The sequence below is a fragment of the Tachypleus tridentatus genome, unplaced genomic scaffold (assembly GCF_004210375.1).
Source record: "Tachypleus tridentatus isolate NWPU-2018 unplaced genomic scaffold, ASM421037v1 Hic_cluster_2, whole genome shotgun sequence".
Taxonomy (NCBI): domain Eukaryota; kingdom Metazoa; phylum Arthropoda; class Merostomata; order Xiphosura; family Limulidae; genus Tachypleus; species Tachypleus tridentatus.
Genome location: NW_027467782.1, coordinates 21806148 through 21878236, shown reverse-complemented (window position 1 = coordinate 21878236; position 72089 = coordinate 21806148). Strand labels below are relative to the sequence as shown.

At 36.6% G+C, this 72089-nt stretch overlaps 2 protein-coding genes across 4 annotated transcripts; one reads left to right on the top strand and one right to left on the bottom strand.

The window, feature by feature from the left end:
* Window positions 1-11981: 11981 nt before the first annotated feature.
* LOC143242960 (putative peptidylglycine alpha-hydroxylating monooxygenase 1) lies at window positions 11982-19708 on the top strand. 2 transcript variants are annotated; one of them, XM_076486574.1, is made up of 4 exons: window positions 11982-13351; window positions 13499-13565; window positions 17826-17875; window positions 19461-19708. In XM_076486574.1, the coding sequence occupies exons 1-3, from the start codon at window positions 13274-13276 to the stop codon at window positions 17861-17863; spliced, it is 183 nt and encodes a 60-aa protein (XP_076342689.1). In that variant the 5' UTR covers window positions 11982-13273; the 3' UTR covers window positions 17864-17875; window positions 19461-19708. The 2 variants fall into 2 exon arrangements, with proteins under 2 accessions (XP_076342689.1, XP_076342688.1); XM_076486573.1 differs by having other exon boundaries at window positions 11982-13565.
* Window positions 19709-48340: 28632 nt separating this feature from the next.
* Window positions 48341-59711, bottom strand: LOC143242970 (putative peptidylglycine alpha-hydroxylating monooxygenase 1). Of its 2 annotated transcripts, XM_076486580.1 has the most exons (4): window positions 57290-57835; window positions 57076-57142; window positions 52884-52933; window positions 48341-51292 (listed from the first exon to the last, which is right to left on the bottom strand). In XM_076486580.1, exons 1-3 carry the CDS (start codon window positions 57365-57367, stop codon window positions 52896-52898), a joined length of 183 nt encoding a protein of 60 aa, XP_076342695.1. In that variant the 5' UTR covers window positions 57368-57835; the 3' UTR covers window positions 48341-51292; window positions 52884-52895. The 2 variants fall into 2 exon arrangements, with proteins under 2 accessions (XP_076342695.1, XP_076342694.1); XM_076486579.1 differs by having other exon boundaries at window positions 57076-59711.
* Between the last annotated feature and the right edge of the window lie 12378 nt (window positions 59712-72089).

The window sequence follows — 72089 nt, the reverse complement described above, 5'->3', positions numbered from 1 at the left end:
GTCTCTTGGGGTTGTGTTTTGAGTGTCACACTTTTCAGTCTAAAGATTAATGCCATCACTGAACAACTCCCTCTTACTGTTGCAAGCAGGCTCTATGTCGATGAATTTCACATATCCTGTCAGTCCTGGAATATGAAGTATATTGAGCAGTAGCTACAGACTGCCTTCAATCATTTACTGAAATGGACCATGGCAAAGGGCTTTAACTTCTCTCTCTCTCAAACAGTTTGCATGCACTTTTGCTGCCGATGGAATATTTACCCTCATCCTGAACTCCAAATCGGCAAAGTTTTGGTTCCTGTGACAAAGTTCTTGGGGCTTATCTTTGACCATAAGCTGACCTTTATACCACACATCAACCAGCTATGGGTCAAATGTACAAGAGCACTGAACATCATCTATGTTCTCTCTTCCATCACCTGGGGTGCGGATCGATGTTCTATGCTGAATATATATCCTGTTGTTATTCCTTCAAAGCTTGACTATAGATCACTGATCTATGGCTCTGTATAGGAGCGTTCTTGCACTTCCTCAGTTCATAGCTTATATGTTGTTACATGAACCTTTTTTGTACCTCTGCCATTTGCAACTGTCTTTACTATATGCTTCATAACTTCGTTCCTTACCAAAACGTCCCACCTGGAATTATGTTTTCCTTCCTCTGTGGGCCATACTTGTTCAAAATAGATGATCTACCATTGCTCCTTTTGGCCTTCATATCCAAGCACAGTCAGATGAATAGAGTCTGTCCTTGGATAACATTGCTGTAACCACTGGTCAGCCCATCCCACCATGGCTTATTACAGTCTCCAAATGTGATCTGTCTTTAAATAATCTGAGAAAAGCAGACATCCTGATTGAAAATACTGTTTGTTGTTTGTTAAACATCTTTCGAACCATCCTTCCACTCCTATTTATACAGATGGTTCAAAATCAGGTAACTATGTGGGCTGTGCCATGGTTTGTTGTGGTTCAGTGGTTGCACGCAGAATCCCCTCAACAGCGTCTGTGTTCACTGCTGAACTGTATGTCATTAATCTCGCCCTGAATTGCATAGATGCCACGTTGGTATTCGCGGGAACGAGCTCGCAGACACGGCAACTAAATCTGTCTGCTCTGGCACTATCACCACTGTGCCTGTTCCATACATGGACTGTGGTCCTGTATTCAAGGCTCGGCTCCATGCCAGTTGGCAGTCCACTTGGAGTGAGTAATGCGACAACAAGCTTTTTTAAATAAAACCCTATATTGGGCTTTGGCCATCTAGCTTCCGTAAGGTTTGGAAAGAGGAAGTTGTTCTGACTGGACCATACATTGGTCACAGTTTTTTAACTCGTCGTTTTCTTTTATCTGGAGCTGTTGCACCAGTGTGTAGTTTGTGTAACACTCAAATCACTGTAAGCCACATTTAACTTTTTTCCATCGTTACGACTCTCAACGACGCCACTGTTTTAAACATGTTCTGTCCCAAGGTTTGTCCATAACGTTAGTCAGTGTTATCAGTGATGGTGACACTTTCCACCTTGGAAATGTTTTTAGTTTTCTAGTGGCCATCAATCTTTTTAATGCCATTTAAGTTTTTAATTTGTACATTAGACCTTTTTAATGAGATTCCCTTTAAGAATCGCAGTCCATCTCATTCGATTTGAAATTTTCAAATGGTCGTAAGTCAAGTAATTCGAAACCAGGAATGGAAAGGCCATTTTCAGGTGACTGACGCTGCTGTTCGAACTACCTGTTAGTCATCCTGACGAGTTATTATGAAAATTTTGTTGCAAATCTTTTAAAACCTTTTTATTACTTTTCTGTTTGAAAATGGCCATAACGTCAAATAACTCGGAATCAGGACTGGAAAGGCCAACTTCAGGTGACTGATGGTGGTTTTTGTACTTACCTGTTAGTCTTCCTGGCGACTTAGGATAATTACAGTTATGCTACAGAAAGTCCTCTACAACTTGTATTACTGTAGTTTTCCTCTTAAACATAGACGTAAACATAGGTTTTATGCCTATTTTTAAACTTTGTTTTATTTTATCTTAATTTCCTTTTATAAATTTCCTACTTTTTACTGGATGTTTGGCACAAATAGCCTAGCTGCTTTGTGCCATAAAACACTAAACCAACCAACCTTTAAACTCCCTTGAATTTACTGCATCCATCACATCTGAAGACAACTCATTTCACAAGCCAACTATTTTGTTAGAAAAATGAAGCTGTCTTAGCTGAAGATGACTTCTTCTCCATCAAAATTTATATTTCTTTCCTAGTTTTACCATTTTCACCATTAAATATAAAATGATAATGCATGAACACTATCAATTGGCTTAGCAATCTAAAACACCTTAATCTTTTAACTCTTTTCTTCAAAAAAACAAGTTCAAATATCTTAACATATCCTCATATGATAGCATTACTATCCAAGATGTCATTCTAACAGCCCTCCTCTGAACATTTTCCAACAATTTAATGTCGGGTAAGGAGCCCACGACCGAACACAATACTCTAAATGTGGCATAAGTCACGACTTGGACATTAACTTGTGAAATTTCTAGACTTGTACTCAGTGTTTTAGTAGATACGAACTAGAATCATATGTTCAAAATGGGTAACGTTTGCCTTGCGACTTTTTACTCTGCATGGACAAAAATTATATTGTTGCGTTTTATATTAATTATCACAATACATTTCTTAGAAATATACTGATTTCCTTCCACACTAAAATATTATTGAATCTCTTTCATTTCATATAACCTGGTGGTTAGGGCACTCGACTTATAATCTAAGAGTCCCGGGTTCGAATCCCCATCACACCAAACATGCCCTTTCAGCCATGAGGGCATTATAAAGTTATGATAAATCCCACTATTTGTTATTAAAGAGTTGGCAAAAGATGGTGCTGACAAGCTACCTTCCCTCTAGTCTTACACTGCTCAATTAGGAACGGCTGACATAGATAGCTCTTGTATAGCTGTGCGCGAAATTCAAAAACAAATAAAAAAAAAACATTCCATACTCCTCCAGAATCTACTTCAACTCCTTGAGATTGTTTAGATATTGGCGAATTTGGTTTTGCTGCCAACAGTTTACACACTTTTAGTTACTCCCCATACTATTTTGAATTTGACATGAGGAGTTATTATTGAGAGGGTTTGAAGAACATCTTCAAGTCAGAAACCCTCGCTGGTTTCTCCACTCAAGGAGCTTCTGCAGTGAAATATATCTCCACACGCAAAGATGGAATTGTGCTGTCTAGTAATGTCCTAATTTTGACATTTACATCACCACGTCCACATGCCACCATCAAGGCATAGTTATCTGAATTGTAAGATGCAGCCATTTATTTCCAGCCCTCTCAGATGTTTCCAACATCAGCAGTTTAGTCACTCAAAGACCTCGTGTCATGGTTCCTTAACATGTGCTTGTAGCAGTGGTAAGGAACATGATGCCCACGATTACAAAAATAAACTTTCATTATCTTAATTGTAGTGGCTGTTACCGCTCTTACCTTCGTTCTTGTCCTAGGTGAATGGAGGAAAAAGTGGTACAGTGTTTTAAAATGGTTCACAACACTTCCTATCTCAAGTCTCGAAAGTTACTGTCCACCACACCATCTCGGACAATGTTGCTGAACTCTATTTCATTGATATAGTGGGAATACAGGCATATTTCTCCACGCCTCCGACAGAGTTGGTTTCGAATCACATGAAAAATCTTTTAACCTCTGTGATTGATAGAGCTGACGAGTCAACACCTGTCTCTAACCCACTATTCTTTCCTGTGGCGACCCAGATTCACTTCCTTTGGCTCTGGCTGCTGGGATTTCCTCGGGTCCATCTTTTTCTTTTGTCCCAAGCTGTAGAACAATTATTCATTCACGCCCTAGGTCACTGGAGTCTTTATCTACTGATAGAGGCCTGCCCACTCCACCCAGGGCAGATCCATGGTCGGAAACAGAAGGGCTCTTTGCCCAGTTCTCCTTTACATAAGTAAAACTGCCAATTTGATACAATGGAACTGTCGAGATTTGCATTCTAATTTGCATGACATCAAAGTACTAATTGATTCTGACCATCCTGTTTGTCTTTCCTTACAGGAAATATTTCTCAAACTTACTTAAACAGTCACCTTTTGGTAGTTTCCATTGTACAGAAATGACAGGATGTGTGATGGACGAGTGCGTGAAGGGGCAGCACAGTCGATCAGCATGTGCCTGCCCTGTCTTTGACACTCAATACACCCTTGAAGACCGTAGCCATCCGTATTTCTTTTGGTCGTACCATCATTGTTTGTTCTCTCTACCTGTCTCCTGGAAGGACCAATGATCAATCAGATCTTGATGCTCTCATTGAACAGTTGTCATCTCCTTTTTTAATTATGGGGGACATTAATGGACATAATAATTTTTGTGGTGGTGCTGATATTGATGGTAGGTGTAGTTTCATAGTGTGTATACTCTTGGAACATGATATTTCTCTCTTCAATACTGGTTTTTATACCAATTTTCGTGAACTAAGTCTCTCAGTTATCATAGAGATTGACAGTGACTCACGAGGTAGTGATCATTTTGTTATCATTTTGAGGGTGACTGACCGTGCCCAATACCACTCGACCCACATGTCACGATGGAAGCTGGACCAGGCCAGCTGGCACTCTTTCACTGATCTCTCAGAACTTGATCCTGCCATTGTTTGTAAGTCATCAGTAGGCGACTGTGTGGCAGCAGTATCTGACTGTGTTGTCCAAGAAGCTTCTCAATCTATCAATAACACCTTGACACATTTTCCACGATGTCCTCGTCCATGGTGGAATCCTTCCTGCCATATGGCACTGAAGGCTCAAAACGAGCCGGGGATACCTTTCATAGGTATCCCACACTTTCAAACCACATTGCATTCCAGCAGCCCTGTGCACATGCTTTGGAGGTAAGACGTCAAAGCCGGAAGGAATCTTGGATTAAGTTCACAACTGGCATATCTTCTACTACCAATTCCAAAATCATATGGAAAAAGATTCGGAATGTCAGTGGGCAGTATGCTTCTGATCCTCTTTCGATCTTGCTCTCTGATGGCCAGGAAGCTATCGATGCCCAGAGCATTACTGATACTCTCACCAAGAGCTTTTTCTCGTGCATCTAGCACTTTTGCCTCATCTCCCACCTTCTTAGCCATCAAGATTTGGGCACAGCAATCACCTCTTTCCTATTAAACTTATCATCTCTATGAGTATAATCACCTCTTTACACTGGTGGAACTCAAGTTTGCTCTTCATTGGTCTGGCAGTACATAAGTCAGACCAGATTATATTCACTACGAGATGCTACGCCATTTCTCTCCTCCTTCTCTTGCTATTTTTCTGTTGTTTTTTTTAACCAGATCTGGCAGGAGAATGTTTTTCCTGATGCTTTGGCACCATGTTATTGTTCTCCCTTTTTCTAAGCCTGAAAAAGATCTCATGGTTCCTTCAAACTACCATCCAATTGCTTTGACAAGCTGTACCTGTAAGATCTTAGAGGGTATGGTTAATGCTCGTTTTTTTTGGTTTGTTGAATCAAACAACCTTTTCTCACCCACCCAGTGTGGGTTTTGATGACAGTGCTACAACGAAGACTACCTGATTCGATTTGAAATGTCAATCATGGAAGCTTTTCTCAAGTGACAACATTTTGTTTCTGCATTTTTACCTTGAGAAAGCCTATGATACTATGAGGATGTATGACATACTTCGAGACCTCCACTCATATTCATGGCCATTTCCCCTTTTTATTAAACATTTTTAATGGACTGCTGATTTCAAGGTCCTGTTCTTTCCCACAGAAACTTGGAATCCTTCAGGGATGTGTTTTGAGTGTCACACTTCTCATTATAAAGATTAATGTCATCAGTGGACAACTACCCTTGCAGTTGCAAATGGATTCTATGTCAAAGTCTTCCACATATTATGTCAGTCATCGAGCATGAGGGTTATTGAGTGGCAGCTACAGACTGCCCTCAATTGTTTATTTAAGTGGACCACAGCAAGTCGTTTGCAAGCACTTCTGCTGCCAACAGGGTATTCACCCCTATCTCGAGCTCCGTCTCAGAGAAGTTGTGCTTCCTGTGGTCCCCAAGGCAAAGTTCTTGAGACTTATGTTTTACCATAAGCTGACTTCTTACATATCAAGCAGCTACGTGTCAAGTGTGCAAAGGCACTAAACATCTTTCATATCCTCTCTTCCACTTCTTGGGGAGTGAATCGATGTTCTATGCTAATGATCTATCATGCTCTCACTCCATCGAAACTAGACTATGGGTCTCTGGTTTTTGGCCAGTCCACGACCTCGGCCTTGAAGATGTTGGGCCCTGTTCACCATCAGCAGCATTGGCTCTGCACAGGGCTTTCTGCACTTTTCCAGTCCAAAGTTTGTACACTGAGTCTCATGAACCTCTTCTACTCTTCCACCGTTTGCAACTGTCTTTACTGTATTCTTCAAAACTTCGATCCTAACCACAGCATCCACCTGGGGTTGTTTTTTCCTCAGTGGACCTTGCATTTTCAGAATAGATAGTCTGTCATTGTTCCTTTTGGCCTTCATACCCAGACGCAGGTGGATGAATTGGATCTGTACTTGGATGACATTGCTGTTTCACTGGTCAACTCATCCCATCATGGCCTATTACCATCCTCAAATGTGAGGTCATCTTTGAGTCATCTAAAGAAGACTGATACTCCTGATTGGAACTTCCATCTTTTCTTTGCCCAACATCTTTTGAACCATTTTTCTATTCCTATTTATACCGATTGTTCGAAATCATGTGACTCTGTAACCTGTGTCATGGTTTATTGAGATTCGATAGTTGCACACAGGATCCCTCTACAGTTTCTGTACTTACTGCCGAATTTTACGCCATTTCTCTTGCCCTGGATCATGTAGAAGCTATGCAGTTTACGAGATGTACTATTTATACCGACTAGCTTAGCTCTCTACTGGCCCTGTAATTGCTTATTTTTAGATTTTACCCTGTTCTTTTCCATATCCAAAACCAACTGGCCAATTTCTGTTTATTATTTACTTCTATCCTTTTTTATGGATACCAGGCCATGTCGGTATTCGCGTGAACAACTTCGCTGACACCATAGCTAAGTCGATCTACTCTGGTACTGTCACTGCCTTTGCTGTTCCTGATATGGATTATAGTCCTGTTTTCAAGGCTCGATTTTGCGCCAGTTGGCAGTCAACTTAGAGTAAGCAATGCGATAACAAGCTTTTCCAGATCAAACCTTCTGTTGCCATTTGTCCGTCTTGCTTCAGTAAGGATCGGAATGAGAACATTGTCCTAGCTAGACTATTCATTGGTCACAGTTTTTAACTCATCGTTTACCTTTATTTGGGACTGATTCACTAATATGTGGTCTGTGTAGCACTCAGACCACAATTGTCTACATTTTACTATTGTGCCGTCATTATGACCGTAAGCGATGGCACCATTTTAGACACGACTTTACCAAGGGCTCACCTCTGACGTTAAACAGTTTCATTGGCGAAGGTGATACCGTCTACTCCAACTGTGTTTTTTAAATTTTAATGGCCATTGGCCATTTTATTCTATTTAAGTTTCTAATTCGAAAATTGACCTATGTTTTATTTCAATATGATTCATATTTACCTATATTAATAATTTTACTTTTATATTTTCCCGGTTGCTTTGCGTTAATAAACGCCAACCAAACAACTAAGAGCCGTAACAATTATCAAGCAATGGTAGCTCACTCACTCAACAAATTTGGAGTGACACACCATACGTTAGTATCCAGAGCAGAATTGAAGAACAGGATATGTAGAAGAAAAGAGATAATGGCTCAACTTCTATAAAACGTGGAAAGGCCTGCCCATTTACTTTATCCAGAGCTCCTCATGATATGATGTATTAATGAGATTGTGACCAAGTTATAGAGTCCATAATGGAAGATGTGCAAATTGGGTTGAATTAAAGTAGGTGTACCTCTTTAGAGGACAATCTCCAATTGGTGATAGAACTTCAGATCATTAAAATTTAGATGGACTATGCAAGGTGCCATCTAAAAGTTATGGAATCATCAGATCCTGTAGTGTTGAAACATCGAGTCTTCCTAGCAATAGTGTATAGAACTCAAAATTAGTTAGATAACTGGTTATACAGAATGGAAAAAATAAACCACAATAAGATAGGTGTTTCAAATGTTACTTGAAAACACATATTTTAAATAACTGTAGAGCCTGTGTGGAATAAGAAACCCTTTATTAGGATAGTAGATAAAGAGAACTTGTGAGAAAAATGATCATACAGCCGAGACTGAAATAATGCAGCAGCTATTAGAAGTAAAAAAGACAATACTATTATGATATGCTTAATAACCCAAACATATAAAAGAAATAATAAAGTATTAGCCAGAAATAAAAAATACAGAAACGAACTGGATTAATGGGGCAAAAGTCAGTTAATAATATTCTATTTACCTCAAATCAGATGCGAAACTCATTATTTGAAGAAAACCATTCAGTAATTCATTGGTTTGTTGGCGGAAAGCCTTGCAGTATACTAAATGACACTGGTTCTACAGCTAAAATTGTTAAGTCCAATTTGTTACTAAAGGAAATTGTCCCCAGGGATGAATAAAGAAGGTGAATTGATGCTGTGAGAGAAATTGTAGTCATTATTTGACCAAGAAGTGATATATATATATATGGTTTGGTTTGTTTTGAATTTCTCACAAAGCTACTCGAGGGCTATCTGCGCTAGCCGTCTCTAATTTAGCAGTGTAAGACTAGATAGAGAGAAAGCAGCTAGTCATCACCACCCGCCGCAGAAATATCTACTGCTCAAAAAATTATAGGAACAAGTACGTTTTCTTATATAATTTATCTCGGTGTTCCAAATGTGATAATATTTTTATTTTAGGTAATTTGCCTCATTTCAGTTCCATCTGTATCCATTTTTAATGTGTGATGAACGGTAAAACATGGAGAAATAACTTTTTAAAAATGACCAATATCACCAAAACTGATATTCCATATGAAACAATACTTTAAACAGTTTACATGCGTTTATTCAAGAAATGTTTGAAACATTCGATGTCTAGTGTGACCTCCACAAGCTGTGACACACTCCTGACACTGATTTGGCACACTTAGAATCAGTCTATCGATGTTATCTTGGGGTATAGCAGCCCACTCGTCTACCAGGGCTTGTCAGAGTTCCTGTACATTCTGAGGAGGGTGCTGGCGTTCACTAACACGCCTCGACAACATATCCCAACAATATTCAATCAGATTTAAATCTGGAGATCTGGTGGGCCATTCAAAAGTCTCTATTCCTTCCTCATTAAGGAAGCCCATACAGAGTCTGGTGACGTGGGCTTGCACGTTCACTTGCATGAGAATGAACCCATCGCCGACAGTAACGGCAGAAAGCCTCACAATGGGTTCCAGAATTTTGTCTTCATATCGTCGTGCGTTAAGAGCACCCTTGTCGAGTATGAGTAAGTCTGTGTGGCCACCCAAGCATATGCCTGCCCAGACCATCGCAAAACCTCCTCCAATAAGCGTTGACTTGCACAAAGTTACAGGCGGAAAATCGCTCTCTCCGGCGTCTCCAAACTCTCGCACGTCCATCATCACGAAACACAATGAGCCTGCTCTCGTATGTCCACAGTACGATGGCCCATTGACGAAATTCCCAGTCCAGGTGCTGACGAGCAAACTCCAACCTTGCTGCACGGTTCCACTCTATCAGAATACGCCACTTGCAGGCCGTCTGACCCTAAAAGGTCCTTTGTGCCGATCATTGCAAACTGTTTGGGTCGACACACGGGTTCCAGTGGAATGCTGAAGGTCATTTTGCAGTGACTGTGCTGTAGCTTACCTGTTCCACATAGCGGTAGTCATGATGTAGAGGTCCTCTCTGGCTGTTGTGCAGCGATGACGGCCCTGACCTGGTCTCCTGCTATAAGAGTTCGTCTCCTGGTACCATCGCCAAAGTCGATTGATAACGCTTGGTGACACACCGACGTGATGTGTCACCCTCCTTTGGGTCTAGCCATCCTCCAGCATCTGAACTGCCCTGGCCACCTCATTCTCAGTCAGATAGCACCTGACTGCTTGGGTACACAAGCTGAAGGTACACACTGACACAACAAGCCACAAAATATCCATGTTGGTGTTTGTTTCGAGAATTAATGAATAATGCACGGTTTCACGTGACAGTCTAAGATAGGGTACCTTGAGTTGTATTCTCCTTGAGTGAGGTGAGTTTCATTTGAGTTGTTTCAAACTTCACTCGCAAGCTTAAAAAATACACTTGTAGACGAACAGATGTTTTTCATACATAAATTTAGTTATGACAAAATGTACTGAAATATGTACTTTTTTCCTTTAATTTTTGAGCAGTATATATGCCAGTAGGTTTAGCAGTAATTCTTTGTCAAGCGACTGGAATGTGGTGAAACCAAACATTCTGGTATATGTTGAGAGATTAGGCGAATTGTATGTGACTTTAAAGAGAGAAAACTCAAATCAGCTTGTGATAAAACAAAAAGTCACTAAGAAGTTAATGTTGAGAATATTGGATTTCATCAAAATCATATGATATGGTTGAACCATCACAAGAGATACAAACTTTAAGGTTAAATTTCGAAGAGCTATATACTGTATTGAACAAAATGAATGATGTGACTTGCAAAATACAAAAGGAAAAGCAATCCAAGACAAAGGTCGACCTTAATTTTCTTTGGAAGTACATTGGTGAGACAATAGCCACTGAGTTCTTAAAGTTCCTGAAGTTCTTGTCCAGACCACTTTTTGAGAGTCAGTACAAATAGAGCCACAAGTGAATTCACTAAACCATCTACTTTTGGAAGACTTCTCACAATGACAGGACAACCAGTGATAACAAAGGAGAAGAGACCGTCCAATCTGTATACGATAGGCCTTGAAATAAAATAAAAAACATAAAAGAGACCAGACAATTTAGTATAGTGTTTTATTTTTGTATTAGGAGTTTTCAAGGGACTTCACAATCCTGGAACGTAGCAGTGTTGTTTCACTGAACATATATTATAGAATGTTAACATTCTATAATATACCAAAAAGATTTTACTTATATTCTCTTTAATGTACTTGGATATTGAAATTAATCTTTCTAATGGATGCATTTAGAGCACGTGGAAACAGAATGTATGATCCAGGACCAAATAGAAATTTATCCTTTTGCTTTTCGGACACACACTCACCAGTTGGGTAAGTATTTGCTAACATACTTGTGTTAAACTTGAAGCTTGATAACATCACACTCACACACACACATACACACACACATATACGTTCATATTTGGTTTCCAGCTGCTATGTAATTTGCATTGTGGTATACAAATAGTAAGGACAGCAATGCCCTCTATTTGCATCATATATAAATACTTCAGTATTTCAACTCACACGTCCTTCTCACTTAGAGTGAGTACTTCCTATTGGACTTACTTTATCAGTCTGCTTAAATTTGTTGTTTGCTCGGTTCTCCTATATTTGGTAATGCTAAAAATTGGAATCGGAATAACATTTCTTGTCTGTATTTTTGGTTGGGAAAGTAAAAGTAAATACAAAAAACTGAGGCTGCACTATTCTCATATGCTGTAATATTATCCAAGAATGATAAAACTTTTCTCTACAGAATAACTGGAGGTCTGACAGAAATTTATTGTAGAGCGAGTCTGAATTTTCTAACTTTGATTGACGCTTAAGACACTGGCACAACAAAACAATATTTGACTCTCAAAAATAAAAAATGTTTGTATGGACTAAAGAAAGTTCCTTTGTTGAAAAGAGTCTCCCCTCCATTATTAAGTTGTCCCAGACTGAGAAAAGCATGCATGGCATTATATACAGGAAACAATATTCCTAGTCTGCCCATATTTCTTGTGCTACCCATGTGATTTTTTTATCACTTTCACTGCTAGATAAGGGAGATTGTTTTGGTGTTATTCTTGCATGATAAGGTCACCTGACCTTTCAATGGAAAACACTTCTAATTATCTTCACATTGTATGTAAATATTTAAAGAAATATGTCTCACAAGAAGACAGCAGTGATACATCAGGTGAATGACCAAGAACTGTAGGTAACTGGGTCAAAAGAAAGTTAAAACTACATGCACCAAAATAAATGAAAACTTTGAAAAATTTCTATATTAAAACATATGATAAGCCTGTATACCACAAGAGAAAATTAAACACGTGCACATAGGTAAATATGAATACAAGTAACTATCAGAGTGAATTTTGCTAAATATTGATGGATTCTTTTCATCCCATCTTTTCTTCAGTGGCACAACAGCATGTCTGCAGAGTTACAACGCTATAAACTGGGATTAGATACCCATTGTGTAGCTTTGTGTTTAACTTCACTTAAACATATTTTTCACTATAGGACATGAATGTAATATTATACTGTTTCATTCTGCTTTTATATGTAGTCACTGGAAACTATAGAAATTATGTAAATCAATATGAAAAGAAAGTTGATTAAATAAAGCAGAATATATTCTGGTGTTTATATATATTAGTATGAATTCATGGAATTTCTCTAAGGATATTGGAACTCATGTAATAATTGTCTCCATTCTGTTGGCTCTCCTAATCTATACCATTCAATCATTTCATTTTCCATCACAGTTTTTAAACAATTCCTATTATTTGTTATACATAAAGGTGCTGGTAATTTATGTATTTTTATTTCCATATTGAGGAATTTATATTTTCAAGTATGATTAATATATTTCCTTCATACTTTATTATTAATTGCATTTGATAACAAACAGTAAGTAAATACAATACACACATAACAAATGTTGCACACATCAGTTAAATATATTTTTGTAATTCTCCAAGTGTTTTACAAGGAAAACTTTCAATATCTACTGTATTATTCAGTTTAGGGGTATGCAAGTTATTTTAAGAAGACATTTTTTTAGGTTATACATGGACAAGTATGTGTTTATTGAGACAAATAAAAATGTTTTGTTGCACATGCTATTTGACATCTTTATCACTGAAGCAAGTAATTATAAATAAGAAACTTATTTGAATATATGTAACCTGAAATATAAGAAAGTGAAGTAAATATATGTATTGAAAAGACAAATAACCCTTTTATTTATATTATAAGTTTGTTCGAGGGATGTGTAATTCTTAATGAATTTTAAGTGCATTAGTAAAAGTTTCTATATATTTTTAGTTTTTAACTTTTAAACATGTATGTATATTTCTCATGCTTGTGGCAGGATATGTTCTTAAGCCTAATGGCCAGTGGCTGTTGATTGGAAAACATGACCTTCTGAAACCACAGGTATTTGTAGAAACAATTCGATAATCTTTGAAAATGTGTGCAATTAAAACTAACCAGGAAACGTGAGAACTATTTAAATTTCATAATATTAAATACTTCTATACGAAATAAATAATATTAACTTAATGTTAATATTACCTGTTTCAGATGTTCTACCCTGTTCAGAACAACTTGACAATTTTGCAAGGAGATATCGTGGTGAGGGATAACAAAGGTCATTACGTGTTTTTCTGTGGAAATTGTATTGAAATTTTGTAATACAGTAAAGAACAGGGGCGTAGATTCCGGAGGGATGGTGGGTATACATCCCCCCTTCATTTTAGGTGGGGGGATGGTGCATTCAATCATCCTCCCTACAGTTTGGTCTGTTGAATTGTTTTATTGCATCACAGGCCTACAAATTGTGTGTTTGTTCTTGTGATTCTCGTGTTCTTACCAATCGAATTACATAATTAGGCCTAGATGTATGCTTTTTAAGTAGCCGAAATTTACATCTTTAATATAGGCATACTTCTGAGCTTTTCGATCTAAGCGATAGTTCGTAAGTATCAGTCAGTAGGCCTAAATATACATGCAAAGCTTGCAAGCACTATCTCAAAATCTACCTATGTCTTGTACGTAGTGTGAGGTTAAGTAAAAGTTTCATCACAACATATTGAACAGAGCATTAAATTCGAAAATATTAGTCTCAAACTCCTATGATCTAGATCTGGCAAGCCATTTGTAGCTTGTAGCTGCATCAATCTTATGTGTATATTGTGCGGTTTTCCTACGCCATTTGTTCTTATACATGTCTAGCCGGTTTTATTGTCGAACACCTTACTCTCCTTAGTTGCCGAAGACGCTGACTATAGTGTACGTTTAGTGTACAGTTAACGGGCCACTCGGATCCAGATGCGCCCTACATCACCCCTCCCATCCCTTTAGTCTGAGCCTCGATTTTACAACAGGGCTCATTAGACCTGTGTTTGTGGCTCTCATTAATCCATGAAATTTCAGATTATCACTGCCCTCTAATAAAGTGCTGGAACTTTATGGTAAAAAAACAGATAGTAAAAATGTTGTATTTTCTTGTATAATTAGAACACAAAAGGAGCGATTTCAACGGCCTGAAGCCTCTACTGAATTGTATTGCTAGTTTTTGTTTAGGTGTTTTCATTTAATAGACGTGCTAATAGATATTATATCACAACGTGTTTGCCTTTTGATGAGTTTTAACAGGAATATAATATATTTGTGATTGTTTAAGTATTTTCGAGAAACTTGCAATTACTTCTGTTGTAACTAGCACACATTATTGTCCCAGCGATGCCCAGGCAATCAGTCAGCTCGGTAGTCACTGTGAGGTTCGCGCGTTCGACTTAAATACATTGTACAGTTCAGTCCAACTTCCATTCTGTTCTATCTTCATTCATTGTACATCAGAATTTTTCAATAAAAACTGTATTTTAGCCTGTTGAGTCATCTGGGAAACAGATTCCAATTATGACAAGCAAGCGTCTAAAACTTTCCCACATTAAACAGTTCTGCAAGCCAGTTACTAGTACTACAAGTGACAATGTAGATGCAGATAATCCAACAACCTCAAGCAAAAGAATAGAAATTTGCCATACAGAGGAAATACCATGTTCATCACAGGACGAGTCTGAAAATACTTGTGCAACTATTGCACATTACAAACCACCAGATAGTTGTGAAACAAGTTTGTGCAGTAATAAAAAATCTGACACTCCACAGATACAGTGTAGGAAGCCATATCATCCAGACTCACAACTAATACCTCGACAGAAAGCAAAATCTCAAAATATCAACTTCCAGGGCAAGTGGTTTGATGAGTTCCCATGGCTGCACTTCGACAGTCAGACTCAAAAAGTCATATGCTTTCTTTCGCCAAGGCGGAAAATAGAGGCCTTTTTACAGGGAAATTGGAGAGGCCAGTGGAGTATACCTTCATATCCAAGGGTTTTTGCAACTGGAAAAAGGCAAAACAGAAATTCAACGAATACCAATCCTCCTCTCAGCACAGATTCGCTATATCTCCAGAAGGTTCACTTGATGTAACTCCAGTGAATGTCCAGCGACATGATGGAAAAAGAAGCAGCAGGAAGAATACAAAATAAGTTTAGACAAAATATTCAGAAGTTTACGTTTCTTACTGCGTCAAGGTTTAGCATTACGTGGACATACTGATACGGAGGGGAACTTCCTGCAGTTAATGAAGATCCTGGAAGAGGAAGATCCTTAGTCGATGGCCTACTTGTCAAAGAAAACCACATTCACATCACCCCAGGCTCAGAATGAAATAATGGAGATGTTCAGCCATCAAATACTCATTGCACACGAAGTGCAGCAAAGTAAAGTCTTTGCATTAATGGTTGATGGCACTCAAGATGTTACAGGCGTCGAACAGGAAGCAATATGTGTACGATACGTAGATGAGAACCTTGACGTCCATGAGACATTTCTTGGTTTGTACAGTGTTTCCAATACAACTGGTGAAACTATCCTCGACTATACTTGATGTACTGACTAGACTCAATTTAACACTGTCAGGATTAAGAACACAAACTTATGATGGAGCCGCTAACATGAATGGTACGTGCAGTGGATGTCAGGCAAAAATAAAAGAGAAGCAACCGTCAGCTTTGTTTTTTCACTGCGGAGCACACAAGGCTAATTTAATAATGCAACATGCAGTTGAAGCTTGTGAATGTGTTAGATTCTATCCAATAGGTACATGAACTTGCTTCAGAGGTCAGGCAAATACAAGAAAATCTTTGAAAGTATTGTATCGTCAGACAGCCACAATGATCCAGTTAAATACATCCCCCCACTGTGTCCAACGCGCTGGTTGTGCCACCTATCTGCAATTACATGTGTAATGATCACTACAGTGACATTGTTGATTCTTTATCTGAATTAGCAAATAAAAAATCAGATGTAGCAGTGAAAGCACGAGGTCTGCTGGACAGATTTGACAAAGGAAAGACAGTTTTAGGATTGTTGATGGCTCAGCATCCGTTAGCTGCATTAGAGGAACTAAACCGTGCATTCCAAGCAAAATCAGCGACAGTATCTGGCATGATTGAAGCATCTGCAATGACAGTTGAGCAACTGCGGGTATTGCGAACACAGGAATATTACAACAAGATATTTGATGAAGCTGAGAAAAGGTAACTTCCCTATATCTGGTGCCTATTGAACTACCACGTATTCGCAGACCCCCCAGAAGGATCACAGGTGATGGCTCAGCACACCATTCTGCAACAACTAGAGATTACTACAGAAGCCAATATTTTGAATTTTTGAACACAGTCATAGAACATCTGACCACTAGATTCAATGCAGACAACAATGACTTGAGGCAATATCTGGCACTTGAGAACATGATCACATCTGGCAAGATTGACAACTCGGTTATAAACTTCTATCCAGAAATCTCTGCACAACGGCCCGAGTTTCAGTTGCCCATGTTCAAAGGAACAACAAAAGCAGTATCTCTAAAAGGTGCGAAGGATACTTACTGTAAAATGCATGAAACAAGCCAGCAGATGTTCTATGAAGTGTTTCTTCTCATGAAAATTTTGCTTGTATGTCCAGTATCCAGCTGCGAATGTGAACGCAGCTTTTCCGCATTAAGACGGTTGAAGACGTGGTTAAGGTCAACTATGTCTCAATGCCTTTTCAACTATGTGGCAGTTTGTCACATTCACAAAGATGAGGTCGACAAGATAAATATAGAAGAGCTTATGAAAGGATTAATAAACAGATCATCACAAAGGAGGTTTATGTTTGGGAACATGTAGACTAGAGGACTAAATGAATCTTACTTCAATGAAAAGTATGAATAATTATTGCTTAATTGTAATGATGTGTAATTTTCAAGAGTTTGCAAAGACATTTTAATTATTTTATCAAACAACATGAACAGTTTTTTAGTATATATAAACTTATCAAGGGTAATTACTAACTTCATTAATATTTGAAAACGTAATTCATGCAATGAAAGTTATTAGTAACCTTGTCAAGTATAATGGCCATCTTTTATACTATGCAGTGTGCAGGAATAAATTCATGTGGCAGTTAATTTGTGACACATATGTCTTTATTCTGTCAACATTTTAAAAACTGTTCACAACACCTCACTTATACAAACCTACATGGAAACCTTGAAGTATCGTGTCAACAAGATTATTCTGTGACTGCATGTTTACAGTTTTCAGGTTCACATAATCAGTGATTACCAATTTATAAATTGAACAGTCCACATACGTGGTTGCAAAAATCATCCCCCCCCCAATCGGGTGTAAAAAATCTACGCCCCTGGTAAAGAAAGCTTGAATTAAAATGTTTAAAATTATTAGTTATTAGGTTATAATACTGGAGCAAATAAATATACATTAATATAAATCATGGTATTCTTTATTTTTATACATGTTATACTTAACAGTCAATTTGAATATTTTATTAACAGGCTGCTCGTTGTACGATGAAAAATTTCAGAGATGTTGACACTGAAGTTGGGTAAGAAATTTCCGAAGCAAATATTTACGTTTTAACATTTTTATTTCACATTCAACAAACAAACAAAAATATAATACAAATGATTGATTTCCTTGTGATTACAAAAATATGACATTTATTTTGTTTTTTAGTATATGTTTTACTTGGAAAATATTTAGTATAGTTATGAACTACACTCTTGTACAAATTAATTGAGACAAATGGTCATTTTACAATATTTTTAACTTGGCGGCCGGTGTAGGCTCGCTGGACCCGCTGATTTCCTTTAATAGTCATTTTTTCACGCAGACGGCGTTATTAGCTGTGTTTTGCAGTACGGTCGACCTATTTTGGGATATATGACGAAATTTGAGGAATATTACGTCATTCGAAATTGCGTTAGAAGGGCATGGAGACCAATCAAAAAACGACTTCTTACCAACTCAAGAAAGAAAAAACAGTATCAATGGGGTCTGAAATACAAGAACTGGACACAAAAACAATGGAGGAAGGTGTTATTCAGTGACGAGACTCATTTCTTTGTACAGGGTCAAAGATGTCTGCATGTTCGCAGATTTCGATATGAGAAACTTCGAGAATCTCACATCAATCAGTTCGTAAAACATCCCTTGAAGAAAATGTTTTGGAGCTTTTCAGCTATTATGGCGTCGGAGGCTTACATATCGTAGAAGGTATGATGCGAGGACCACAGTACATCGAAGTTTTGTAGAGAAGAGTCGTTCCAGAATTGAAAAAGAGATTTCCAGATGGATCTGGCATTTTTCAGCAAGATCTTTCTCAGTGCCACACATCGAAACGTGTGAAGAATTTTATTATTACAATGCAAATAAAGGTGATGGACTGACCTGGAAACTCTCCAGACTTAAATCCTATTGAAAATCTTTTGGCGATTTGTAAAGAAAGATTTCGGGGAAAATACTGTACTATGAATGATAAGCTAATTGAAGCCATAATTGAGGTGTGGTACCGCGATCCAAAAATTGGTAAAGATTGCAGTCAACTCGTGGACTCGTGCCAAAGCAGATTAATGATCTTCTGAAAATAAATGATAAAAGTATCATGTGTTAATTTGCAAGTAATTTTGGATTCTTCACATTCCAAGCAAATGAATATTTTTTTTGTTTTAAATGTCTTCTTCCGTGTTGCAATTAGTCATTTTCAGTAACAATTTAAATGCTTATTATGAGTGCCTCTGTGTCTCTAATTTAAAATGACGAATACTTTTCAAGTTAAATGGATGTTTTTATATACCACCGCCACCAACAACAACAAAAAAATATAATAATAAACAATAAGTAAATTCAATAACTGGTTACATTCTGATGACACTTATGTATTGTGGGTATTACAATTTTAATTAACATAAAGAACAGAACAACGTTTCGGTCTTCTTAAGTCATCTTCAGGTTAACAAAGAGAGTTTGCAAGTGAATCTGAAAATGATATCAGAAGATCGATACGTTGTTCTGTACTTTGTGTTAATTAAAGTTTTATTACCCATACCAGTCATCTTGAGAATACATTTTTACTTCCAAGTTGGTTTTTTATCGTCACGGAACACTTTGTTTTGTTTACTTCTGTACAGGCCAACTGGCAATGATGAAATGTGTAATTTCTACCTGATGTATTGTGTGGAAGGTGACAGAATCGTAAGTAAACAGGATTGCTTCTCTCCAGGACCTCCAATCTACCGTTGGTGCTGGGACTCTCACTTGGGAAGCATTCCAAACTCCATTGATAAAGATGCAAGCACTTCAGAATAATTAGGCAGATTTCTAGTTTGATAGCATAATATTCCTTCTACATGATGTAAATTGTGTTTTCGTCCTTTTATTGGCCTCTTTTTTAATTGTGTTTGAGTTTTGTATCTGACTTGTGGCCATTGTTTTGTTTAAACTCGATTTATTTTCACAGACAGACTTGTTGCTTTGGGCCAAAAAAAAGAAACAAATAATCTTTTATTTAAAATTTAATATAAAAAACGTGTCATTAATTGGGTGAAAACATATAATTTCTTTATCAGTGCGGTGTCAAAATATTATTGTTATTCATAGAATATTATCCAATTACACATTTCTTATCTAAAACTGTTGGTTCTTGTATTAAACGTATATTCACTATAATGCTTTAAGTTGTAACTTGTAGATATTGTACAAATGTATCTCTTATGATCTATGTCTTTTATATGTGGTTACAGTTTGTCTTTTATTGTAAGCAATGTTTCATCTCATTTGTGTTATTTCAAACAACAAAATCAGTGCTAGTGAAAATTGCACAACTTTCGAGAAAACCTGACTTAGGTACTTGTATGTTTTCAGTGAAAGCAGTTTATTATTTTCTTAGAACTTGACCATATATTTGGTAATTATTTTAATTTTTATTGCTTTTAATTTTATTCATGATTGAGCTGTGACTGTAAAATCATTAATCTCGGGCTTATTTGGTGATGTTATGTTAACCAAAGCCTATGTGGAGAAAGTGATCTAAATGAACTAACCCTCCATGGTCTGTAAGACCAAAATCACAACAGTGAGAAGAAAGCCTTTATGACGTCGCCCAAAAGTCCACTGTTTAAAGGTGGAAGAAAGTTTTATAAGTGGTCTTTGGCCACTGTATAATAATCGACATTTCTAGGAGTTCTGGCCACCTTATAAAAGTTGAAATTTATAGGACTTCTCGTTACGTTTTATGACTAAATTTCAAGTTTATAAATAATTTCAGCGACTTGTTTGTTTGTTTTTGAATTTCGCACAAAGCTACTCTGTGCTAGCCGTCCCTAATTTAGCAGTGTAAGACGAGAGGGAAGGCAGCTAGTCATCACCACCCACTGCCAACTCTTGGGCTACTCTTTTACTAACGAATAGTGGGATTGACCATTACATTATAACGCCCCATTACTGAAAGGGCAAGTATGTTTGGCGCAACGGAAATGCGAATCCGCGACCCTCAGATTATGAGTCGCACGCTTAACACGCTTGGCCATGCCGGAGCTTATTTCAGCGACACTGTACATTTTTTACTTCGTGGTTAAGAATGTATTTGTGTTGAATCGCTGTTAAAAGTGGGTGTGAATATAATGTATTACTAGTTGCTTTCATGTGATTTTGCTCGCTTTCAATTAAGAGATCTACTTGTTGATGACTGAATAAAATAGTTTCCTTTTATTATCCGATCTTTCTGGATCTCCACAAACTTTTAACTGAAATGAAGAAGAAAACATGTACTTAATAAACAAAGGTATACAGAAGTTAGATACTTAGAATTTATGTAGATGTACAGTAAACCTAAAAACTAAATAAGTGACCTCATAATGTCAGCCACACCCAAAATTGGTTTATCACGTGCGTTGCTACAATTGAGCTCCCTTATCTACACGCCAATTATGGAGAAATGCATTTTGAATAACAACAAAAAAATATATATTATTTAGTTATAACCAAAAACAAGCCAAAACAAAAATAAAATAAAAACACTGCACTAATTGAAAGAATCTCGGGGTACAAGCTATAACGTGAGGTATAAAATGTACCCTAGGTTTTAGAGGCGACTGAAGAAGTAGGACCCACATTGCGGTGGAGATACATCGTCTATCAGTTCATTCACCAATCTCACATAAAGAAATGAAATAAAGTAAAATAAAAAAACAGCAGTAGAAATTAAAATTAGAGAGCGATTTCCACATCTATATAACCCTTCACTGTCTGTAGACAGCTGTGGGTAGCTGACTGCTTTCCATAGTAAAGAAAAAAACTGAAAAATAAGAATAAGAAAAATAAGGTACTAACATCTGGATTAATTAAACTGAGGCTTGGCGTGGCCAGGTGGTTATGGCACTGCACTGGTACTCCGAGGGTTACGGGTTCGAATCCCCGTCACATCAAACATGCTTTCCTTTTCAACATTGAGGACGTTATGCAACGGTCAATTCCACTATTCATTGGTAAATAGCCCAAGAGTTAGTGGTGGTGACTAGCTGCCTTTCTTCTAGTCTTACACTGCTAAGTTACGGACGACTAGCATAGATAGCCCTCGTGTAGCTTTGCGCGAAATTCAAAACCAAACAAGTAAATTCAATAAAGTTACCTCTGGAAGTTAGCATTTCAGCCCCATTATGGCAGAAAGGCACTAATTGGTAACCCACTAAACGAATTATACAGGGTGTTCGGAAAGTCACTGTGCAGTTTTGTAATCATATTTTATTCAGTCTATTTCAAGCCAGCAACTGATAGCGGTGTTTAGGAACGAAGTAAGAAGGATCCAGGCCTGTATCCAACGGGGTCACTTTCAACATGTCAACATTGTTTATAATTGTCATTCATATTTACCTCCTGTATTCTATGTTGAAACATGTCTGTTAATAAATATACAAGTGCACAGTGACTTTCCGAACACCCTGTACTAGTGTAAAGCTTCCCATCCAGTTATCTAAATTAACTAGTATAACTCCCAACCACCACTCTTTAAGTCTACTATTACTATCGTGCTCTAAACAACACTTTATGTGCAGTAATGTGTACATCGACATAAAGTTGTGCCAAGTTGTTATATGACCTTATTCATAAATAAAAATAGTTATTTGAAAGTTTTAGTAAACTGTCTTAACTTTTATTTCTTTATATTTACTTAATACATTCTTATCTTTGTCACAGAATAGCATAATAATTTTATTTAGTTTCTTTATTAAATTCATTAAGTTTTGTATCAGTATTTCAACGTTACTGATAAAATATTGTAATTTATTACAAATTTAATTAACTTTATTAATTTTCTCTAAATACACAAACACACACACTGATAATGAAGAGCATGTAATTATACCACAGCTGTAAATTATTTGTAGTTTTCACTTACCTTACTTATAAGGTAACTTCTGATATTTGTAACCTTACTTTTATTTTTCAAATAAAATATTAAAAGTTCACTTGTATGATTTGTAACTTATAAATGCATTAACACGTAGCAAGGTAACATTTGATTTCTTCACAAACCTTTGACGTTATACACTTTTTTTTCATCTGAAATAATGACGGTTATGCTTTAAAAGTAGCATATTTTTCACACATAAATTTAGCTGTAAGAACCTGACGAATAAATTAGTGTGTGTGTGAAAAGGGGAGAGACATGAAAAGCATGAAGATTCTACACGATTGGAATACAACTACACACTCAAACATTTATTTCAAAACTTGGTGAAAACTTAATGATAGTTTCTCCAAATGAATTTCGCGCCAAACAACATTTCACCACACACACACTTATTTAAAATACAGTTGTAGTATTTATTCATTTATTTTAGATAACTGATTTTGTTGGTTTTTTATTTCGCGCAAAGCTACACGAGTCATCCACGTGAGTTTAAAAGCGCGCGAGATAAAAAATATATTGAGAGGTACACAAGATTAGAAACGTTTACAACGTTTTTCTTTATTAGAACGTTCTTATACACAGCTATACAAATATGCTTACTAATTAGTAATCTCTGCGTAAGGCACGTCATGCCACTTTTTAACATTTTAAGAACCAACAACTATATGGTACCACAGTTTGTATAAATGATATGTATTTTAGTAAGTTCAACAAAACTATTCAAGAATACGCAAGCCTCGAGATCACAAAACCTAAAGAAAAACAACAAAAACGTAGCCAATAAACATAATATATATATAAAAACCACTAGAATAAAATTGTAGCAATAAATTAATTTATTTTTACGTCATATATTATAACTGGAAAACGTGTTAAAAGAAATAAGCATTTCATATTCATAAAATCGATTGTATTTTAAAAGGTATACATATTCGATGAAAATAATATTTTTATCCAGGACATTGTCGTCTATGTTGTAAGAATCCCCCCCCAAACAAAATCACGTTTGTACATCCTAAATCAACATTTATTATATACGCTAAAATATTTTACTGATATATTATTAAAATAGTGATAATTATTTAAATTAATTTCATTGTGGTAGAAAGCACGAACTCGGATATAAAACAAAACATTAAAAATAGCTGACAAACATCGCTCATTTTGTTACATGGTTTCATTTCCAAGTGGTAAATTGATACGTAAGTGTCTGTCTCTAAGGCATAATATGATGTTTAATGCATGCATCGTATTTCTAATAGTATTAAGTTACATGTACCTATTGCTAATTACATACTTCTCTGGCAACAACAGTTTCGTAATTATTTTTTTTTTTTACGATTTTCTCATGAGGAAACTGCTTGTAAATGAGAAAGGACACACAAGGCTAACGTGACGTATATTATCACAATAATACTTTGACATTTTAGACTGCTTTTTGGCATTGGCCTGGCAATGTTCGCGCCCGCGTCGCGCTAAACATGCTCGCCCTCCCAGCCGCGGGGGTGTATAATGTTACGGTCAATCCCACTATTCATTGGTAAAAAAATAGTCCAAGAGTTGACGGTGGTGGTGCTGACTAGCTGTAGTCTTACACTGCTAAATTAGAAACGGCTCGCGCAGACAGCACTCGTATAGCTTTGCACGAAATTCAAAACAAACCAACCCAAACTTTACTAATGCCCCTCTCTAATTATCATCTCCCCCCCGTATTTCTATAAAGCTAACCTTGAGTAACAGTAATATTAATCCAACATATATTCCACACACACAAAAGCCCCCTTGCTCAGAAGTCAACGAACTTCAAGCACGAGTTTGATAAAAAGTTAGGTTTTGGTTCCATTTTACCAGAGAGCGACTATTGTTCTCTATGAAAGAACGTAGTTTCTTATTAACCAATTCACTCACCACTTTCATGTTTGTAGAGTTTGTTAAACCTCTGAGACTATGGAGTAAGCAAGCGATACCTAAGGAATACTCAGACGCTGTATTTATACCGTGAAAGTCTGCCAAAAGAAAAAAAAACACAAAGCAAGAAAGGTTACAATGTTCTCCTTTCCACACGCCTGCTTACTGAAATGACCAGAGGGTGGTAGTCCGGATGTCAGTTGCAGAGATACTAAATAAAAGTGGGACATGCAACACACGTTCGGACTGGAGGGTTAGGAGGAGTCTAGATTTAATTTTTCTTGTTTTTTATGAAAATAGGTTGGCATTTGTCGTCTGAGTATTGGAAATAGAAAAATCCACGCAGTATCCACCGATCGTTGAAAGTTAGACTTTATTAACTCTACTACAGAGATAATCCGTCAACGTTTTACACTTTAAAAAAAAAAAAAAAACACTTTCAAAGTGAGAATCCTATTACTAAAGGCAACGTGCTAACTTCCGGGAGCTGCCTTGCTTTTCTTTCCAGATTGAACGTGGTGAAAAAGAAACCGGGAAAATAATGGGGTAATCAAGTGAAACATATTGCTGCTCTCTGTGTGAAGTATTTACAATGTAACTCATCAACGTGATTTGAATTATTGTGCAAAATATCTTACAACTAAGGAACTTTCTGACTTGATAGTTGATGTTTTCAAGCAGTTATACAACGGGCTATGTGTTGTTGTCAACCACGAGGAAGCTAACCTTGATTTTTAGCAGTGTAAATCCGTATGGTTGCTGGTGATCCACGTCCACTGAAAGACTTGGCTGATTACACAGAAGCATTTTATTAAATACTTGATGAAAACCTTAATACTTTGCCTTTAAATGTACTAACTTTTTATGCGATACCTAGTATTAAAACACAGAAAAGCGAAATAATAAAACGCACCATACTTTCCTTTATTTTTGTGAGAAAATAAAATATATGAAATAATAAATATTAGATTGCTTATAAAAGCTATAATTAGGAACATTAATATTTCCTAGTATTTGAATAATTTTAAAAATGTTATTTCTGTTATCATAGTGTTTGTTTGCTTAAAGTATTAAGATTCACGATGTGTTATCAATATTGTTCTTTCTACATGGATCGCACCTCGAATTTTGATATTAAAAGATTTCAAGAAGCTCGTATAAGTTTAGGAAAATATAAATATTTTTTACGTGAATGTTATGATTTCAAGGATTTTCTGCGAACCTTAACATCATGAAAGATACAATAGCTTATGATAATATAAACGATTTAATAAGTACGTTATACTCTTTTTATTTATTCAAGCGCATCAAAAATAGACAGGAAATAGTAAATACTGAAAATAAAAATGCAATAAAAATGCAGATGGCAGTAAAGCCACTTACTAGAAACGTGTGACAGTTCAGATAATGCTGAATAATCTAGCAGTAAAAATAATAAAAATTGTACGTTTTCTATAAATTGCGTATTCGGATATTTGTTACTCTCTTTATTTTTCATCTTTTTATACCAAGTAATTGAGCTATTCTTGTTTTCGTATTTTAGGCTTAGTTTGTTTTTATACTTTAAGCTCGGCTTTTTTTTTCGTTTGGGTTTAGTGTGTGTGTGTGTTTTTTTTTTTAATTTAGACTCAGTTTAATTTTGAAATTCGTTTTCTGAAGCAGCTAGAGAAATAATTCATTGCCAGGTAGTTACGGGCACTGCGTGTTATTTAGTGTGCACTAAAATATTTAATCCACAACGACCTTTAAAAATCGTGTTTGTGCATTTTTTTCGCATTCCTTCAAATCAGAACTTTAATAAGATTAAAATAAGAGTGAAAATTACATTTAAAATCAATTTTTGTTATTCACATCTTCTGTGATGAATTCCAAAATAAATCAGTTATGAGGTATGTGATTAAAACGTTGCACTGAAACAGAACTTTCGTCACCTTTCATAGGCTTAAGAAGCCTCAAAGCTTTGATATTAGAAGACAAAGTTATTGTATTTGCTCAAATAACACAACTACGTCTGAGAACAAAATATACAGTTTTAGCCATAAGACATGAATATAACTTAAGGAATATAATTTTACTATAAAATTCTTGCCATGACCATATTACTTTTGGTCGAAAGTACATGTTAGTGTCTTCAGATAGGTGAGTAATGTGACTACAGTATGGAGACGGTCAGAACATGCCATTGGATGCACATTAATGTTACCAAGTAATACTTAGAACATGCCACTGGATGTTTGTTTTGATGCCATCAGGAGGAAGTTCAAGTGTCTTAGAATGTTTTGTTGTCATTATGTACACCTTGAACTGAAACATAGAGTAAGTTGACGTGGTAGACATTTATGACTGAAACACAAAGTAAGCTGACGTAGTAGACAGCTGTGACTGAAACAGCTATAACTGAAACATAGAGTAAGCTGGCGTAGTAAACATCTGTAACTGAAACACAGAGTTAGCTGACGTTGTAACCAGCTATAACTGAAACATAGAATAAACTGACATGGTAGACATCTACGACTGAAACATAAAGCAAGCTGACGTGATAGACAACTATGATTGAAACATAGAGTAATCTGACGTGGTAGACAACTATGACTGAAACAGCTGTAACGTTGACGTAAGTTGACGTAAGAAATAGCTATAACTGAAACATTGAGTAAGTTGACGTGAGAAACAGCTATAAATGAAACAGAGTAATCTAACGTAGTAAACAGCTGTAACTGACACAAAGAGTAAGCTGACGTGGTAAACAGCTATCACTGAAACATAAAGTAAGTTGACGTAAGAAACAGCTATAACTTAAACTGAGAATAAGTTGGTGTTGTAGACAGCTATGACAAAGAGTAAGCTGACGTAGTAAACAGGTATGACTGAAATACAGAGTTAGCTGATGTTTTAAACATCTATAACCGAAACATAGAATAAGTTGATGTGTTAGACAGCTATGACTGAAACATAGAGTAAGCTGGCGTGGTAAATAGCTATGACTGAAACATAGAGTAAGCTGACGTGGTAAAAAAGCTATGACTGAAGCATAGAATAAGTTGGTGTGGTAAACAGCTATAACTGAAACGTAGAGTAAGCTGACGTAAAAAACAGCTATAACTGAAACACAGAGTAAGGTGGCGTGGGAAACAGCTATAATTGAAACATAGAATAAGTTGATGTGGTAGACAGCTATGACTAAGACAGAGAGTAAGCTGACGTAATAAATAGCTGTAACTGAAACACAGAATAAGTTTATATGGCAAACAGCTGTAACTGAAACAGAGAATATGTTGACATGGTCGACAGCTATGACTAAGACATAGAGTAAGTTGACGTCGTAAACAGCTATAACTCAAACACAGAGCAAGCTGACGTTTTAAACAGCTGTAACTGAAACAGAGAATAAGTTGATGTGGTAGACAGTTACGACTGAGACATATAGTAAGCTAACGTGGTAGACAACTATGACTGAAACACAGAGTAAGCTGGCGTGTTGTTACTTCACATCTAGTGTGATGTTCTTAGTGTTTTTAACTGCTAAACACCAATATTCCTCTGCATCGTGTTGAATAATTGACCAAATATATTAAAATGATCAACGTTACATGAGCGAAGACAGTCACGGTTTATAGCTTTGTGGATATATATGATATATTTGTAAAGAGGTGTATTGATTGATCAAAATACTATTTGTCAAGCATGACAAATGGTTCCAGTGGTGAGTGTGATGATTATGTTTAAAATTGTGTTTATAACTATTTGTAATGGGTTGAATCTTTCAAAACCCGTATTCACATACAAAATATATGTGGGTAGAATTTATCAATTGACTCTTTGTGGGAGTCAAAATGAAAAGAATTAAGTAGGAAGAAGTATTATTATTACTGTGAGTCACGAAGATAGTGGAGTTGTTGTCGTGCAGAGGTACATAATGGGTTATGTACACTCTTTCCACTAAGAGGAATTGAACCTCGGATTTTAGCATTGTAAGTCCGTATGCTTACTGCGGACCGTGTGTTTTGTTTTGTTTGTTTGTTTGCTTTTAATTTTGCACAAACCTACACGAGAGCTATCTGTGTTAGCGGTCCCTAATTTAGCAGTATAAGACTGGAGGGAAGGCAGCTAGTCATCACCACACACCGCCAACTCTTGGGCTAGTCTTTTACCAACGAATAATGGGATTGACCGTAACATTATAACGCCCCCACGGCTGAAAGTGCGAGCATGTTTGGCGCGACGGGGATGCGAATCCTCGACCCTTAGATTACGAGTCGTACGCCTTAACACGCTTGGCCATGCCAGGCCGGTACGGAGTCATGAGAGCATTTACTATTTAAAGTCTTATAAGAGGATGGAACCTGAAAGAAGATCATTCAGATGGAAGGGTAATGTCTTTGGGTAATTTCAACATCAGATTGACTCAAAGCATCCCCACAACTAAACGCAGAATATAAGGTGTTCATGGAGGTTGTAAAATCAACAAAACCCCCTGTCGTGTATGATGTCGTGCAAATCAAGGTGAGTTAAAATGTAGTTAATGGGAACCGCTGCATCAGATAAATGGTAACAAGTCAAGCGAACTTGCTGTCAACTCTTGTCAATGTCGAGAAAGCAAGCGACAGTGCACTCTCTTTTATTAAAACTATTTACAATTGTTTCTGTTAATCTGATTAAGTGGTCTGTTGTTTGTCTGAATTTTTTGAAACCAATTTGTTCTTCTGGTAATTTTGATATTGTCTCCAGGAATGCGGAGAGCCTGTTACTAATTATTCTCTATAGAATTTTGCCTACACAGCTGGTCAGGCTGATTGGTCTGGAGCTATTTGGGTTATTGGCTGACTTTCCTTCTTTGTGGAACATTAATTCATTTGCATGCTTCCAAGAAACAAAGATATAACAGAATATATTGATAGATTAAAAATTGCTGTAAGATGTTCAAATAATTTCGGAGTGCCTTTCTTAAGAAGAATGGCTTGTATACCATCTTCTCCTAGTGATTTATTTTTAGTGTTTGTAATTGTTTCTATGAGTTCTTTTGCTGAAATTGTGTTTGTGTTGTTGGTTGGATAATTGTTTAAGTCTACTGGGAAGAGTGGTTTAAAAAGTTCACTGTTGTTTGTTATAAAGTTATTTACTTCATTATTATAGTATGTGTTCAACTCTGGGTCGTTATTTGTTTTGAACGTATTTTCACGTTGTTGTTTGAACATTTCATCTTTTTCTTTATTTGTATATGCTGTGGTGTTATTGTGCACTAAAGGCGGGTATTTTCTTGTTGTTGTATCTGCATTTGTTAGTCTTTTTAGATCAGAGGCGTAGATTTTTTTACACACGATGGGGTGGATGATTTTTGCAACCACTTATGTGGACTGTTCAATTTGCAAATTGGTAATCTCTGATTACGTGAATCTGAAAGCTGTAAACATGCAGTCACAGAGTAATCTTGTTGCCACGATACTTCAAGGTTTCCATCTAGGTTTGTATAAGTGAGGTGTTGTGAACAGTTTTCAAAATGTTAATAGAATAAAGACAAATGCATTAACTGCTACATGAATTTATTCCTGCACACTGTACAGTATAAAAGATGACAATTATACTTGACAAGGTTACTAATAACTTTCATTGCATGAATTACGTTTTCAAATATTAATGAAGTTAGTAATTACCCTTGATAAGTTTATATCTACTGAAAAACTGTTCATGTTGTTTAATAAAACTAATTAAAATGTCTTTGCGAACTCTTGAAAATTACACATCAATACAATGTAGCTGGCTCGGCATGGCTGAGCGCGTTAAACCATGCGACTCGTAATCTGAGGGTCACGGGTTCGCATCCGCGTCGCGCCAAACATGATCGCCCTCCCAGTCGTGGGGGTGTTATAATGTTACAGTCAATCTCACTATTCGTTGGTAAAAGAGTAGCCCAAAAGTTGGCGGTGGGTGGTGATGACTAGCTGCCTTCCCTCTAGTCTTACACTGCTGTATTAGGGACGGCTAGGTACAGTTGGGCTAACAACCTACTCACTTAGAAACCTGTTACGGAAACCGCAGTGATTGCGGCTCTATGTTCCTCAAGGAATTGAGTGGCAGATGATACAATGTAGCACATAATTGCTCATACTTTTCATTGAAGTAAGATTCATTTAGTCCTCTTGTCTAAATGTTACCACACGTAGATCTCCTTTGTGATGATCTGTTTATGAATTATTTCAGAAGCTCTTCTATATTTATCTTGTCGACCTCATCTTTGTGAGTGTGACAAGCTACCACATGGTTGAAGCGGCACTGAGACATAGTTGACCTTAACCACGTCTTCAACCGTCTTAATGCGGAAAAGCTGTGTTCACATTCGCAGCTGGATACTGGACATACAAGCAAAATTTTCATGAGAAGAAACACTTCATAAAACATCTGCTGGCTGGTTTCATGCATTTTACAGTAAGTATCCTTCGCACTTTTTAGAGATACTGCTTTTGTTGTCCCTTTGAACATGGGCAACTGAAACTCGGGCCGTTGTGCAGAGATTTCTGGATAGAAGTTTATAACCGAGTTGTCAATATTGCCATATGTGATCATGTTTTGAACTGCCAGATATTGCCTCAAGTCATTGTTGTCTGCATTGAATCTAGTGGTCAGATGTTCTGTGACTGTGTTCACAAATTCAAAATATTGGCTTCTGTAGTAATCTCTAGTTGTTGCAGAATGGTGTCCTGATCCATCACCTGTGATCCTTCTGGGGAGTATGCGAATGCGTGGTAGTTCAACAGGCACTAGATCTAGGGAAGTTACCTTTTTCTCAGCTTCATCAAATATCTTGTTGTAATTTTCCTCTGTTTACAATACCCGCAATTCCTCAACTGTCATTACAGATGCTTCAATCATGCCAGATACTGTCGCTAAATTTGCTTGGAATGCACGGTTTAGTTCCTCTGATGCAGCTAAGGGATGCTGAACCATTAACAACCATAAAAATGTCTTTCCTTTGTCAAATCTGTCCAGCATACCTCGTGCTTTCACTGCTACATCTGATTTTTCATTTGCTAATTCAAACAAAGAATCAACAATGTCACTGTAGTGATCATTAGCACATGTAACTGCAGATAGGCGGCACAACCAGCGTGTTGGACACAGTGGGCGGATGTATTTAACTGGATCATTGTGGCTGTTTGACGATACAATATTTTCAGAGATTGACTTGTGTTTGCCTGATCTCTGAAGCAAGACACTGGATAGAATCTCGAACACATTCACAAGCTTCAACTGCATGTTGCTAATCAAATTAGCCTTGTGTGCTCCGCAGTGAAAAAACAAAGCTGACGGTTGCTTCTCTTTTATTTTTGCCTGACATCGACTGTACGCACCACTCATGTTAGCGGCTCCATCATAAATTTGTGTTCTTAATCCTGATAGTGTTAAATTGAGTCTAGTCAGTACATCAAGTATAGTCGAGGATATTGTTTCACCAGTTGTATTGGAAACACTGTACAAACCAAGAAATGTCTCAAGGACGTCAATGTTCTCATCTACGTATCGTACACATATTGCTTCCTTTTCGGCACCTGTAACATCTTGAGTGCCATCAACCATTAATGCAAAGATTTTACTTTGCTGCACTTCGTGTGCTTTGTTCCTCAGTATTTGATGGCTGAACATCTCCAATATTTCATTTTGAGCTTGGGGTGATGTGAATGTGGTTTTATTTATCAAGTTGGCCGTCAACTCAGGATCTTCCTCTTCCAGGAGCTTCATTAACTGCAGGGAGTTCCCCTACGTATCAGTATGTCCACATAATGCTAAACCTTTACGCAGTGAGAAACGTAAACTTCTGAATATTTTTGCTAAACGTCTTTTGTATTCTTCCTGCTGCTTCTTTTTTCCATCATGTAGCTGGACAGTCACTAGATTTACATTAAGTGAACCTTCTGGAGATATAGCGAATCTGTGCTGAGAGGAGGATTGGTATTCGTTGAATTTCTGTTTTGCCTTTTTCCAGTTGCAAAAACCGGTGGATATGAAGGTATACTCCACTGGCCTCTCCAATTTCCCTGTAAAAAGGCATCTATTTTCCGCCTTGGCGAAAGAGAGCATATGACTTTTTGAGTCTGATTGTCGAAGTGCAGACATGGGAACTCATCAAACCACTTGCCCTGGAAATTGATATTTTGCGATTTTGCTTTCTGTCGTGGTATTAGTTGTGCGTCTGGATGATATGGCTTTCCACATTGTATCTGTGGAGTGTCAGATTTTTCATTACTGTACAAACTTCTTTCATAACTGTTTGGTGGTTCATGATGTGCAATAGTTGCACAAGCATTTTCAGACTCGTCCTCTGATGAACATGGTATTTCCTCTGTATTGCAAGTTTCCATTCCTTTGCTTGAGGTTGTTGGATTATCTGCATCTGCATTGTCACTTGTAGTACTACTAACTGGCTTGCAGAACTGTTTAATATGGGAAAGTTTCAGACGCTTGCTTGTCATCATTGGAATCTGTTTCCCAGATGTCTCAACAGGCTAAAATACAGTCTTTATTGAAAAACTCTAACGTACAACTAACAAAGATAGAACAGAATGAAAGTAGGACTGAACTGTACAATGTATTTAAGTCGAACTCGCGAACCTCACAGTGACTACCGAGCCGACTGACCTCCTGGGCATCGCTGGGACAATAATGTGTGCAAGTTACAACACAAGTAATTGCAAATTTCTCGAAAAATACTTAAACAATTACAAATATATTATATTCCTGTTACAGCTAATCAAATACGTTGTGATATAATGTCTATAAGCACGTCTATTAAATAAAAACACCTAAACAAAAACTAGCAATACAATTACAGTAGAAGCTTCAGGCCGTTGAAATTGCTCCTTTTCTGTTCTAATTATACAAGAAAATACAATATTTTTACTATCTATAATAAGTGAACATATTGTTCTTTTACCATAAAGCACCAGCCCTTTATTAGAGGGCGGTGATAATATGAAATTTCATGGATTAATGAGGGCCACAAACATAGATCTAATGAACTCTATTGTAAATTGTAAAGTCGAGGCTCAGACAAAAGGGAGCAGAGGGGGGTGATGTAGGGCGCGTATGGATCCGAGCGGCCCGAACATGTCGTGAACTGTACACTATGGTTAGCGACTTCGGCAGCTTAGGAGGGTAAGGCGTTCGACAATAAAACCGACTAGACATGCATGAGAATAAATGGCGTAGGAAAACCGCACAATATAAACATAAGATTGATGCAGCTACAAGCTACAAATGGCCTGCCAGACCTAGATCACAGGAGTTTACGTTTGGGAGTGATATTTTCGAATTTTATGCTCTGTTTAGTCTGTTGTGATGAAAATTTTACATAATCTTACACTACGTACAAGACATAGATTCTGTGATAGTGCTTGCAAGCCTTGCATGTATACTTAGGCCTACTGACTGATACTTACGAACTATCGCTTAGATCGAAAAGCTTAGAAGCTCGCCTATACTAGAGATGTGTATGTCGGCTATTGAAAAAGCTTACATCTAGGACTAATTATGTAATTCGATTTGTAAGAACACGAGAATCACAAGAACAAACACACAATTTGTAGGCCTGTGATGCAATAAAACAATTCAACAGTCCAAACTAGGGGGGGGAACTATTGTATGCACCATACCTCACTTAAAATGAAGGAGGGATGTATCCCCCCAGGATCTTCGCCCCTGTTTTAGATGTATCCAAAATTGTTTCGGGGCTGTTTTTCGTTAAGTTTATTGCAGAAGTATTCCCATTTTTCTTGTTTTAATTGTTTAACTTCTGCTCTAATTTGGTTTCTTATTTTATTTATTTGTGTTTTTTAATTCGCTACCTCTTGTGTCCATGTATTGTCGTCTGTGCTTTATTAGTGTTAACAGGTGTTTGTGCGGTTTGCATGTGTTATTCTTAATTTTATGTTGTTGTTTAGGTATTGTCTGATTTGCTGCGGTTTGAAGGCATTCCGTAATTATTTGAAAGCAATTATCAATATCTATTTTATTTTTAGCTGTTGTTACAATTTTATTTGATAATCGATGGTCTGATTGTTTTTTGATATTATTTTATGGTACGTTATTTTCTGCTTATCAATAAAAGTGTTAATACCCATACCAGCCGTTCTCAGATGCATTTTTATTTCAAGTGGGTTTCTCATCATGGAGAAATATTGTATTTATTTAATTAAAGTTTTAGATATGTTCGACCAAGATTATTGTTGGGTTTAAAGAATCATACACATTAAAATTATTGTTAACTTACTGCTTCCCTTCGCGTCAAAATCTGGAGTTCTCAGATATGCTTGGTGGACAGCATTCATTTCAATCTCTCTCATTGCTTTATGGTAAGTTACATGTTATTTTCAATTTATTTATAATTAAAGTATGTGGAACACAGGAACTAATCATTTGATGATATTGGGGTGGAAGAGTATCTGACCTCAATATCCAATTATCTTTTAACTCAACAGTAGGATTCTGTGTTCATTTTTTGCGTTCCAATTTTGGTTTCTGTACTCACACTGCTGTTAGAAATATGTGTGAGGTACTATATTCATGTATCAGCCTTCTTACGAGATACCATGTTGATAGATCTAATTTCAAGCAAGGTATTAATTTGAGATCTCCTCCTTTATATAACGTATTATTTTGGTTCATGTGAAGTACTACGTTCCATGGGTCGAAACATTATAACTGAATACACTTGTCTAAAGAATCCATACAATTATTTGTTAGTTAAGCATGAGAATACATTTATAGTTATAACTGTAACCTATTATCCATAACTTATTTAATAATAATATGTATTTTAATGGTCTTGAAACACGTGATTCTTATTAATTTACTTTTTGTAATGATCGTGCAGCGTTCTTTGTTGTTTCTACAACTGGAAAGAAAAAAACTCGGGAAGAACGGAATGTTTTGAAAAACTGTGTTTTACACAAACAGCTTGGTGCTGGAAAGATAACAACTGATGAATTGGATATATTGGAGGCTATGCCACTGATCCATGAAAGTGAGAAGAAGGCCCCGACAAAGAACGTTAAGAAGACAGAAACTAATATACTAATGAAGCAAAACTTTTGTTTGTTTGTTTTTGAATTTCGCACAAAGCTACTCGAGGGCCATCTCTGCTAGCTGTCCCTAATTTAGCAGTGTAAGACTAGAAGGAAGGCAGCTAGTTATCACCACCCACCGCCAACTCTTGGGCTACTCTTTTACCAACGAATAGTGGGATTGACCGTCACATTATAATGCCCCCACGGCTGAAAGGGCAAGCATGTTTAGCGCCACGGGGATGCGAACCCGCCACCCTCAGATTACGAGTCGCACGCCTTAACACGCTTGGCCATGTCGGGTCACACATAGAGAAGAAAATAATATCAAAAACAATCAGACCATCGATTATCAAATAAAATTGTAACAACAGCTAAAAATAAAATAGATATTGATAATTGCTTTCAAATAATTACGGAATGCCTTCAAACCGCAGCAAATCAGACAATACCTAAACAACAACATAAAATTAAGAATAACACATGCAAACCGCACAAACACCTGTTAACACTAATAAAGCACAGACGACAATACATGGACACAAGAGGTAGCGAATTAAAAACACAAATAAATAAAATAAGAAACCAAATTAGAGCAGAAGTTAAACAATTAAAACAAGAAAAATGGGAATACTTCTGCAATAAACTTAACGAAAAACAGCCCCGAAACAATTTTGGATACATCTAAAACAGGGGCGAAGATCCTGGGGGGATACATCCCTCCTTCATTTTAAGTGAGGTATGGTGCATACAATAGTTCCCCCCCCTAGTTTGGACTGTTGAATTGTTTTATTGCATCACAGGCCTACAAATTGTGTGTTTGTTCTTGTGATTCTCGTGTTCTTACAAATCGAATTACATAATTAGTCCTAGATGTAAGCTTTTTCAATAGCCGACATACACATCTCTAGTATAGGCGAGCTTCTAAGCTTTTCGATCTAAGCGATAGTTCGTAAGTATCAGTCAGTAGGCCTAAGTATACATGCAAGGCTTGCAAGCACTATCACAGAATCTATGTCTTGTACGTAGTGTAAGATTATGTAAAATTTTCATCACAACAGACTAAACAGAGCATGAAATTCGAAAATATCACTCCCAAACGTAAACTCCTGTGATCTAGGTCTGGCAGGCCATTTGTAGCCTGTAGCTGCATCAATCTTATGTTTATATTGTGCGGTTTTCCTACGCCATTTATTCTCATGCATGTCTAGTCGGTTTTATTGTCGAACGCCTTACTCTCCTAAGCTGCCGAAGTCGCTAACCATAGTGTACAGTTCACGACATGTTCGGGCCGCTCGGATCCATACGCGCCCTACATCACCCCCCTCTGCTCCCTTTTGTCTGAGCCTCGACTTTACAATTTACAATAGAGTTCATTAGATCTATGTTTGTGGCCCTCATTAATCCATGAAATTTCATATTATCACCGCCCTCTAATAAAGGGCTGGTGCTTTATGGTAAAAGAACAATATGTTCACTTATTATAGATAGTAAAAATATTGTATTTTCTTGTATAATTAGAACAGAAAAGGAGCAATTTCAACGGCCTGAAGCCTCTACTGTAATTGTATTGCTAGTTTTTGTTTAGGTGTTTTTATTTAATAGACGTGCTTATAGACATTATATCACAACGTATTTGATTAGCTGTAACAGGAATATAATATATTTGTAATTGTTTAAGTATTTTTTCGAGAAATTTGCAATTACTTGTGTTGTAACTTGCACACATTATTGTCCCAGCGATGCCCAGGAGGTCAGTCGGCTCGGTAGTCACTGTGAGGTTCGCGAGTTCGACTTAAATACATTGTACAGTTCAGTCCTACTTTCATTCTGTTCTATCTTTGTTAGTTGTACGTTAGAGTTTTTCAATAAAGACTGTATTTTAGCCTGTTGAGACATCTGGGAAACAGATTCCAATGATGACAAGCAAGCGTCTGAAACTTTCCCATATTAAACAGTTCTGCAAGCCAGTTAGTAGTACTACAAGTGACAATGCAGATGCAGATAATCCAACAACCTCAAGCAAAGGAATGGAAACTTGCAATACAGAGGAAATACCATGTTCATCAGAGGACGAGTCTGAAAATGCTTGTGCAACTATTGCACATCATGAACCACCAAACAGTTATGAAAGAAGTTTGTACAGTAATGAAAAATCTGACACTCCACAGATACAATGTGGAAAGCCATATCATCCAGACGCACAACTAATACCACGACAGAAAGCAAAATCGCAAAATATCAATTTCCAGGGCAAGTGGTTTGATGAGTTCCCATGTCTGCACTTCGACAATCAGACTCAAAAAAGTCATATGCTCTCTTTCGCCAAGGCGGAAAATAGATGCCTTTTTACAGGGAAATTGGAGAGGCCAGTGGAGTATACCTTCATATCCACCGGTTTTTGCAACTGGAAAAAGGCAAAACAGAAATTCAACGAATACCAATCCTCCTCTCAGCACAGATTCGCTATATCTCCAGAAGGTTCACTTAATGTAAATCTAGTGACTGTCTAGCTGCATGATGGAAAAAAGAAGCAGCAGGAAGAATACAAAAGACGTTTAGCAAAAATATTCAGAAGTTTACGTTTCTCACTGCGTCAAGGTTTAGCATTATGTGGACATACTGATACGGAGGGGAACTCCCCTGCAGTTAATGAAGCTCCTGGAAGAGGAAGATCCTGAGTTGACGGCCAACTTGATAAATAAAACCACATTCACATCACCCCAAGCTCAAAATGAAATAATGGAGATGTTCAGCCATCAAATACTGAGGAACAAAGCACACGAAGTGCAGCAAAGTAAAATCTTTGCATTAATGGTTGATGGCACTCAGGATGTTACAGGTGCCGAAAAGGAAGCAATATGTGTACGATACGTAGATGAGAACATTGACGTCCTTGAGACATTTCTTGGTTTGTACAGTGTTTCCAATACAACTGGTGAAACAATATCCTCGACTATACTTGATGTACTGACTAGACTCAATTTAACACTATCAGGATTAAGAACACAAATTTATGATGGAGCCGCTAACATGAGTGGTGCGTACAGTCGATGTCAGGCAAAAATAAAAGAGAAGCAACCGTCAGCTTTGTTTTTTCACTGCGGAGCACACAAGGCTAATTTGATTAGCAACATGCAGTTGAAGCTTGTGAATGTGTTCGAGATTCTATCCAGTGTCTTGCTTCAGAGATCAGGCAAACACAAGTCAATCTCTGAAAATATTGTATCGTCAAACAGCCACAATGATCCAGTTAAATACATCCGCCCACTGTGTCCAACACGCTGGTTGTGCCGCCTATCTGCAGTTACATGTGCTAATGATCACTACAGTGACATTGTTGATTCTTTGTTTGAATTAGCAAATGAAAAATCAGATGTAGCAGTGAAAGCACGAGGTATGCTGGACAGATTTGACAAAGGAAAGACATTTTTATGGTTGTTAATGGTTCAGCATCCCTTAGCTGCATCAGAGGAACTAAACCGTGCATTCCAAGCAAATTTAGCGACAGTATCTGGCATGATTGAAGCATCTGTAATGACAGTTGAGGAATTGCGGGTATTGTAAACAGAGGAAAATTACAACAAGATATTTGATGAAGCTGAGAAAAAGGTAACTTCCCTAGATCTAGTGCCTGTTGAACTACCACGCATTCGCATACTCCCCCCCCCAGAAGGATCACAGGTGATGGATCAGGACACCATTCTGCAACAACTAGAGATTACTACAGAAGCCAATATTTTGAATTTGTGAACACAGTCACAGAACATCTGACCACTAGATTCAATGCAGACAACAATGACTTGAGGCAATATCTGGCAGTTCAAAACATGATCACATATGGCAATATTGACAACTCGGTTATAAACTTCTATCCAGAAATCTCTGCACAACGGCCCGAGTTTCAGTTGCCCATGTTCAAAGGGACAACAAAAGCAGTATCTCTAAAAAGTGCGAAGGATACTTACTGTAAAATGCATGAAACCAGCCAGCAGATGTTTTATGAAGTGTTTCTTCTCATGAAAATTTTGCTTGTATGTCCAGTATCCAGCTGCGAATGTGAACACAGCTTTTCCGCATTAAGACGGTTGAAGACGTGGTTAAGGTCAACTATGTCTCAGTGCCGCTTCAACCATGTGGTAGCTTGTCACACTCACAAAGATGAGGTCGACAAGATAAATATAGAAGAGCTTCTGAAATAATTCATAAACAGATCATCACAAAGGAGATCTACGTGTGGTAACATTTAGACAAGAGGACTAAATGAATCTTACTTCAATGAAAAGTATGAGCAATTATGTGCTACATTGTATCATCTGCCACTCAATTCCTTGAGGAACATAGAGCCGCAATCACTGCGGTTTCCGTAACAGGTTTCTAAGTGAGTAGGTTGTTAGCCCAACTGTACCTAGCCGTCCCTAATACAGCAGTGTAAGACTAGAGGGAAGGCAGCTAGTCATCACCACCCACCGCCAACTTTTGGGCTACTCTTTTACCAACGAATAGTGAGATTGACTGTAACATTATAACACCCCCACGACTGGGAGGGCGATCATGTTTGGCGCGACGCGGATGCGAACCCGTGACCCTCAGATTACGAGTCGCATGGCTTAACGCGCTCAGCCATGCCGAGCCAGCTACATTGTATTGATGTGTAATTTTCAAGAGTTCGCAAAGACATTTTAATTAGTTTTATTAAACAACATGAACAGTTTTTCAGTAGATATAAACTTATCAAGGGTAATTACTAACTTCATTAATATTTGAAAACGTAATTCATGCAATGAAAGTTATTAGTAACCTTGTCAAGTATAATTGTCATCTTTTATACTGTACAGTGTGCAGGAATAAATTCATGTAGCAGTTAATGCATTTGTCTTTATTCTATTAACATTTTGAAAACTGTTCACAACACCTCACTTATACAAACCTAGATGGAAACCTTGAAGTATCGTGGCAACAAGATTACTCTGTGACTGCATGTTTACAGCTTTCAGATTCACGTAATCAGAGATTACCAATTTGCAAATTGAACAGTCCACATAAGTGGTTGCAAAAATCATCCACCCCATCGTGTGTAAAAAAATCTACGCCTCTGATCTAAAAAGACTAACAAATGCAGATACAACAACAAGAAAATACCCGCCTTTAGTGCACAATAACACCACAGCATATACAAATAAAGAAAAGATGAAATGTTCAAACAACAACGTGAAAATACGTTCAAAACAAATAACGACCCAGAGTTGAACACATACTATAATAATGAAGTAAATAACTTTATAACAAACAACAGTGAACTTTTTAAACCACTCTTCCCAGTAGACTTAAACAATTATCCAACCAACAACACAAACACAATTTCAGCAAAAGAACTCATAGAAACAATTACAAACACTAAAAATAAATCACTAGGAGAAGATGGTATACAAGCCATTCTTCTTAAGAAAGGCACTCCGAAATTATTTGAACATCTTACAGCAATTTTTAATCTATCAATATATTCTGTTATATCTTTGTTTCTTGGAAGCATGCAAATGAATTAATGTTCCACAAAGAAGGAAAGTCAGCCAATAACCCAAATAGCTCCAGACCAATCAGCCTGACCAGCTGTGTAGGCAAAATTCTATAGAGAATAATTAGTAACAGGCTCTCCGCATTCCTGGAGACAATATCAAAATTACCAGAAGAACAAATTGGTTTCAAAAAATTCAGACAAACAACAGACCACTTAATCAGATTAACAGAAACAATTGTAAATAGTTTTAATAAAAGAGAGTGCACTGTCGCTTGCTTTCTCGACATTGACAAGAGTTGACAGCAAGTTCGCTTGACTTGTTACCATTTATCTGATGCAGCGGTTCCCATTAACTACATTTTAACTCACCTTGATTTGCACGACATCATACACGACAGGGGGTTTTGTTGATTTTACAACCTCCATGAACACCTTATATTCTGCGTTTAGTTGTGGGGATGCTTTGAGTCAATCTGATGTTGAAATTACCCAAAGACATTACCCTTCCATCTGAATGATCTTCTTTCAGGTTCCATCCTCTTATAAGACTTTAAATAGTAAATGCTCTCATGACTCCGTACCGGCCTGGCATGGCCAAGCGTGTTAAGGCGTACGACTCGTAATCTAAGGGTCGAGGATTCGCATCCCCGTCGCGCCAAACATGCTCGCACTTTCAGCCGTGGGGGCGTTATAATGTTACGGTCAATCCCATTATTCGTTGGTAAAAGACTAGCCCAAGAGTTGGCGGTGTGTGGTGATGACTAGCTGCCTTCCCTCCAGTCTTATACTGCTAAATTAGGGACCGCTAACACAGATAGCTCTCGTGTAGGTTTGTGCAAAATTAAAAGCAAACAAACAAACAAAACAAAACACACGGTCCGCAGTAAGCATACGGACTTACAATGCTAAAATCCGAGGTTCAATTCCTCTTAGTGGAAAGAGTGTACATAACCCATTATGTACCTCTGCACGACAACAACTCCACTATCTTCGTGACTCACAGTAATAATAATACTTCTTCCTACTTAATTCTTTTCATTTTGACTCCCACAAAGAGTCAATTGATAAATTCTACCCACATATATTTTGTATGTGAATACGGGTTTTGAAAGATTCAACCCATTACAAATAGTTATAAACACAATTTTAAACATAATCATCACACTCACCACTGGAACCATTTGTCATGCTTGACAAATAGTATTTTGATCAATCAATACACCTCTTTACAAATATATCATATATATCCACAAAGCTATAAACCGTGACTGTCTTCGCTCATGTAACGTTGATCATTTTAATATATTTGGTCAATTATTCAACACGATGCAGAGGAATATTGGTGTTTAGCAGTTAAAACACTAAGAACATCACACTAGATGTGAAGTAACAACACGCCAGCTTACTCTGTGTTTCAGTCATAGTTGTCTACCACGTTAGCTTACTATATGTCTCAGTCGTAACTGTCTACCACATCAACTTATTCTCTGTTTCAGTTACAGCTGTTTAAAACGTCAGCTTGCTCTGTGTTTGAGTTATAGCTGTTTACGACGTCAACTTACTCTATGTCTTAGTCATAGCTGTCGACCACGTCAACATATTCTCTGTTTCAGTTACAGCTGTTTGCCATATAAACTTATTCTGTGTTTCAGTTACAGCTATTTATTACGTCAGCTTACTCTCTGTCTTAGTCATAGCTGTCTACCACATCAACTTATTCTATGTTTCAATTATAGCTGTTTCTCACGCCACCTTACTCTGTGTTTCAGTTATAGCTGTTTTTTACGTCAGCTTACTCTACGTTTCAGTTATAGCTGTTTACCACACCAACTTATTCTATGCTTCAGTCATAGCTTTTTACCACGTCAGCTTACTCTATGTTTCAGTCATAGCTATTTACCACGCCAGCTTACTCTATGTTTCAGTCATAGCTGTCTAACACATCAACTTATTCTATGTTTCAGTTATAGATGTTTAAAACATCAGCTAACTCTGTATTTCAGTCATACCTGTTTACTACGTCAGCTTACTCTTTGTCATAGCTGTCTACAACACCAACTTATTCTCAGTTTAAGTTATAGCTGTTTCTTACGTCAACTTACTTTATGTTTCAGTGATAGCTGTTTACCACGTCAGCTTACTCTTTGTGTCAGTTACAGCTGTTTACTACGTTAGATTACTCTGTTTCATTTATAGCTGTTTCTCACGTCAACTTACTCAATGTTTCAGTTATAGCTATTTCTTACGTCAACTTACGTCAACGTTACAGCTGTTTCAGTCATAGTTGTCTACCACGTCAGATTACTCTATGTTTCAATCATAGTTGTCTATCACGTCAGCTTGTTTTATGTTTCAGTCGTAGATGTCTACCATGTCAGTTTATTCTATGTTTCAGTTATAGCTGGTTACAACGTCAGCTAACTCTGTGTTTCAGTTACAGATGTTTACTACGCCAGCTTACTCTATGTTTCAGTTATAGCTGTTTCAGTCACAGCTGTCTACTACGTCAGCTTACTTTGTGTTTCAGTCATAAATGTCTACCACGTCAACTTACTCTATGTTTCAGTTCAAGGTGTACATAATGACAACAAAACATTCTAAGACACTTGAACTTCCTCCTGATGGCATCAAAACAAACATCCAGTGGCATGTTCTAAGTATTACTTGGTAACATTAATGTGCATCCAATGGCATGTTCTGACCGTCTCCATACTGTAGTCACATTACTCACCTATCTGAAGACACTAACATGTACTTTCGACCAAAAGTAATATGGTCATGGCAAGAATTTTATAGTAAAATTATATTCCTTAAGTTATATTCATGTCTTATGGCTAAAACTGTATATTTTGTTCTCAGACGTAGTTGTGTTATTTGAGCAAATACAATAACTTTGTCTTCTAATATCAAAGCTTTGAGGCTTCTTAAGCCTATGAAAGGTGACGAAAGTTCTGTTTCAGTGCAACGTTTTAATCACATACCTCATAACTGATTTATTTTGGAATTCATCACAGAAGATGTGAATAACAAAAATTGATTTTAAATGTAATTTTCACTCTTATTTTAATCTTATTAAAGTTCTGATTTGAAGGAATGCGAAAAAAATGCACAAACACGATTTTTAAAGGTCGTTGTGGATTAAATATTTTAGTGCACACTAAATAACACGCAGTGCTCGTAACTACCTGGCAATGAATTATTTCTCTAGCTGCTTCAGAAAACGAATTTCAAAATTAAACTGAGTCTAAATTAAAAAAAAACACACACACACACACTAAACCCAAACGAAAAAAAAAGCCGAGCTTAAAGTATAAAAACAAACTAAGCCTAAAATACGAAAACAAGAATAGCTCAATTACTTGGTATAAAAAGATGAAAAATAAAGAGAGTAACAAATATCCGAATACGCAATTTATAGAAAACGTACAATTTTTATTATTTTTACTGCTAGATTATTCAGCATTATCTGAACTGTCACACGTTTCTAGTAAGTGGCTTTACTGCCATCTGCATTTTTATTGCATTTTTATTTTCAGTATTTACTATTTCCTGTCTATTTTTGATGCGCTTGAATAAATAAAAAGAGTATAACGTACTTATTAAATCGTTTATATTATCATAAGCTATTGTATCTTTCATGATGTTAAGGTTCGCAGAAAATCCTTGAAATCATAACATTCACGTAAAAAATATTTATATTTTCCTAAACTTATACGAGCTTCTTGAAATCTTTTAATATCAAAATTCGAGGTGCGATCCATGTAGAAAGAACAATATTGATAACACATCGTGAATCTTAATACTTTAAGCAAACAAACACTATGATAACAGAAATAACATTTTTAAAAATTATTCAAATACTAGGAAATATTAATGTTCCTAATTATAGCTTTTATAAGCAATCTAATATTTATTATTTCATATATTTTTATTTTCTCACAAAAATAAAGGAAAGTATGGTGCGTTTTATTATTTCGCTTTTTCTGTGTTTTAATACTAGGTATCGCATAAAAAGTTAGTACATTTAAAGGCAAAGTATTAAGGTTTTCATCAAGTATTTAATAAAATGCTTCTGTGTAATCAGCCAAGTCTTTCAGTGGACGTGGATCACCAGCAACCATACGGATTTACACTGCTAAAAATCAAGGTTAGCTTCCTCGTGGTTGACAACAACACATAGCCCGTTGTATAACTGCTTGAAAACATCAACTATCAAGTCAGAAAGTTCCTTAGTTGTAAGATATTTTGCACAATAATTCAAATCACGTTGATGAGTTACATTGTAAATACTTCACACAGAGAGCAGCAATATGTTTCACTTGATTACCCCATTATTTTCCCGGTTTCTTTTTTCACCACGTTCAATCTGGAAAGAAAAGCAAGGCAGCTCCCGGAAGTTAGCACGTTGCCTTTAGTAATAGGATTCTCACTTTGAAAGTGTTTTTTTTTTTTTTTTAAAGTGTAAAACGTTGACGGATTATCTCTGTAGTAGAGTTAATAAAGTCTAACTTTCAACGATCGGTGGATACTGCGTGGATTTTTCTATTTCCAATACTCAGACGACAAATGCCAACCTATTTTCATAAAAACAAGAAAAAATTAAATCTAGACTCCTCCTAACCCTCCAGTCCGAACGTGTGTTGCATGTCCCACTTTTATTTAGTATCTCTGCAACTGACATCCGGACTACCACCCTCTGGTCATTTCAGTAAGCAGGCGTGTGGAAAGGAGAACATTGTAACCTTTCTTGCTTTGTGTTTTTTTTTTCTTTTGACAGACTTTCACGGTATAAATACAGCGTCTGAGAATTCCTTAGGTATCGCTTGCTTACTCCATAGTCTCAGAGGTTTAACAAACTCTACAAACATGAAAGTGGTGAGTGAATTGGTTAATAAGAAACTACGTTCTTTCATAGAGAACAATAGTCGCTCTCTGGTAAAATGGAACCAAAACCTAACTTTTTATCAAACTCGTGCTTGAAGTTCGTTGACTTCTGACCAAGGGGGCTTTTGTGTGTGTGGAATATATGTTGGATTAATATTACTGTTACTCAAGGTTAGCTTTATAGAAATACGGGGGGGGGGAGATGATAATTAGAGAGGGGCATTAGTAAAGTTTGGGTTGGTTTGTTTTGAATTTCGTGCAAAGCTATACGAGTGCTGTCTGCGCGAGCCGTTTCTAATTTAGCAGTGTAAGACTACAGCTAGTCAGCACCACCACCGTCAACTCTTGGACTATTTTTTTACCAATGAATAGTGGGATTGACCGTAACATTATACACCCCCGCGGCTGGGAGGGCGAGCATGTTTAGCGCGACGCGGGCGCGAACATTGCCAGGCCAATGCCAAAAAGCAGTCTAAAATGTCAAAGTATTATTGTGATAATATACGTCACGTTAGCCTTGTGTGTCCTTTCTCATTTACAAGCAGTTTCCTCATGAGAAAATCGTAAAAAAAAAAAATAATTACGAAACTGTTGTTGCCAGAGAAGTATGTAATTAGCAATAGGTACATGTAACTTAATACTATTAGAAATACGATGCATGCATTAAACATCATATTATGCCTTAGAGACAGACACTTACGTATCAATTTACCACTTGGAAATGAAACCATGTAACAAAATGAGCGATGTTTGTCAGCTATTTTAATGTTTTGTTTTATATCCGAGTTCGTGCTTTCTACCACAATGAAATTAATTTAAATAATTATCACTATTTTAATAATATATCAGTAAAATATTTTAGCGTATATAATAAATGTTGATTTAGGATGTACAAACGTGATTTTGTTTGGGGGGGGATTCTTACAACATAGACGACAATGTCCTGGATAAAAATATTATTTTCATCGAATATGTATACTTTTTAAAATACAATCGATTTTATGAATATGAAATGCTTATTTCTTTTAACACGTTTTCCAGTTATAATATATGACGTAAAAATAAATTAATTTATTGCTACAATTTTATTCTAGTGGTTTTTATATATATATTATGTTTATTGGCTACGTTTTTGTTGTTTTTCTTTAGGTTTTGTGATCTCGAGGCTTGCGTATTCTTGAATAGTTTTGTTGAACTTACTAAAATACATATCATTTATACAAACTGTGGTACCATATAGTTGTTGGTTCTTAAAATGTTAAAAAGTGGCATGACGTGCCTTACGCAGAGATTACTAATTAGTAAGCATATTTGTATAGCTGTGTATAAGAACGTTCTAATAAAGAAAAACGTTGTAAACGTTTCTAATCTTGTGTACCTCTCAATATATTTTTTATCTCGCGCGCTTTTAAACTCACGTGGATGACTCGTGTAGCTTTGCGCGAAATAAAAAACCAACAAAATCAGTTATCTAAAAATAAATGAATAAATACTACAACTGTATTTTAAATAAGTGTGTGTGTGGTGAAATGTTGTTTGGCGCGAAATTCATTTGGAGAAACTATCATTAAGTTTTCACCAAGTTTTGAAATAAATGTTTGAGTGTGTAGTTGTATTCCAATCGTGTAGAATCTTCATGCTTTTCATGTCTCGCCCCTTTTCACACACACACTAATTTATTCGTCAGGTTCTTACAGCTAAATTTATGTGTGAAAAATATGCTACTTTTAAAGCATAACCGTCATTATTTCAGATGAAAAAAAAGTGTATAACGTCAAAGGTTTGTGAAGAAATCAAATGTTACCTTGCTACGTGTTAATGCATTTATAAGTTACAAATCATACAAGTGAACTTTTAATATTTTATTTGAAAAATAAAAGTAAGGTTACAAATATCAGAAGTTACCTTATAAGTAAGGTAAGTGAAAACTACAAATAATTTACAGCTGTGGTATAATTACATGCTCTTCATTATCAGTGTGTGTGTTTGTGTATTTAGAGAAAATTAATAAAGTTAATTAAATTTGTAATAAATTACAATATTTTATCAGTAACGTTGAAATACTGATACAAAACTTAATGAATTTAATAAAGAAACTAAATAAAATTATTATGCTATTCTGTGACAAAGATAAGAATGTATTAAGTAAATATAAAGAAATAAAAGTTAAGACAGTTTACTAAAACTTTCAAATAACTATTTTTATTTATGAATAAGGTCATATAACAACTTGGCACAACTTTATGTCGATGTACACATTACCGCACATAAAGTGTTGTTTAGAGCACGATAGTAATAGTAGACTTAAAGAGTGGTGGTTGGGAGTTATACTAGTTAATTTAGATAACTGGATGGGAAGCTTTACACTAGTACAGGGTGTTCGGAAAGTCACTGTGCACTTGTATATTTATTAACAGACATGTTTCAACATAGAATACAGGAGGTAAATATGAATGACAATTATAAACAATGTTGAAAGTGACCCCGTTGGCATCAATACAGGCCTGGATCCTTCTTACTTCGTTCCTAAACACCGCTATCAGTTGCTGGCTTGAAATAGACTGAATAAAATATGATTACAAAACTGCACAGTGACTTTCCGAACACCCTGTATAATTCGTTTAGTGGGTTACCAATTAGTGCCTTTCTGCCATAATGGGGCTGAAATGCTAACTTCCAGAGGTAACTTTATTGAATTTACTTGTTTGGTTTTGAATTTCGCGCAAAGCTACACGAGGGCTATCTATGCTAGTCGTCCGTAACTTAGCAGTGTAAGACTAGAAGAAAGGCAGCTAGTCACCACCACTAACTCTTGGGCTATTTACCAATGAATAGTGGAATTGACCGTTGCATAACGTCCTCAATGTTGAAAAGGAAAGCATGTTTGATGTGACGGGGATTCGAACCCGTAACCCTCGGAGTACCAGTGCAGTGCCATAACCACCTGGCCACGCCAAGCCTCAGTTTAATTAATCCAGATGTTAGTACCTTATTTTTCTTATTCTTATTTTTCAGTTTTTTTCTTTACTATGGAAAGCAGTCAGCTACCCACAGCTGTCTACAGACAGTGAAGGGTTATATAGATGTGGGAAATCGCTCTCCTAATTTTAATTTCTACTGCTGTTTTTTTTATTTTACTTTATTTCATTTCTTTATGTGAGATTGGTGAATGAACTGATAGACGATGTATCTCCACCGCAATGTGGGTCCTACTTCTTCAGTCGCCTCTAAAACCTAGGGTACATTTTATACCTCACGTTATAGCTTGTACCCCGAGATTCTTTCAATTAGTGCAGTGTTTTTATTTTATTTTCGTTTTGGCTTGTTTTTGGTTATAACTAAATAATATATATTTTTTTGTTGTTATTCAAAATGCATTTCTCCATAATTGGCGTGTAGATAAGGGAGCTCAATTGTAGCAACGCACGTGATAAACCAATTTTGGGTGTGGCTGACATTATGAGGTCACTTATTTAGTTTTTAGGTTTACTGTACATCTACATAAATTCTAAGTATCTAACTTCTGTATACCTTTGTTTATTAAGTACATGTTTTCTTCTTCATTTCAGTTAAAAGTTTGTGGAGATCCAGAAAGATCGGATAATAAAAGGAAACTATTTTATTCAGTCATCAACAAGTAGATCTCTTAATTGAAAGCGAGCAAAATCACATGAAAGCAACTAGTAATACATTATATTCACACCCACTTTTAACAGCGATTCAACACAAATACATTCTTAACCACGAAGTAAAAAATGTACAGTGTCGCTGAAATAAGCTCCGGCATGGCCAAGCGTGTTAAGCGTGCGACTCATAATCTGAGGGTCGCGGATTCGCATTTCCGTTGCGCCAAACATACTTGCCCTTTCAGTAATGGGGCGTTATAATGTAATGGTCAATCCCACTATTCGTTAGTAAAAGAGTAGCCCAAGAGTTGGCAGTGGGTGGTGATGACTAGCTGCCTTCCCTCTCGTCTTACACTGCTAAATTAGGGACGGCTAGCACAGAGTAGCTTTGTGCGAAATTCAAAAACAAACAAACAAGTCGCTGAAATTATTTATAAACTTGAAATTTAGTCATAAAACGTAACGAGAAGTCCTATAAATTTCAACTTTTATAAGGTGGCCAGAACTCCTAGAAATGTCGATTATTATACAGTGGCCAAAAGACCACTTATAAAAACTTTCTTCCACCTTTAAACAGTGGACTTTTGGGCGACGTCATAAAGGCTTTCTTCTCACTGTTGTGATTTTGGTCTTACAGACCATGGAGGGTTAGTTCATTTAGATCACTTTCTCCACATAGGCTTTGGTTAACATAACATCACCAAATAAGCCCGAGATTAATGATTTTACAGTCACAGCTCCAATCATGAATAAAATTAAAAAGCAATAAAAATTAAAAATAATTACCAAATATATGGTCAAGTTCTAAGAAAATAATAAACTGCTTTCACTGAAAACATACAAGTACCTAAGTCAGGTTTTCTCGAAAGTTGTGCAATTTTCACTAGCACTGATTTTGTTGTTTGAAATAACACAAATGAGATGAAACATTGCTTACAATAAAAGACAAACTGTAACCACATATAAAAGACATAGATCATAAGAGATACATTTGTACAATATCTACAAGTTACAACTTAAAGCATTATAGTGAATATACGTTTAATACAAGAACCAACAGTTTTAGATAAGAAATGTGTAATTGGATAATATTCTATGAATAACAATAATATTTTGACACCGCACTGATAAAGAAATTATATGTTTTCACCCAATTAATGACACGTTTTTTATATTAAATTTTAAATAAAAGATTATTTGTTTCTTTTTTTTGGCCCAAAGCAACAAGTCTGTCTGTGAAAATAAATCGAGTTTAAACAAAACAATGGCCACAAGTCAGATACAAAACTCAAACACAATTAAAAAGAGGCCAATAAAAGGACGAAAACACAATTTACATCATGTAGAAGGAATATTATGCTATCAAACTAGAAATCTGCCTAATTATTCTGAAGTGCTTGCATCTTTATCAATGGAGTTTGGAATGCTTCCCAAGTGAGAGTCCCAGCACCAACGGTAGATTGGAGGTCCTGGAGAGAAGCAATCCTGTTTACTTACGATTCTGTCACCTTCCACACAATACATCAGGTAGAAATTACACATTTCATCATTGCCAGTTGGCCTGTACAGAAGTAAACAAAACAAAGTGTTCCGTGACGATAAAAAACCAACTTGGAAGTAAAAATGTATTCTCAAGATGACTGGTATGGGTAATAAAACTTTAATTAACACAAAGTACAGAACAACGTATCGATCTTCTGAGATCATTTTCAGATTCACTTGCAAACTCTCTTTGTTAACCTGAAGATGACTTAAGAAGACCGAAACGTTGTTCTGTTCTTTATGTTAATTAAAATTGTAATACCCACAATACATAAGTGTCATCAGAATGTAACCAGTTATTGAATTTACTTATTGTTTATTATTATATTTTTTTGTTGTTGTTGGTGGCGGTGGTATATAAAAACATCCATTTAACTTGAAAAGTATTCGTCATTTTAAATTAGAGACACAGAGGCACTCATAATAAGCATTTAAATTGTTACTGAAAATGACTAATTGCAACACGGAAGAAGACATTTAAAACAAAAAAAAATATTCATTTGCTTGGAATGTGAAGAATCCAAAAATTACTTGCAAATTAACACATGATACTTTTTATCATTTATTTTTCAGAAGATCATTAATCTGCTTTGGCACGAGTCCACGAGTTGACTGCAATCTTTACCAATTTTTGGATCGCGGTACCACACCTCAATTATGGCTTCAATTAGCTTATCATTCATAGTACAGTATTTTCCCCGAAATCTTTCTTTACAAATCGCCAAAAGATTTTCAATAGGATTTAAGTCTGGAGAGTTTCCAGGTCAGTCCATCACCTTTATTTGCATTGTAATAATAAAATTCTTCACACGTTTCGATGTGTGGCACTGAGAAAGATCTTGCTGAAAAATGCCAGATCCATCTGGAAATCTCTTTTTCAATTCTGGAACGACTCTTCTCTACAAAACTTCGATGTACTGTGGTCCTCGCATCATACCTTCTACGATATGTAAGCCTCCGACGCCATAATAGCTGAAAAAGCTCCAAAACATTTTCTTCAAGGGATGTTTTACGAACTGATTGATGTGAGATTCTCGAAGTTTCTCATATCGAAATCTGCGAACATGCAGACATCTTTGACCCTGTACAAAGAAATGAGTCTCGTCACTGAATAACACCTTCCTCCATTGTTCTTGTGTCCAGTTCTTGTATTTCAGACCCCATTGATACTGTTTTTTCTTTCTTGAGTTGGTAAGAAGTCGTTTTTTGATTGGTCTCCATGCCCTTCTAACGCAATTTCGAATGACGTAATATTCCTCAAATTTCGTCATATATCCCAAAAATAGGTCGACCGTACTGCAAAACACAGCTAATAACGCCGTCTGCGTGAAAAAATGACTATTAAAGGAAATCAGCGGGTCCAGCGAGCCTACACCGGCCGCCAAGTTAAAAATATTGTAAAATGACCATTTGTCTCAATTAATTTGTACAAGAGTGTAGTTCATAACTATACTAAATATTTTCCAAGTAAAAAATATACTAAAAAACAAAATAAATGTCATATTTTTGTAATCACAAGGAAATCAATCATTTGTATTATATTTTTGTTTGTTTGTTGAATGTGAAATAAAAATGTTAAAACGTAAATATTTGCTTCAGAAATTTCTTACCCAACTTCAGTGTCAACATCTCTGAAATTTTTCATCGTACAACGAGCAGCCTGTTAATAAAATATTCAAATTGACTGTTAAGTATAACATGTATAAAAATAAAGAATACCATGATTTATATTAATGTATATTTATTTGCTCCAGTATTATAACCTCATAACTAATAATTTTAAACATTTTAATTCAAGCTTTCTTTACCAGGGGCGTAGATTTTTTACACCCGATTGGGGGGGGGGGTGATTTTTGCAACCACGTATGTTGACTGTTCAATTTATAAATTGGTAATCACTGATTATGTGAACCTGAAAACTGTAAACATGCAGTCACAGAATAATCTTGTTGACACGATACTTCAAGGTTTCCATGTAGGTTTGTATAAGTGAGGTGTTGTGAACAGTTTTTAAAATGTTGACAGAATAAAGACATATGTGTCACAAATTAACTGCCACATGAATTTATTCCTGCACACTGCATAGTATAAAAGATGGCCATTATACTTGACAAGGTTACTAATAACTTTCATTGCATGAATTACGTTTTCAAATATTAATGAAGTTAGTAATTACCCTTGATAAGTTTATATATACTAAAAAAACTGTTCATGTTGTTTGATAAAAATAATTAAAATGTCTTTGCAAACTCTTGAAAATTACACATCATTACAATTAAGCAATAATTATTCATACTTTTCATTGAAGTAAGATTCATTTAGTCCTCTAGTCTACATGTTCCCAAACATAAACCTCCTTTGTGATGATCTGTTTATTAATCCTTTCATAAGCTCTTCTATATTTATCTTGTCGACCTCATCTTTGTGAATGTGACAAACTGCCACATAGTTGAAAAGGCATTGAGACATAGTTGACCTTAACCACGTCTTCAACCGTCTTAATGCGGAAAAGCTGCGTTCACATTCGCAGCTGGATACTGGACATACAAGCAAAATTTTCATGAGAAGAAACACTTCATAGAACATCTGCTGGCTTGTTTCATGCATTTTACAGTAAGTATCCTTCGCACCTTTTAGAGATACTGCTTTTGTTGTTCCTTTGAACATGGGCAACTGAAACTCGGGCCGTTGTGCAGAGATTTCTGGATAGAAGTTTATAACCGAGTTGTCAATCTTGCCAGATGTGATCATGTTCTCAAGTGCCAGATATTGCCTCAAGTCATTGTTGTCTGCATTGAATCTAGTGGTCAGATGTTCTATGACTGTGTTCAAAAATTCAAAATATTGGCTTCTGTAGTAATCTCTAGTTGTTGCAGAATGGTGTGCTGAGCCATCACCTGTGATCCTTCTGGGGGGTCTGCGAATACGTGGTAGTTCAATAGGCACCAGATATAGGGAAGTTACCTTTTTCTCAGCTTCATCAAATATCTTGTTGTAATATTCCTGTGTTCGCAATACCCGCAGTTGCTCAACTGTCATTGCAGATGCTTCAATCATGCCAGATACTGTCGCTGATTTTGCTTGGAATGCACGGTTTAGTTCCTCTAATGCAGCTAACGGATGCTGAGCCATCAACAATCCTAAAACTGTCTTTCCTTTGTCAAATCTGTCCAGCAGACCTCGTGCTTTCACTGCTACATCTGATTTTTTATTTGCTAATTCAGATAAAGAATCAACAATGTCACTGTAGTGATCATTACACATGTAATTGCAGATAGGTGGCACAACCAGCGCGTTGGACACAGTGGGGGGATGTATTTAACTGGATCATTGTGGCTGTCTGACGATACAATACTTTCAAAGATTTTCTTGTATTTGCCTGACCTCTGAAGCAAGTTCATGTACCTATTGGATAGAATCTAACACATTCACAAGCTTCAACTGCATGTTGCATTATTAAATTAGCCTTGTGTGCTCCGCAGTGAAAAAACAAAGCTGACGGTTGCTTCTCTTTTATTTTTGCCTGACATCCACTGCACGTACCATTCATGTTAGCGGCTCCATCATAAGTTTGTGTTCTTAATCCTGACAGTGTTAAATTGAGTCTAGTCAGTACATCAAGTATAGTCGAGGATAGTTTCACCAGTTGTATTGGAAACACTGTACAAACCAAGAAATGTCTCATGGACGTCAAGGTTCTCATCTACGTATCGTACACATATTGCTTCCTGTTCGACGCCTGTAACATCTTGAGTGCCATCAACCATTAATGCAAAGACTTTACTCTTCCAGGATCTTCATTAACTGCAGGAAGTTCCCCTCCGTATCAGTATGTCCACGTAATGCTAAACCTTGACGCAGTAAGAAACGTAAACTTCTGAATATTTTGTCTAAACTTATTTTGTATTCTTCCTGCTGCTTCTTTTTCCATCATGTCGCTGGACATTCACTGGAGTTACATCAAGTGAACCTTCTGGAGATATAGCGAATCTGTGCTGAGAGGAGGATTGGTATTCGTTGAATTTCTGTTTTGCCTTTTTCCAGTTGCAAAAACCCTTGGATATGAAGGTATACTCCACTGGCCTCTCCAATTTCCCTGTAAAAAGGCCTCTATTTTTCGCCTTGGCGAAAGAAAGCATATGACTTTTTGAGTCTGACTGTCGAAGTGCAGCCATGGGAACTCATCAAACCACTTGCCCTGGAAGTTGATATTTTGAGATTTTGCTTTCTGTCGAGGTATTAGTTGTGAGTCTGGATGATATGGCTTCCTACACTGTATCTGTGGAGTGTCAGATTTTTTATTACTGCACAAACTTGTTTCACAACTATCTGGTGGTTTGTAATGTGCAATAGTTGCACAAGTATTTTCAGACTCGTCCTGTGATGAACATGGTATTTCCTCTGTATGGCAAATTTCTATTCTTTTGCTTGAGGTTGTTGGATTATCTGCATCTACATTGTCACTTGTAGTACTAGTAACTGGCTTGCAGAACTGTTTAATGTGGGAAAGTTTTAGACGCTTGCTTGTCATAATTGGAATCTGTTTCCCAGATGACTCAACAGGCTAAAATACAGTTTTTATTGAAAAACTCTGATGTACAATGAATGAAGATAGAACAGAATGGAAGTTGGACTGAACTGTACAATGTATTTAAGTCGAACGCGCGAACCTCACAGTGACTACCGAGCTGACTGATTGCCTGGGCATCGCTGGGACAATAATGTGTGCTAGTTACAACAGAAGTAATTGCAAGTTTCTCGAAAAATACTTAAACAATCACAAATATATTATATTCCTGTTAAAACTCATCAAAAGGCAAACACGTTGTGATATAATATCTATTAGCACGTCTATTAAATGAAAACACCTAAACAAAAACTAGCAATACAATTCGAGTAGAGGCTTCAGGCCGTTGAAATCGCTCCTTTTGTGTTCTAATTATACAAGAAAATACAACATTTTTACTATCTGTTTTTTTACCATAAAGTTCCAGCACTTTATTAGAGGGCAGTGATAATCTGAAATTTCATGGATTAATGAGAGCCACAAACACAGGTCTAATGAGCCCTGTTGTAAAATCGAGGCTCAGACTAAAGGGATGGGAGGGGTGATGTAGGGCGCATCTGGATCCGAGTGGCCCGTTAACTGTACACTAAACGTACACTATAGTCAGCGTCTTCGGCAACTAAGGAGAGTAAGGTGTTCGACAATAAAACCGGCTAGACATGTATAAGAACAAATGGCGTAGGAAAACCGCACAATATACACATAAGATTGATGCAGCTACAAGCTACAAATGGCTTGCCAGATCTAGATCATAGGAGTTTGAGACTAATATTTTCGAATTTAATGCTCTGTTCAATATGTTGTGATGAAACTTTTACTTAACCTCACACTACGTACAAGACATAGGTAGATTTTGAGATAGTGCTTGCAAGCTTTGCATGTATATTTAGGCCTACTGACTGATACTTACGAACTATCGCTTAGATCGAAAAGCTCAGAAGTATGCCTATATTAAAGATGTAAATTTCGGCTACTTAAAAAGCATACATCTAGGCCTAATTATGTAATTCGATTGGTAAGAACACGAGAATCACAAGAACAAACACACAATTTGTAGGCCTGTGATGCAATAAAACAATTCAACAGACCAAACTGTAGGGAGGATGATTGAATGCACCATCCCCCACCTAAAATGAAGGGGGGATGTATACCCACCATCCCTCCGGAATCTACGCCCCTGTTCTTTACTGTATTACAAAATTTCAATACAATTTCCACAGAAAACACGTAATGACCTTTGTTATCCCTCACCACGATATCTCCTTGCAAAATTGTCAAGTTGTTCTGAACAGGGTAGAACATCTGAAACAGGTAATATTAACATTAAGTTAATATTATTTATTTCGTATAGAAGTATTTAATATTATGAAATTTAAATAGTTCTCACGTTTCCTGGTTAGTTTTAATTGCACACATTTTCAAAGATTATCGAATTGTTTCTACAAATACCTGTGGTTTCAGAAGGTCATGTTTTCCAATCAACAGCCACTGGCCATTAGGCTTAAGAACATATCCTGCCACAAGCATGAGAAATATACATACATGTTTAAAAGTTAAAAACTAAAAATATATAGAAACTTTTACTAATGCACTTAAAATTCATTAAGAATTACACATCCCTCGAACAAACTTATAATATAAATAAAAGGGTTATTTGTCTTTTCAATACATATATTTACTTCACTTTCTTATATTTCAGGTTACATATATTCAAATAAGTTTCTTATTTATAATTACTTGCTTCAGTGATAAAGATGTCAAATAGCATGTGCAACAAAACATTTTTATTTGTCTCAATAAACACATACTTGTCCATGTATAACCTAAAAAAATGTCTTCTTAAAATAACTTGCATACCCCTAAACTGAATAATACAGTAGATATTGAAAGTTTTCCTTGTAAAACACTTGGAGAATTACAAAAATATATTTAACTGATGTGTGCAACATTTGTTATGTGTGTATTGTATTTACTTACTGTTTGTTATCAAATGCAATTAATAATAAAGTATGAAGGAAATATATTAATCATACTTGAAAATATAAATTCCTCAATATGGAAATAAAATACATAAATTACCAGCACCTTTATGTATAACAAATAATAGGAATTGTTTAAAAACTGTGATGGAAAATGAAATGATTGAATGGTATAGATTAGGAGAGCCAACAGAATGGAGACAATTATTACATGAGTTCCAATATCCTTAGAGAAATTCCATGAATTCATACTAATATATATAAACACCAGAATATATTCTGCTTTATTTAATCAACTTTCTTTTCATATTGATTTACATAATTTCTATAGTTTCCAGTGACTACATATAAAAGCAGAATGAAACAGTATAATATTACATTCATGTCCTATAGTGAAAAATATGTTTAAGTGAAGTTAAACACAAAGCTACACAATGGGTATCTAATCCCAGTTTATAGCGTTGTAACTCTGCAGACATGCTGTTGTGCCACTGAAGAAAAGATGGGATGAAAAGAATCCATCAATATTTAGCAAAATTCACTCTGATAGTTACTTGTATTCATATTTACCTATGTGCACGTGTTTAATTTTCTCTTGTGGTATACAGGCTTATCATATGTTTTAATATAGAAATTTTTCAAAGTTTTCATTTATTTTGGTGCATGTAGTTTTAACTTTCTTTTGACCCAGTTACCTACAGTTCTTGGTCATTCACCTGATGTATCACTGCTGTCTTCTTGTGAGACATATTTCTTTAAATATTTACATACAATGTGAAGATAATTAGAAGTGTTTTCCATTGAAAGGTCAGGTGACCTTATCATGCAAGAATAACACCAAAACAATCTCCCTTATCTAGCAGTGAAAGTGATAAAAAAAATCACATGGGTAGCACAAGAAATATGGGCAGACTAGGAATATTGTTTCCTGTATATAATGCCATGCATGCTTTTCTCAGTCTGGGACAACTTAATAATGGAGAGGGGGAGACTCTTTTCAACAAAGGAACTTTCTTTAGTCCATACAAACATTTTTTATTTTTGAGAGTCAAATATTGTTTTGTTGTGCCAGTGTCTTAAGCGTCAATCAAAGTTAGAAAATTCAGACTCGCTCTACAATAAATTTCTGTCAGACCTCCAGTTATTCTGTAGAGAAAAGTTTTATCATTCTTGGATAATATTACAGCATATGAGAATAGTGCAGCCTCAGTTTTTTGTATTTACTTTTACTTTCCCAACCAAAAATACAGACAAGAAATGTTATTCCGATTCCAATTTTTAGCATTACCAAATAGATATATAGGAGAACCGAGCAAACAACAAATTTAAGCAGACTGATAAAGTAAGTCCAATAGGAAGTACTCACTCTAAGTGAGAAGGACGTGTGAGTTGAAATACTGAAGTATTTATATATGATGCAAATAGAGGGCATTGCTGTCCTTACTATTTGTATACCACAATGCAAATTACATAGCAGCTGGAAACCAAATATGAACGTATATGTGTGTGTGTGAGTGTGATGTTATCAAGCTTCAAGTTTAACACAAGTATGTTAGCAAATACTTACCCAACTGGTGAGTGTGTGTCCGAAAAGCAAAAGGATAAATTTCTATTTGGTCCTGGATCATACATTCTGTTTCCACGTGCTCTAAATGCATCCATTAGAAAGATTAATTTCAATATCCAAGTACATTAAAGAGAATATAAGTAAATCTTTTTGGTATATTATAGAATGTTAACATATTCAAGCATTAATTTTATATTTTAAGTTGAAAATTCAATTAGCCATTTCTTTCAGAATACGAAGATTGATGTTCTGTGGTTATATTCCCAAAATCATCAAAATAAATTACTGCAACATAAATTATCCCTCTTAAATGCTGGGTGTTTTACTTAACAATATGAAAACAATTTCAATGGGAGCTTTGAAAACATGAGATTTATAAAAAAATATGCTAAACCTCAACTGTCAGACTGATTTCAATGACCAATAAATATATCACTTAAAAGGAACACACAACTATCCTGTAAGAACAACGACCCAAATACAAAATTATATGGACACTTCGACTAGTAATCCAAGGGTCGCGGGTTTGAATCCTCTTCACACCAAACATGCTCGCCCTTTCAGCCCTGGGGTGTTGTATAATGACGGTCAATGCCACTATTCGTTGGTAAAAGAGCTGCACAAGAGTTGGCGGTGGGTGGTGATGACTAGCTGCCTTCCCTCTCGTCTTACTATGCTAAAATTATAGACAGCTAGCGCAGATAGCCTTCGTGTAGCTTTGCGCGAAATTAAAAAACACACCAAAAAAACAAACTTCCAAGTACAGTGAGCTTACTGCTGGTGCACACCAAAAAACAAACTTCCAAGTTCAGTGAGCTTACTGCTGGTGCGCACCAAAAAAACAAACTTTCAAGTGCAGTGAGCTTACTGCTGGTGCACACCAAAAAAACAGACTTCTAAGTGCAATGAACATACTGCTGGTGCGCACCAAAAAATAAACTTCTAACTGCAGTGAGCTTACTGCTGGTGCGCATCAAAAAAACAAACTTCCAAGTACAGTGAGCTTACTGCTGGTGCACACCAAGAAAACAAACTTCCAAGTGCAGTGAGCTTACTGCTGGTGCACACCAAAAAAACAAACTTCTGAGTGCAGTGAGCTTACTGCTGGTGCGCACCAAAAAACAAACTTCTGAGTGCAGTGAGCAGTGCTGGTGCTTACTGCTGGTGCACACCAAAAAAACAAACTTCTGAGTGCAGTGAGCTTACTGCTGGTGCGCACCAAAAAAACAAACTTCTGAGTGCAGTGAGCTTACTGCTGGTGCGCACCAAAAAAACAAACTTCTGAGTGCAGTGAGCTGGTGCGCACCAAAAAAACAAACTTCAAGTACAGTGAGCTTACTGCTGGTGCTGGCTTACTGCTGGTGCACACCAAAAAAACAAACTTCTGGCACAAAAAACAGTGTGAGCTTACTGCTGGTGCGCACCAAAAAAAACTTCTGAGTGCAGTGAGCTTACTGCTGGTGCACCAAAAAAACAAACTTCTGAGTGCAGTGAGCTTACTGCTGGTGCGCACAAAAAAAACAAACTTCTGAGTGCAGTGAGCTTACTGCTGGTGCACACCAAAAAAAAACAAACTTCTGGCAGTGAGCTTACTGCTGGTGCACACCAAAAAAAACAAACTCTGAGTGCAGTGAGCTTACTGCTGGTGCACACCAAAAAAAACAAACTTCTGAGTGCAGTGAGCTTACTGCTGGTGCTGAGCTTACTGCTGGTGCGCACCAAAAAAAACAAACTTACTGCTGGTGCAGTGAGCTTACTGCTGGTGCGCACCAAAAAAACAAACTTCAAGTGCAGTGGGCTTACTGCTGGTGCGCAAAAAAACAAACTTCTGGTGCAGTGAGCTTACTGCTGGTGCACACCAAAAAAACAAACTTCTGAGTGCAGTGAGCTTACTGCTGGTGCACACCACAGTGCAAAACAAACTTCTGAGTGCAGTGAGCTTACTGCTGGTGCGCACAAAAAAACAAACTTCTGAGTGCAGTGAGCTTACTGCTGGTGCACACCAAAAAAACAAACTCTGAGTGCAGTGGTGCGCGCAAAAACAAACTTCTGGTGCAGTGTGGCTTACTGCTGGTGCGCAAAAAAACAAACTTGAGTGCAGTGAGTTTACTGCTGGTGCGCACCAAAAAACAAACTTGCTGAGTGCAGTGAGCTTACTGCTGGTGCACACCAAAAAAACAAACTTCTGAGTGCAGTGAGCTTACTGCTGGTGCACACCAAAAAAAAACTTCTGAGTGCAAGCTTACTGCTGGTGCGCATCAAAAAACTTGCTGGTGCAGTGAGCACTGCTGGTGCACCAAAAAAACAAACTTCTGAGTGCAGTGAGCTTACTGCTGGTGCACACCAAAAACCAAAACAAACTTCTGAGTGCAGTGAGCTTACTGCTGGTGCACACTGGTGCAAAAAAAACAAACTGCTGGTGCGCACCAAAAAAAAAAAAACTTCAAGTGGCAGTGCAATGCTTACTGCTGGTGCACACCAAAACAGTGAGCTTACTGCTGGTGCGCACCAAAAAAACAAACTTCTGAGTGCAGTGAGCTTACTGCTGGTGCGCACCAAAAAAACAAACTTCTGAGTGCAGTGAGCTTACTGCTGGTGCGCACCAAAAAAACAAACTTCTGAGTGCAGTGAGCTTACTGCTGGTGCACACCAAAAAAACAAACTTCCAAGTACAGTGAGCTTACTGCTGGTGCGCACCAAAAAAACAAACTTCTGAGTGCAGTGAGCTTACTGCTGGTGCACACCAAAAAAACAAGTGACTTACTGCTGGTGCGCACCAAAAAACAAACTTGCAGTGAGCTTACTGCTGGTGCACACCAAAAAAACAAACTTCTGAGTGCAGTGAGCTTACTGCTGGTGCACACCAAAAAAACAAACTTCTGAGTGCAGTGAGCTTACTGCTGGTGCACACCAAAAAAAAACAAACTTACTGCTGGTGCACACCAAAAAAACAAACTTCTGAGTGCAGTGAGCTTACTGCTGGTGCACACCAAAACACAACTTCACACAAACTCTGAGTGCAAAAAAAAAAACAAACTTCTGAGTGCAGTGAGCTTACTGCTGGTGCGCACCAAAAAAAAAACTTCTGAGTGCAAGCTTACTGCTGGTGCACACCAAAAACAAACTTCTGAGTGCAGTGAGCTTACTGCTGGTGCACACCAAAAAAAACAAACTTCCAAGTACAGTGAGCTTACTGCTGGTGCGCACCAAAAAACAAACTTCTAAGTGCAGTGAGCTTACTGCTGGTGCACACCAAAAAAACAAACTTCTGAGTGCAGTGAGCTTACTGCTGGTGCGCACCAAAAAAACAAACTTCTGAGTGCAGTGAGCTTACTGCTGGTGCACACCAAAAAACAAACTTCTGAGTGCAGTGAGCTTACTGCTGGTGCACACCAAAAAACAAACTTCTAAGTGCAGTGAGCTTACTGCTGGTGCACACCAAAAAAACAAACTTCTGAGTGCAGTGAGCTTACTGCTGGTGCACACCAAAAAAACAAACTTCCATGAGCAGTGAGCTTACTGCTGGTGCACACCAAGAAAACAAACTTCTGAGTGCAGTGAGCTTACTGCTGGTGCGCACCAAAAAAACAAACTTCTGAGTGCAGTGAACTTACTGCTGGTGCACAAAAAAACAAACTGCTGGTGCACACCAAGAAAACAAACTTCTGAGTGCAGTGAACTTACTGCTGGTGCACACCAAAAATGCAAACTTCTTAGTGCAGTGAGCTTACTGCTGGTGCACACCAAAAAAACAAACTTCCAAGTACAGTGAGCTTACTGCTGGTGCGCACTAAAAAAACAAACTTCTGAGTGCAGTGAGCTTACTGCTGGTGCGCACCAAAAAAACAAACTTCTGAGTGGAGTGAGCTTACTGCTGGTGCGCACCAAAAAAACAAATTTCTGAGTGCAGTGAGCTTACTGCTGGTGCGCAACGCACCTAAAAGAGCTCAATCTTAATTTTCACTCTCGAAACCAGTGGTTCTCAACCTGGGAGTCCTGACCCCTTGGGGGGTTGTTTAAAGTTTCTCAGTGGATCACGGAAGATTTGAGATTTATTGGGGAAATCACGGAGCAGTTTGTAGTTTTTGTGGCAAGTGCCTGTAACTGCCCACCAATGAGAAACACGTTGAAGTGCGGTGGTCGAGATGCTTGTTGCGCAAACATCTGTCTAATTTTGAGTAAAAATTTTCATATATTACAACGTTTTGAATTGCCTAAATTTTTAAACTATATAATATTAATACATCGAATTTAAAATTTAAATATCAAATTCAGTACATTTTCTCATTATATATATATATATTATATCAACCCTCACACTGGGTGAATAAGTAGGTTTTGTATGATGTTTAGTAATTCCATGGATTTTACATTTGTTTATCACTTGTAGCATTTCTCAAGGTCATTTATTTGTAACATTTTCAATAAATTAGGATCTTTATATACTTTTATTTTATTCTATCTTTACGCAAAGTTCACCATTACAAACATTATAATATGGGTCACGGTAATACCGTGGAGAGTCTCAGGGAGTAATACGACGAAAAAGGTTGAGAACAACTGAGTCTAAACGATGTTCAGGTGAATTCCGTCCTATTTTCTCATCAAAATACAATAGGTGAATATATCGTTCGTTGGGTTTACGACGCTAAAATCTGTAGTTCGAATTTCCGCCGTGGACACAAGCATGTTTCCATCCCTTCAGAAGTTTTCTTGTAACTTCAGAAGTGCCACTCAACTGGCCTTTTCCTCTCTAAAACTCTTTATATTTTAATATTGGGTGGAAGCAAAATGTATTTGTGCCCCTTTCAGAAAATATTGGTGGAGCCATCACCACTCATGTTTCTACTGGTTCAAAACAGAAATGGTCGGGAAAATGTAAATGTTCAAAAGAAAGAAAATATTCAAATAATTTGAAGGATTGAGAAATGAAGTACTTTCTAAATAATTACTTCCATTTTTATTATTTATACCACACCTAAAAATATTATATCCATCTTTCATTAGCTTGCTTTGGACGGCAAATGTTTTTTTCTTTCTCACTATAAGATATATTTACATAATAGCATCTTCTCGCTGTTAGGCACGGCATGGCCAGGTATTTAAGGCAATCGTCTCCTAATCCGAGGATCGCGGGTTCGAATCCCCGTCATACCAAATATGCTCACCCTTTTAGTCGTAGGGGTTTATAATGTGCGGTCACTCCCACTTTTCGTTGGTAAAAGAATAGCCCAAGATTTGGTGGTGGGTACCCTCCCTCTAGTCTTACACTGCTAAATTAGGGACGGGTAGCACAGATAGCTCTTGTGTAGGTTTGCCCGAAAATCAAAACAAATTTTCTCTGTTTACGTTCTGCCATTATTTATACCTGATAATACGCGTTGTATATAATATATTAGAATTATACCACTCATATATCAAAATATATATTGATTTATTTGTTGGATATCATTACAGTTAGCCAACAAATAAATCAATATATATTTTGTTAATTTTTAAGGTTTGTGTATGTAGCTTGTTTAGATGAAATACTAATTCTAATTACTGATAACAAGTTCAAATAGGTTTTCAGAAAGAATATTATTTTCACCATTCATTCTTATGTCTTAGATTTTAGTCATTCTGTTAAGACCAAGAAAAGCAAATATGTTTTTAAATACAAAACTTAAAAACGAAACAGATGCTACGTTTGTTACATTCATGCTTTCTTCCTTTAATAAAGTTTAAAAAGTTCTTTATAAACATGACTGCAATAAATGATTGTATAATATGCTGAATGTACCATATTACAGCTTTGTATTATGTCTTATTCGTAAAAGATTTAAAGATATTCAAATGACGTGTTTTTTTTTATTTTTGTACTGGTAAAACAACTGGAAAAACAGATACTGGAATATAGCAACAGAACTTGGAATCATATATTAAATACTGACTAAATTCGTAATGTAACAGACTTCATCTTAAGAAAATACTTTCCTACCATATGGTAGTATACGTACAAAACTTCAAGCTATGTACTTAAACAGAATACTTACCACTTTAGGCTGAACATCAGGCATTAGTAACGGAAGCTTTATTTCAGCAGAAACAGGATGTAACATACACTTTAGGCTTAACCACAAAATCCAAAATATTGTGACTGAATAGAGCTTCCTTAGTCGTGATGAGAAAGCCATTTTAACTACTGGTCCTGCACGTCGTCGATATGATATAAGAAGTCGCTGCTGAAACGTGGGATGAAATTATATCGATTTTTGTGCGAGTATTACGTTTCTAAGTGTGTTGCTAAGCTACCACACACCTCAAGTTCTACGTGCTTGTCCCAAAGTGACCCCCCCGGTCCGAGGTGAACAGCGATAAAACAAATTACACAAGTAATAACAGACTGTTTCTGTGATTGAACAGAAGCACAGAGCAAGCTTAAACAACCCGAGCTCACGAACAACTTGTTTGTGACGTTACAAGGTTCCTGAAAGAAAGTTCACCGGTTAATAAAAATTAAACACTGACCATTGAGCGCTCAGAAATCTTGGTTAACGTAACGTTCAAGATAATTTACACATACGAATATTATAGTAATATTATTCTTCTAAAAAATAGCATTATGTGATTGAATCTTAACTTCCGTTCTGCGAAGATGTGTTTCTTCTTTTCCTGTTCCTCTGTTATCAAACTTCCTTCCTTTTCTATATAAATTTCTCTCATTTTACTTATCATATTACATTGTGTACACTTTTACAGAAGTGACATCACCTTACCACGAGTGGTTTCTTTCATCGTTTCGTTTCTTTTACATATTATACATATAAGTTCGTGTAGGTAACATTGGACGCCAATGAACTGTCATGAAAACAAAACAAAAAACAGAGTTATATTTATATTTGGAAACAACAAAGGAACATAACATTTTTTTAATATTTGTATTTTCCTATGCACATAAAGTTGTTCAAAAGACACTATATCAGTGAAGGTTCACAGTTGCACAGGTGTAAGTATGAACGCTAATTAATGCTAAAAACGATTTTTCGATAACCGTGGCGGGCTTAGCACAGACAGCTCATGCGCTAAACAACAAACGAGCAAAAATCAAAATGCCGAAGAATCGTTAGAAAAAAGCGAAAAACACTGCTTTCTATCTCAAAATACAAAACGAGTGTAACATTTTTACACACGTGCAAATATAACTTAAAGGCCCAGCAGAGCCAGGTGGTTGAGGCAGTCGACTCGTAATCCGAAGGGGGCGTATTCGAATTCACGTCATCAAATAGGGTCGCTCTTTCAGCCGTAGGGACGTTTTAATGCAAAGGTCAAAAGTAGCCCAAGAGCAGGCAGTGGGTGGTGATAACTAGCTGTCATTCTATAGACTGTTAAATAGCAAAGAGCCCTCGTGTAGCTTCATGCGAAATTAAAATTAAGACACGAAAAAACAAACTTTAAAACAAACTTGTACGTAACGCCAACCAACAATATATATTTGATACTTACATGTTTTGTCTACAACTCGACAACAATCTGAATATTACGCCCGAAAATAATATTTCACTTAATACATTCAACAATATAATTCGCTTAGCAACTAACTACGTGTAGAACACTTGACAACAGAATTCTATAAAATATCCTTACTCAACTTTTAAGCTGACTTTCTCTCGCGCAGTGAACTAAAATAAGATTTGAAAAATATCTCTTTAGCTGAATAAAATATTCGGAAAAAGAAGAAAACAAACTTTTAATACTACTGATAAAGCATAGCTTATACATAAGTCCCGAGAAAACAACTCCACCGGTTCATCAAGCTTACCGGGTTCGTTAGGGACTCGTAGCGAAGGAGACCAGGCGACATTCTCGAGGAGAAATTTTCATTTAGCCTCGAATTTCGACATGATACAAATACCTGTGTGTAAAGGGAAATCACAACCTAAACATCTATGGAATCTACTAACTTTCCTTCTTCATCCCGCACCAGGTAAAATGTTTACATTTTATACTGAGTGGCTGACGTTTGTATAGGCCCGAATGGGTTAATGTTGTCTATGTGAATATGATGATAAATGCGAGTAAAGTAGAAAAAGTGAAGGCAAAGGCACGAACGTTGTGTTAACCTGTTATTACAGTAAAAAGTAAGCTGACAGCACCCAAAACAAAGTACCAATCCAAACCGGCCCATTCAGAGTTGGGAAGGACAGATGACTCAAGGTGCCCTAGTTGGGATTTACAGATCCAATGCCTCAAATTTTAGGTGGAGAAAGTGCCCCGAGAAAACCTACTTTCACTAGTTAGGACCGAGTGAAGCCCCTTTCAGTAATTTCTTTTTCCTTCCCATTTAAAGTAGAGTTTGGGTAGTAACATGCAGAATAATCGGGTGATTGACCAATGAAAGTAGGTTTTCCAAAGGCACTCCCCATCACACACACAACCAGTTTCTAGGAATATTTCCCTTCAAGTCAGACCCCTTGTTTATTTTAATCTATATGTATATCTATTCAAACTTCTCACTTTTAATTTTAATTCCATTTATTCTACTTTATTTTTATTTTATTATTTAATTATTTTTAACATCTGCCGTAACATTTTTCATCTTGGAATACGATCGCAATAAAATCGATTTTAGGATTCGATTGGGGAAGTCATACAAAACGAATGCACTAATGAAAACAATTTCACAATAAAAGGAGATGTGACAACTTAAATACCGTCTCCCGATGGTGCAGCGGTAAGTTGGCAGTGATAATAAACAGTTTTACTTGCAATACATTTGTAAGGTATTGTATCAAGTCAAAATATCACACACTCACTTTGATTTCCTCTCATCGTAATTTGTGGATAATATTTTGGATTTCATTTGTTTTTTGAAGGAAAACATTTAATCAACTACGATCAATTGTAAAGTCTTTAAATAATTAAATTGTATTTCCTTTGAAGTTCATAATATCAATATTACAGTACTCTTTTGGCCTTCTTTGTCAGGGGGGTAATAGCCAGATGAAGCTTTGGATCAAAAGAAATATCATATAGGTTCGAGTATTTCCTCATATTTCCAGGTTCCAATTCTTTAAAAATTGTCGTCAATGCTTTTGCTCAACATTTTAATATTATCTGTTATACCATTTTCAGGTCGTTTACCCCAACCATTTTTGAACTCTTCAGTGATACCAGTACCATTAATATTAACAATTGTTGACACGGTATCATATCCTTTGTCATGAAATATTACTTTACAATCTTCACTCTGTTTATCAGCATGTTGAATACAGCATAAAAAATTGCATCTTTTCTTTTTTACATCTCGCTCCATTAAACACATGCTGGACTATCCTTAATTCAGCTGTAAATCCTTATTTGTGTAAAAACATTTTTTTCCTTTTTGTCTATTTCACCCAAAGAAAAAAACAATTACATTCACAGACACAGTTTGCTAAGTCCTTTGAACATAATGGCTTTCTTTATTATTTGTAATACAAAGAATTATTTTGAATAAGAATCACAATTTTATCAAGAGTCTTTGAAATAGTTGTCAACAATTTCGATCCATTGACTTGGAGCAGCCAAAAATCTACGAAAGCTAAAGATATGCTAAATTGTTGTCTTATTGGTCAATGACTTTTCTCAAGAAAGAAAACAAGAAAAGAGAATTTTTTTTTTTTTACTGCAGATACGTGCGTGTGTTTTTTATAGCAAAGCCACATCGGTCTATCTGTCTCGTGCACTGAGGAGAGTCGAACCCCTTGATTTTTGCACTGTAAATCCGTAAACATACCGCTGTACTAGCGGGAGCACTACTACAGATAGAGGCAGCGTTAATTAAGGTAAGACTGGAGTCTGTTTAGAGCTAACTGGAAGTGTAACGAAGAAAAACAGCAACCCAAGAACCAATAACTCAAAATGATATGCCACTTCTCATTCTTCGACTATATTTAGGTTCTCAGCTTTTCTTCCTTTTACAGCAGTAGTTTAAGTGAATTGAGCTAATGAAATAATAAAGTAAATATTTTGTTCCATGTGATATTACCTAAAACTTTCTAAACTAAAAACAAGATGAAGAAGGACTCTTTGATCGTTTATCACTCATGATTTATTCAAACTTAAAATGTGTTATTAAAGGAAAAAAGTTAAATACCCGAAACGCATACACAAATAAAAGAACCCTGGAAGTTAACCATATTTTGATAACGTCACATAGCACTTAAACAGGTGCAAGTGCACTCCCAATACAATAACAATTTGTCTTCATGGCATGAACTGTGGGCCTGGCATGGCCAAGCGCGTAAGGAGTGCGACTCGTAATCCGAGGGTCGCGGGTTCGCGCCTGCGTCGCGCTAAACATGCTTGCCCTCCCAGCCGTGGGGGCGTATAATGTTAGGTCAGTCCCACTATTCGTTGGTAAAAGAGTAGCCCAAGAGTTGGCGGTGGGTGGTGATGACTAGCTGCCTTCCCTCTAATCTTACACTGCTAAATTAGGGACGGCTAGCACAGATAAACCTCGAGTAGCTTTGTGCGAAATTCCAAAACAAACAATGGCATGAACTGCAGTGCCAGAGCAACCAGACATAATCCACTATTATTTGAGGCAGTATTGCACATCATTGAAATAGGGTTTCAAATTTTCATTTACGCCTTCCCGTAATTTGTTACGACAATTCCAGATGTACACATTTCTTGGGTCCACAAGTATATGACGATTAATCTCGTAGGAACTTTCACTGAACCATCCTAAAGCTTCGTAAAACATGATGGTATTTGTATTATAGCAGTTAACGTGTTTGTGCTTTGGATATGCACTTTGGAGACATAACTACTTTGTAACGAATGATAGTCAAGTTTTATACTTTGGTCAGACAAGGGCACGTCAAGAGATAATAGGTGTTACTGTTCATTTTTATTATGTCAGACTATTTCTATTTTACTTATAATTTTTGGTTGAACCTTCACTCTATCCCATGACATTTCGAAAGTGTGGTGAAGCAACAGTGAGTAACATGACGTCACTTCCAACCGATCCCAATATCAATTGGCACAACGTTCTTGGATAATGTTACATCCATCAGGAGAATGGAACCATGACGTTACTTTCACTGTTCATCCTAAACGGTAGCCTGCTATGGGTGCATCTGTCTTGTTTAGTTCTTGTTCGCATCCAACAATAGAATCCTCTAATGGGTGCAGCCACCTGGATGAACCCATTGGTGGTGACACAAGCATCTTCGATGTTATATAACAAGTTTCCTTATAAAGGATTACCCTCAAATTCAACCAGATTAAATACACAGCGAATCAAATAACAAACCTATGACAATTATTTTTTATCATCATTGATTGATGATTTGTCTCTACATTCATAATTAATACTCAACAAACAACCAGCCTTCTTCAAACACAAATGATTAGAAACTAAAGCCACTGTAGGTCAGACCCCAAACTTTTTGGAAACTTCTTGTGGATGAAATGATGTTTCAGTTGGCTGTTGTTTAACACTTAACTTCGGTAACCTTACACGAATGCCTTACAATGTTAAAGGCATCTGATTACCATTTTTTTACTTCTAGTTTGGGTAACCTTACAGAATGTCTCTGTAGTTTCTAGGTAGCTGTTGCATGGTATACTTGTTACTGTCTGATATATTTTCAGGCTGTTTCAAAGTAACATCCCATCCACGTGATTTTTGCTTCGTTTTGTTTGAATAAGTTATTTACTTTATTCATGGTCCTTCTCTCTCATCTCATTTCATTGATTTGTTGTTTTTTCTTTACACTAGTTTTTATTTTTACACTTTAATTATTTCATACATTTTACATTTTTGCAAACTTTTATTTCTTTACGTCCCTGTTCATATGCTGAGAAACATGTAGAAAACTTTGGTGATTGTCCATAACTACCACGACACATTATGTTTGTTTGATTTTTACTTTTCTTGTTCCACTCAGTGTTTCTGTTGTTGTTATTTTTTGAACCATTAGCTGGCAGAGTTAGCATTTTATAGACTTAAAAAAAAACACACACCATATCTCAATAGATATTTTATTTTTAATAAATATTTTCTAACGATGTTCGAATATTTACAAGAAACGTAATTTAAATAGAACGATTGTGATAATACAACAGATGTGACAAGTGAAGTCTGGGAAGACACTGGCTGACGTAGATGTTCATGGTAGACTTTGATTTCTCAAAGTTAAAAGGTTCTTTATTTTTCTTCTTTCAGTTTACGGATGGCAAACTTGCAAATGTATGTTGTAGGATTCAGATTTAGTTCGCTTTGGTTCCCCGCTCTATTGGACAACTTTTTACACTAGTGTGTGCATATTACCGGCAGCTTATTAAACTCATGTGAGCCTCATTTTTAGCAACTAATATAGTTTAACTCGAGATTACAGTGTCTATAAACAATATATCAAGCTCCATCTACAGGAAGTGAAACAGGGTCCATAACGCAAAAATGATCATAAAAACCTCAAGACTCACACTTTGTATCTATCGCTCATGGACCTAATGAGTTTCCGTAAGAATTTTGGTGAATATCCATTCACATCGTGCGAAATAATTACATGGACACACAAGAGACAGTAATATTGTACCTATAAAGATATAGGAAGTTATAAAGTATGTTTTATTAACTGAAACAATTTCTGAGACTCACAACACTGTGACCTCTGTCTCCTGACGCATTGTTTAATGATCGCTCGTCTTTACAATTTCCGTGCAATAT

Excerpts from the sequence above, each read along its gene's own strand:
- LOC143242960 (XM_076486573.1), top strand. The coding sequence starts at position 17,841 with ATGAAAAATTTCAGAGATGTTGACACTGAAGTTGG. Across the intron at positions 17,876-19,460 it reads GATGTTGACACTGAAGTTGG|GCCAACTGGCAATGATGAAA; the intron begins GTAAGAAATTTC and ends ACTTCTGTACAG.
- LOC143242970 (XM_076486579.1), bottom strand. The coding sequence starts at position 52,918 with ATGAAAAATTTCAGAGATGTTGACACTGAAGTTGG. Across the intron at positions 51,293-52,883 it reads GATGTTGACACTGAAGTTGG|GCCAACTGGCAATGATGAAA; the intron begins GTAAGAAATTTC and ends ACTTCTGTACAG.